Genomic DNA, 71,574 nt, shown 5'->3' on the forward strand with positions numbered 1-71,574 from the left:
ATAGGAAAAGAATTGGAACCACGCACAACCAAATGGGAAAAGAAGTCATGGGCAATTTTAAAAAACAGCTATATTGAGGTATCACTTGACATACTATAAAACTCACCGACTGTATGTGTACAGTTCAATGACTTCATTTATATTGGGTCATTAAATATTAAATGTCTGATTTTGAATCAGAACTGTAGTTTATTATATCTCAAACAAGAAGCAGTACAATGCATCAAAGTATGCGCCTAAACTATTGACATAGTTTTGCCATCTTAATGGCAGCTTGTTTATGCCAGCAGCGAAGAAGCCTGGAGAGCGAGTGGTAATGGAATCACAAAAGGCATTTTCCACAGCTTGTTGAGAGTTTAATATTTTTCCTTGCAAGAAGTGGTCCAAAGCCTGGAGGAAGTGTCAGTTGGTGCACGGTCTGCTGAATACAGTGGGTGACAGAGAGTTTCCAAGTCCAGTTTTTGTAGTTTTGAACAGCATTGTTTGTGAGACATGTGGTCAAGCGTTGTCTTGCAAGAGGATTGGCCTGTCTCTATTGACAAATCTCAGCTGCTTAATCGCAAGCATCCTCATCATTTTGTCCAGCTGGTTGCAGTAGACATCCACTGTAATCAACTGACCAGGTTTCATGAAGCTGTAGTGCATAACATAAAACCAGCGCTGGACCACCAAACAGACACCATTAGCTTTTTTTGATGAATATTCAGTTTTGGACTGTGTTTCGGCACTTCCTCTTTATCCAGCCACTGTGCCAAACACTTGCAATTGTCAAAAAGAATCCATTTTTCATCACATGTAACAATATGGTGTCAAAACGGTGCCCTTTTGTGTCGTGACAGCAAAGAAAGGCAAGCTCCGAGATAATACGTGCGGAACCCACGTACCCAGCTTCTTTACCTGGCGCATTCGTTTCAAATGGTCCAAAAATGTTGGAAAATAACGTTAAACCTTGCTGCTAATTCACGTGTAGGTTTACATGGATTCGCTTCCACTACAGCTTTCAGCTCATCATTATTATCCACCTTGGTCTCCGGTCGCCCACGCAGCTCATTTTCAAGATTAAAATCACCAGAAGGGAACTTCTCAAACCATAGACTCCCGTGCGTTCATTAGCCACATCCTTCGCAAACACTTCGTTGGTATTTCGAGTTGTCCGTGCTGCACTGGTTCCACGATGTAACTCAGATTCGAAAATTACACGAAATTTTGACTAATTTGAAAGATAACCACAAGCTAAAACGTGTGTTTGCAAGACTGAGGATGTACCTTCACAATAAAAATAAAATGTCACAGTGAAACGTCAGAGATATCAACCGTCAAAGTTAGTACTTAAGGAAATCCGACGTTTCATACTTAATAACCTAATACACCTGTGCAATTATCCAAGAATCTAGGCTCATGGTCAATATTCGTTTTGTCACTTGACCTTTTCTGTATTGCAAAGGACCTATGCTTTGAAACTTTCACGGAAAGTTGAGTGGAGTTGAAATACCTACAAAATTACTTTCTAATCTTCTGAGTTCACTTCTTCAATTTGACACACGCATGAGAGGGGACCCCCGCCGCCCGGCCTAGGGGAGACTCCAGGGACCAGGCGCGGCGCCAGGCAGGAACTCGGCCGCGGTAGGAGCGGCGCTCGGCCGGCAGAGGGCGCCGGTCTCCAACGCTCGGAAGGAGGCGGGGCGGAGGGGGCGGGTCTAAGTCAAGATGGCGGCGGCGGCGGCGGCGGCGGCTGCGGCTGGAGGCAGCACCCGGTGCGCCGCGCGGAGCGAGGTCCTGGCGTGGGGCCGCGCGACGGGGCCGCGTCCTGCCCCTCAGGCCCGGGGCGCGTCGACTCCCGCGCTCCGCCAGCTCCCGGTGAGCGGGTCCCGGCGCCGGCAGCTCCGGCCTCCGCGCGCCTGCTCGGCCGAGGGCGCCCAGGACTCCCGCCGCGGGGTCGGCTTCTCGGCCGGGCGAGGGCGCCGCAGGCCCGGCGGGTCGGGACCGGTCCCCGCCGCCCGGCCTCCTCCCTCGGCCGCCCAGGGGCGCGTCGGGGCGGCGGGAGCTCGGCCGGGCGGGGGAAGCTCGTGGGGTTTGGAGGAAGAGTGGGCTGCGGGGCCGGCCCGGGGCTGTCCCGTGCGGGGCCGGGCGACGCGGGGCCGGGCTGGGGTCCCCGCAGGGGCGGGCCTGGGCTCGGCCTGGGGCGGAGTCGGGGGCCGACTGGGGAGCGCGGAAGGGGCCAGGGAGGGTGACAGCGCGGGACAGGTGCGTGAAGAGCAAATAAGTTCCCCTTTCTAACCAGACCACTTGCAAGGGGGCAGGGTGGGTCGCGGTGGAGACGGCAAAGATCCGAACCCTGTGCCTTCCGCCGTGCGTTGTTGGTGCTTTCACGTGTGAGGTCGGTGAGCCACTTCTTTTTGGCTCAGGGGGAGTTGAGAAGCTGTAGTTGAGAAATCGGCCCTAATGGAGAAGAGATGGAGTTCTTCCAATAAACTGGATCAGAATAGTCATGTATTGGATGGGAATGAAAAGTATTTGCTCAGAATGTGTCACTTTTCTTTCCATGATAGTTGCATGCTTCGGTGGCTCTTCAAGAGAGGAGTTAACCTTGGAGAGTAGTGGTATGGGTGATTCTAACCTTTGGGATTAGTGTATTCACCTGCATCAGATTTGCTTCCCTAATTATATCCTCACTATGTTGCAGTTTACATTGCTTGTGTGCACCCTGGTGAGGCAGTGATGGGAGGCGGAACATGGCAGTGTGCAAAGAGCAACAGGCCTGGGAGTTTAAAATGCTACGGAGATTCATTCATTCGTTCAACTTACTTGATCAACAGCTGCCCAGGCTGGGTCACATCATGGTCCTATGGATAACTGAAGAGTTGATGGTATTATTTAATTTTCAGTAGCTTTTTGAAAATGTTTTGATGTACCCTTTCTTAAAGGTGTTTATTGGATGAACCAACTTGTACTTGCCTGGGCTCCGGAGCAGACCAATTTTAGAATCTTATTTAGACATGAGTAAAAATTACAGAAGTAATAACCGCAAGTTACTGGAGGGAGAGATCGTGCATCTGATTTTCTCATTCTGTTAAAACATAGTGGAGGTTTATTTATTTTAATATTTATAGTACCTAGTTGCTTTGCCTTGCTTTAAGCACGCGTGTTAATGGAAATCAAGTTTTTTATATAGATATCGATGTATATATATAAAATAGACTAGGAAGTGATTGCTCACAGTATCAAAATACTCTTTCCTTTTACAAAAGGCTTGCCATATGTTGATCTACTCCCCCAGAGAAAATATAACAGAAACAGTCTCTAGTTTTGTAACTAACTGTGTGACATTTTGGAACTGATGGACCTTTCTGTGCTTCAGTTTCCTCATCTGTACTAGTAGGAAAACGTTTGCACTCCAGCAACAGAGTTGGCTGTTGTGAGCCTAGAGGGAGTTAATTGTTATGAAATCGCTTTCAACAGATGAAAGGATCATGTTTCTGTGAGGCAGTAACATCTGCACATCTCTCAGGGTGCTTACGCTTTCTACCTTGTATTGTTATTTTATCTCCTCTTGAGAGCAAGGTTGGCCCTTCTCTGATTTTTATCTTTATGTTTAAGGCATGGAGTAGGAGAGTGTGTGTGTGTGTGTGTGTGTGTGTGTGTGTATGTTGGATATTGACACTGCACATTTTTGTTGAATAAACAGGATTCAAATCAGAAAAATGTATTCACGTTACACTTTATCAGAATACACCTGTTAATCTGCCAGGACACATCGATAGCTGTGATTCTCTCCATGGCCTCTAGAGGAATATAGATTTTAACTGGATATCTTGGTGAATTTAAAAAAATACAGTCACACTTAAGTGTTTGGCCTGTCTTTTTAATTTTTTAAAAAAGCACGAAATGTTGGAAATTAACTTTTTAAAAATTTAATTCAGTAAAAGTTTGTCCCAAGGCTAAGCAAGTTTACGTTATTCAAATTGTTTAAAACATTTTTTAGAAATTTTGTGAAATGGTGAGATTTTCTTGTCATTGCTATCTGCCGTAGAAAGCAAAAGGCCTTTCGACAGACCAGGGGTTGATGCAGGTGAATGGTAGGCAGGCTATTTGTTACTCAAGCTTTTTGTGTGTTTGTTTTTGTTATTCAGTTTAAATTGTATTCTGTGATGTATCTTAGTTGTAATTTCGAATTTTTATTGATGTCTGAGGATGATAGAGCTTGAGCATATTTAGTTATTTCTATCTGTTCTTTCACTTCAAATATTGGATTTTGCTAGAATATGGCATAAAGCAAGAAGTAAAGGTTGATTAGAATTTATAATGTACAGCCTTAAAGATTCATGTATTTTCGTTCACTAACTTGTTCAAACAGTGTGAAGTAGCTTTTATGTTCAGGGCGCGTTACTCAGTGCTGAACAGGTCCAAAGCATAGTTCAGCAGACCAATTATATGCACAAATAACTAACTCCATAGATTGTCTCATATTTTGTCCTTTTCACGTTTGATGATGCAGAAAGTACATTTAGATGGTTAAGGAAACATTTCTTTTTCTATCAGGACTTCTTAGGAGTTTGGAAAACCTTGGAAGGCCAGGTGTGGTGGCTGAGGCCTTTAATCCTAGCACCGTGGGAGGCCGAGGTGGGAGAATCCTTTGAGCTCGGGAGTTCCAGACCAGCTTGCCCAAGAGTGAGATCCTGTCTCTACTGAAAAATAGAAAGAAATTAGCTGGACAACTAAAAATATATAGAAAAAATTAGCCGGGCATGGTGGCATAAGCCTGTAGCCCCAGCTACTCGGGAGGCCGAAGTAGAAGGATTGCTTGAGCCCAGGAGTTTGAGGTTGCTGTGGGCTAGGCTGATGCCACGGCACTCTAGCCAGAGGGACAGAGTGAGACTCTGTCTCAAAAAAAAAAAAAAAAGAAAGAAAAGAAAACCTAGGAAAAGCTTCTGTAATGTAGCAATAACTATATGTGGAGCATCTGTTTTTTATTTCGGTATTCTTGTGGTGGTATTTTTCCTTGAAGTGTTATACTGTGCTACCATTTTTTCCTACCACAGGAGCTTAAGTGGTCAAGATATTACTTGGATAGTCTTCAGATATAATCCATTTTTTTTTCTCTTTACATTTGAACGTCTGAGAATGTTCCTGTGGATTCTTCAATTTGCTTCTTCTATGTGTGGTGCCGTTACTTTTATTTTGCAGTGATCTCAGTTGGTTAAAATAAAATGCTAGTAATTTATAGAATGTAGGGTCATTTAGATGATCTAGTCTTACATGTTTTTAACTTTGAATGAATTTGAGGGTCACAGAAGTGATCTGCCTAAGTTGTTGCCATTGGACAGTAGCAGAATCCAAGTGTTCTCCCATCCAGTGTAGTGTTCATTCCATCACACCGTGTCATGCCGGGGTGATTCAGTGTGATAGCTGACACTTACTTAAAACAAAAATTGTAGTGAAGGGGGAATGAGAGATCACTTTGGATATTCAGCTTAGGTATTGAATTTAAGATACTTCTTAACGTTAAATTTCTGCAATGAAAATATAGTTTGAAAATATTGGTATTGATCTATGTCACTGATACGGTAATCACTGGGAATTATTTAGTTTGCTCAATTTTAAACCTGCTTTGATGAATATCTTCTTAACAAAAATGTCTTTGAGGTTATCTGGACCTAGCGATGCTTCATGGAATTTAAGTATTACAGTGATGGGAGTTTATGATACCAGTGGTTAGGTACCTCGAGACCAAAACAAATAGGTGAAATTATTTTATAAATTAGCAGTTTCTTGTTTCACCTACTCTCAGACTTGTGGAATTTTTTTTAAAGTATGAGATGCTTCAATTGTTACATAAAAGCTTAGATAAATAGCGCGGATACAAACTGTATACTTAATGTTATATTGAAAATCTCATTTGTGATATCAGTTTTCTATAGGTAGCCATGCCATATAATTTATTTTAAAGAAAAAAGCATATTCTCTTTAAACTGACAATCTTCACATAAATACTGAAGCATGACATATTTCTTTATTCTCTTTGGGCTATTAAATATTATGCTTATTTTGTGTTACATTAAGAAGCGTTGTTTTTGCTCATACTGTACTCCTTTCTGGAATCCTCTTTTCTGCCTTACCCTTCCAAACTCTACTACATCTAAATACTCCCTATTTTGAAGCTGACTTGGATATTCTTGTCCAAGAGGAAATGTGCTAGAATAGCTCTGAAAGTTTTCAAAGGAGCAGCAACAAAAAAGCCCAGGGAGGGGAAACTTGGCCTATGGGATATAAAAATCTCATAATGCTGTCATGATTTGAAAAGTGTGGCGTTGGCACAAGAAAAGACAACTTATTAATGGTGAGCGTAGTGTCGTGTATAAGTGGGAATATACTTGATAATAAAGATGTGCTTTTTTTCCTTATTTACTGTTTCAGGCCCACAGAAATATGCAAAGAGTGATTTAACAAATGTTCATCTACCACTATTGGTGATATAGAAAACATAATGTTTTATCATACTTCAGTTTTGGTGTCGTTTGTTTGTTTGTTTTTTGAGACAGGGTGTCACCCTGTTGCCCAGGCTGCGGTGTAGTGGTGCTATCGCATACCTCACTGCAACCTCCAACTCCTGCCTCAGCCTCCCAGGTAGCTGGGATTACAGCTGCACGCCACCACGCCCTGCTAATTTTCAGTTTTTTTTTCTGGAGACGGGGTCTCACCACGTTCACTCAGGCTGGTCTCCAGCTCCTGGCCTCAGTGCATCCTCCAGCCTCGGTCTCCCAGAGTGCAGGAATGACAGCAGTTTTTATTTTAAGAAATAAGGTGTTACAGATTGTACCTCTTCTTCATCTTTCTCCTTCCTTCCTTAGGTGTAACTAGTATCCTAAAGTGGATGTATATCTCACATGTGTTTATGCTTTTATTATATATGTGTATTGTAAATTGGTAGTATTGTTTTCTGTGTTGCTTACATGTGAATATCATTTTGTAAATTCTCTGCTTTTTTGAGGTTTATCTGTTTTGAAACAGTGAGCTCTAGTTAATTCACTGTAACTGCCATATAGTATTTTAGCATATGACTATACCACAATTTATCCGTTTTATTTATAGGCATTTAGGTTTTTCTCAGATTTTCCTATTGCAGTGCTGCAGTAAATACCTTTTGTAAGAAAGCGTGTGAGTTTCTCTAGGCTGTATACCTGTGAGTGAAATTGTTGGGTTGTAATAGGATGGCATTTCAGTCTGGGCAGGAAGACAGTCATATTCCTTACGTGTTTTGTTGGGATAATTGACTATCGATTAGGAAAGAAAATACAGCTAGATCCCTTTTTAGAAAAAAAAATCAGGCGATTAAGGAGCTAAATATAAAAAAATTAAAACTTTAAAAAGTATAAGGAATATGTAGAAGAATATTTTTGTAATTTGAGAGTGGAGAAGGTCTTTGAAAAGATGAAAGAAGTTGTGGATTCTGGAACAAATATGTATAACAAAGGCAGAAAAGGGATGAATATTCAGAATATACACAGCAGGAGAGAGAGAGATTTGAGCGATCTCTCAAAGCCCCGGGTGCTCTCCCCTACCTGTTCTAGGGCTCACCCACTCTGTCCCTCTCTGCCTCCCTCCTTCAGCCTCCTTGACTTGGCCGTTTGCTTTTGCCTCCAGACTCTGTAGTGCCTCCTCCTGGAATGTTCTTGTCTGTCCTAGGAAAGAAGAGGCGGATCTGTTTTGAAACATGTAACTCTTCCCTTCTTATCTCTCAAGCTTCAGCACAAAAGTCACCTTAGAATATAATTTGTTACCGAAAGGGGGACAATTTTTAGAATGAAATGGAGCATAATTAATAATTGCACTGGGACAAGGGTATAAACTGGGACTGTTTCAGGAAATCACAACGTATGGTCATCCTAGCTGTGATTTCTCTAATCGCCTGACCCCCTCATTCCTGTTGCCTCTTGGCCAGTCCTGTTGACCTATTACCTTGTTTTATTTATAGCACTTTATCGTATTATTTCATGATTATTTACAGTCTGTGTCTCTTCACAGTAAGCATATTTTGGTCACCCTTCTATGTCAATGTTTAGAACAGTGTTGGTACATAGTAGTGTACTACTTAATATTTGTTGACTATATAACATTTCTACTGTTGGTTTTAAAACCCTACTGTGGGCCGGGCGCGGTGGCTCACGCCTGTAATCCTAGCACTCTGGGAGGCCGAGGCGGGTGGATTGCTTGAGCTCAGGAGTTCGAGACCAGCCTGAGCAAGAGCGAGACCCCGTCTCTACTAAAAATAGAAAGAAATTATCTGGCCAACTAAAATATATATAGAAAAAATTAGCCGGGCATGGTGGCGCATGCCTGTAGTCCCAGCTACTCGGGAGGCTGAGGCAGGAGGATCGCTTAAGCCCAGGAGTTTGAGGTTGCTGTGAGCTAGGCTGACGCCACGGCACTCACTCTAGCCCGGGCAACACAGCGAGACCCTGTCTCAAAAAAAAAAAAAAAAAAAACCCTACTGTGAATATATGACAGAGACCCAGGAAAAATTGAATAATAATGGTATACACGAATTATACTTTATAAAAATAAAATTTTCTCATTTATGTGGACTTTCTCATTAGCTAAACTTTAAAAAAAACCATAATTTTCTTAGGTTTATGTGTTGCATATTTACAACAATTCCTTAAGAAACATTCTTAATCTTTTATCATTGGGTATCTCTGTGTTGAATGACGAGATGAACTCCTAGTGGTGGAATTGCTGTGGTAGAGGGTGTGCATGGTTTTAAGGCTTAGGTGTATATGGCCATTCTTCAGAAAACAATTTGTACCAGTTTACATACAAACTGGTAGTGTGTAAAAGAATGCCTCTTTCTCCAAACCCTCATCAACACTAGGCATTATTATTTTCTAATACTTTGCCAGTTTGCAAAAAATGATTTTGTTTTGCTTTTTTGTGATTATTGATGAAATTGGCTTACTTCATTTCTTTGATTTCCTTTGTTAATCCCATGTCCTGTCTTGCCTTATTTTTCTCTTGGGATCATTCATTCGGTTATTGATTAGTAAGATATGTATTTATATTGAATAGATCAAAATTTTGCCATTTGCAAGAAATATGTATATACTGGATAGACCAAAATTTTGCCATTGCACTGTTCTAGTTTGTGGTTTGCCTTTTTCCAATTTTAAATTTTAACTTATTATGGGAACATAATAGTTGTATATATTTATAGGGTGCATGTGATGTTTTGATACAGGCATATAATGTGTATTAATCAAATCAGGGTAATTGTTGTATCCATCACCTCAAGCATTTCTTTGTAGTCACTTTGTTGTGCTATCAAGTATGGTTCATCCCGTCTAGCTATCCAGCTATATTGGCGCACCCTTTAAGCATCCCCACTTTATTGCCCCCCTCCCATCACCCTTTCTACCCTCTGGTAACCAGCATTTTCTTTTCTGTCTCCATTAAATCAATTGTTTTACTATTTGTCTCCCACATATGTATGAGGACATGTGAGATTTGTCTTTCTGTGCTTGGCTTATTTTACTTAACATAGTGCTCTCCACTTCCACCCATGTTGTTACAAATGGCAGGATTTCATTCTTTTTTATGGCTGTATAATATTCCGTTGCGTATATGTACCACAATTTCTTTACATAGTCAGCTTTTGATGGACAGTGGTTTGCCTTTTTAAGGTGTCTTTGCTGTAAAGAAAAATAAAAAATATATTTTATAAATGAAAGATACCAATCTTACTTGTGTTTCTGAGGTCGTGTTTAGGATGTCTTTCTCTTCCTAATTTACATATGTATGTCAGGATGTTTGAAAGTACTGCAAATATTACCTGATCTTTTAAAGGACTACAGACTGGAAATCCCTTTGAGAATATGAGTGTCCTTGATTTCCTTGCTTTATCATAAGAGTCAAGGAAGAAATTAAAAGGGAAAAAAGAAAATAAAAGCAAATGGTAATTTCTGCAATTACTGGAGAGCTTTCCAGGGGGAAGATTTAGGACAGAAACCAAATACTGATGTAGTGACTCTCTGATACTATATTTCAGCAAAAAGATATTAATTTACCTCTAAGATAAAGTGCTGCTAATTAAACCATAAAATGTCATTGATTGTAGGATGCATATTGACTTTAGAGTCGTTAAGAGTTGAATACAATATTTCCTCTGCGCAAATGCTTACCTTATAAATACTCTTGAATTCTTTTTATGATTGATTTTTTTGTAGTGATGGGGTCTTGCTGTGTTGCCCAGTCTCATCTGAGATCTCCTGGGCTTAAGTGAGCCTCTTGCCTAGGCCTCCCTCCGTGCTGGGATTCAGGCATGAGCGGCTGTCCTGGGCCTACAGTTGACTTTTTCACAACTCTGAAATTTAGAACCATGTGTTTTTGTTTTTATGATGTATTTGTTTATTAGGTATTTATAGAATGACATTTACTAAACAGCTGCCATGTGCCAGGTCCTATGGTAAGATTTTAGATACATATTTTTACGTTACGTAGGTAATTATATTATTTTTCATATATTAAAAAACCTTTTTATTTTTTTTGAGACAGAGTCTCACTCTGTTGACCAGACTAGAGTGCCGTGGCGTCAGCCTAGCTCACAGCAACCTCAAACTCCTGGGCTCAAGCAATCCTACTGCCTCAGCCTCCCGAGTAGCTGGGACTACAGGCATGCGCCACCATGCCCGGCTAATTTTTTCTACATGTATGTTTAGTTGGCCAGATAATTTCTTTCTATTTTTAGTAGAGACGGGGTCTCACTCTTGCTCAGGCTGGTCTCGAACTCCTGACCTTGAGTGATCCACCCACCTCGGCCTCCCAGAGTGCTAGGATTACAGGCGTGAGCCACCGTGCCCGGCCTTCTTTTTTAAATATAAAGGAAATGACTCATTAATGTGTTTCAAACCTCAGGAACTTCCATTATATTAAGTAAATACATGAGATAAAGCTGTTATTGATAATTGTGGTTTTATTTATGTAGCTATGGTTATAATTTATTGGAAGTACACCTGGTGGTTTAGTTCTTATCAGTTCTATGTTTTCTCATCCTGTTTAGGTGGTTTCCCGGAAACATGATTGTTGGACTTGATCTCACAGCCTGGTGAGGACTTCTCTACTGCGAATGTCAAGTTCAGGTTATCCTCCCACCTCTGTCTAGTATACCTATCCCAACACCCACCACCAGCAGGTAAGGTGTGCAAATGTGGATGTATTTTTCTTTACTTTTCCTATTTAATTCATTTGTTGGTGAGAAACCAAATATACTTTTTTTTTTTTTTTTAATGACAAGAACCATTCTCAAAGATGGGGAACCAAAATTTGGGAATTAATTATCCCTGTCTTTTTACAATGGTTTTATGCTAGATTTCAGGGATTGAACATGTCTTTGCTTTTGCTTGTAGGAGTTGTTGATAGAAAAGTGTCAGTTGCCTAGAGTTTCTGGGTTAAGACCTATGTTTATAATCCAAGTTCCAGTTGAGTTTTAAGCTGGCCAGATAACTTGGTCTCTCTTGAGTCGTGGCCAGGATAAAAGCTTCTACCTTCTTGAGATTTGCAGGTAGGAGGATTTGTATTGTATGATGAGTTTGTATGATTGGTTTGCCTTGTGAAAAATAAAATGAGGTGAAATGGTTAGCTGAGAGTGGAGCAGAGATAGGGGTGTAAGAAGTTTTAAGAAAATAGGAAAGAAAGGAATGAAAAGTGGTCATCTCCAAGAATAAGCAAGCAGATTTCTGAGCAAAATATAGTTGAGTACTACTGGATACTACTGACGATTCCTTTCAAGTGTGGTTGTGGTTACAGAGTGAGAATGGACGTCCTTAACACTGGTCCTGCGTAGGGCGACATTTTCTCTTTCACTAGTAAGTGTAATGTTAGTTGCATGTTTTTGTCGATATCCTTTTTTGGTTGAAGAAGTTGCTTTCTCTTCCTAGTTTGAGAATTTTTATTATGATCGAGTGTTGAATTTTTCTTGTGGATCCTCCCTACACCAATATTCTTCGTCTGATTACTAATTTTCTAGATCATTGTTGCTGCTGCTTTTTTTTTTTTAAAAATCAACTTTGTAGTTTAGTTTATATATACAATAAAATGTACTCATAATATGTATACATTGTAACAACTTTTGACAAACTTTATGTACCCGTAAAACCATCACCAAAATGAAGATAAAGAACAATTATATCACCCCAGATAGATCATGGTACCCCATCTAGGTCAGTCTTCTTCCTCCACTTCCTACTAACCGCAGCTCCCAGGAAACTACTGATCTACTTTCTGTCATAATAGATTGTACTTGTTTGAGTTTCAGATGACTCTTTTGTCTATGGCCTCTTTTGCTTCCCATAATATTTTTGAGATTTATCTATGCCTGGCATAGATAAATAAGTAGTTCATTCCTTTCTGTTGCTGGGTATGGATATACCACAGTTTGTTTATCTAGTCATCTATTTCAGTTTTGGTTATTATAAATAAAGTTATTCCAAGAACATATATGTTGTATCTAGATTATTGAAAGAAGTATTGCCTTATTTTTGTAACAGTGTCCTTTGGAGAGCATGTGTGTTTACTTTTTCTCAAGTTCAATTTATTATTTTTGTATTTTGTGCTTTTTGTGTCATTACTAAGAACTTTTTGCTAAACTCAAGGTCACTAAGATTTTCAGCTATGTTTTCTCCTCTAAGTTTTATAATTTTAGGTTTTACGTGTAGGTCTATGATCCATTTTGAATTAAATTTTGTATGTGGTGTGAGCTAAGAGTTGAGGTTCAGTCTTTTGCCATTAAGAATGGTGTTAGTTTGGGAAATATTTCCTCCACCTGTATTTTCTTAAAGGTTTGTAGGATTGGTATTTTTTCTTCCTTAGATCCTTGATAGAATTTAGCAATGATGCCTTTGGGCCTAGAATTTTTTTGTGTGGAGAGAATTTAAAATATGAACTCAATGTTTTTTTTTTGACATAATGTCTTTCTTTGTTGTCCAGGGTGGAGTGCAGTGGCATCATCATAGCTCACTGTAACCTGGAACTTTTTGGCTCAAGTGATCCTCAGCCTCCTGAGTAGCTGGGACTATAGGCACATGCCACCATAACTGGCTAATTTTTTTATTTTTTGTATAGATGGGGTCTCACCGTGTTGCCTACGCTGGTCTCAAACTCCTGCTCTCAAGCAGTCCTCCCACCTTGGCCTCCCAAAGTGCTGGGGTTACAGGCATGCGCCATAGCGCCTGCCTTTCAGTTTCTTTAATATTTATATTCAGATGCTCTATTTTTTCTTGAGTCAGTTTGGGTCGGTTTTAGTGTGTAAGGTATCATATTTATTGATGTAAATTGTCACAGTATTCTCTTATCATTTTCACGTCTTTGAGATGTGTTGTGAGGTTGTTCCTCATGTTGATAATAAGTGTTTTATTCCTATTTAATCAATCTACCTAGAGGTTTATCAATATAGTAGATTCTTTTTTTGAAGAACTAGCTTTGGTTTCAGTGATTTTAACTTTTTTTTTGTATTTCACTGATTTCTGCTCTTTATTATTTTCTTTCTTCTATAATTGCCTATATATATATATATATATATATACCATTTCTTACGTCCTTTGTTCCTTTAAATATGTTCAAGTTTCCTTCTGGTATCCTTGTATTTTCACCTGAAGAATTTTATTTCTGTTAGTACAGGACTCTTGGCAATGAATTCTCCCAGCTTTTGTTTGCCTGGAAAAGTTTTTATTTCAACTTTATTTTTGAAGACTATTTTCAGTCGATATAAATTCTAAATTGATAGTTTTTTTAGCACTTTAAAAGATATCATTTCATTGTATTCTGGATTGTATGGTTTCTGACTAGAAGCTTGTGGTCATTGTTATCTTTATTCATTTATATATGAAGTGTATTTTCTCCTCTCTTGTCATTTTTAAGATTTTTTTCTTTGTCATGGCTTTTTTCAAAATTTGATTATTATGTGCCTTTGTTGTGCTTTTTGAGTGAATATGTTATTGTGTTTGGCATTCACCGAGCTTCTTGATTCTGTGGATTCATAATTTTCATAAAATTTGGGCAGTTTGGGGCCATCATTTCTTTAAATATTTTTTTCTGTCTCCTCTCCCCCTAGTTTCCAGTTACTCATGTTTCATCTTATCCCACAGGTCAGTGGTCCTCTATTCTTTTTTTCTTTCCTGTGTTGTTTTTTTTTTTTTTTTTCCAAAATCCCTTAGCTTCATTTTGCTATGGTTTCATGGTCAATGATCTTTTCTTTTATAGTTTCCAACCTTCTGTTAATTTCATCCAGTGATACTTTTATAGCAAATGTTAGATTTTTTCATTCTTGATTGGAATATGAACATTGAAGTTTACACTTTTTTAATGCGGACTTTCATTGTATTCCTATGGAGTTGGATTCCCCTGGTAGGCAGTTAAGTTACTTTTGAGGCTTCTTTTGAGTTTTCCCTTTTCTGGACATTTCGTATAAATGGAATCGTACACTTCTTTCATTTAGCATGCTGTTTTGGAAGTGTATCCATGTTGTAGCATGAAGTTCGCTGGTTTTTATTGCTAGTTGTATTCCATTGTATGGAAATGCTACATTTTTTAATCTATTCACCAATCCACAGACATGGGATTTTCAGTTTTTGGCTATAAGGTACCATAACGTACAAGTCTTTCTGGCAAGCACATATTTTAATTTCTCTTGAGTATATGTCTACCAAAGGACTTGCAGGATTGTACGGTAAGTTTAAATTTCACTATTTTGGAAAGTTATCACACCGTTTTCCAAAGCGGCTGCACCATTTTATATTCCCACCAGCAACGTATCTGTTTCTCAGCATCCTCGTCAACACTTATTTTATTTCTTTTTTATTATAAGCATTTGTGAATGTGCAACAGTATCTTTATGATTCTAATTTATATTTTCCTAATGACTAAGGATACTGAGTATCTTTCCATGTGCTCATTAGCCATTCCTGTATATTCTTGGTGAAATCTCTATTCTTTTAATGGGATTGTTTGTCTTCATATTGGGTTGTAAGTGTTCTTTATATATTATGGGTATAAAATCTTTTATTAGATACATGATTGTAACTACTTTTTTTCAGTCTGTGGCTTGTATTTTCACTTTCTTAATATTGTCTTTGGAAGCGTTAACATTTTTAATTTTAGTGAAGCTCAAATCATTTTTCTTCACCTCCCTGCTTTTGATGTCATATCAAAGAACAAGCTATCTAATGTAAGGTCACACATTTTGTTCTAGAAGTTTTATAGTTTTAGCTTCTATACTCAGACAATCCATTATGAGAAATCTTTGTTTCTGGTGTCAGGTAAGGGTTTAAATTCTTAGGTTTGCCTGGGGATCTCCAGTTGTGCCAGCACTACTTGTTACAAAGACTGTCCTTGCTCACTGAATTGCCTTAGCACCTTGTCAAAACTACATTGAACTAAATGTAAGTGTTTATTTCTGGACTCTCAGTTCTGTGCCTTTGATCTATAATACCTCTTTTTATGCCAGGAGCATGCCATCTCAATTCCTGTAGATGTACAGTCAGTTTTGCATAGGATAGTATATGTCCTCCAATTCTGTTGTTTTTCAAAATTGTTTTGGCTGTTCTTAGTCCTTTGCATTTCCATATATATTTTAGGATCCGCTGTTAGGTCTACACAAAGCCTGTTGGGATTGTGCCGATAGGAGATTGTGTTTTATATGAGATTTTCATGGGGATTGTGTTGAATCTACGGGTCAATTTCAGAGAATCACTCTATTTACAATATTGAGTCTTCCTAGTCACAAACACAGTGTGTCTTCCCAGTTAGATCTTCAACTTCTGTCAGCAAAGACTTTTAGTTTTCAGTGTAAAAGCCTTGTATTTCTTTTGTTAAATTTGTTCCTGAGGTTTTCTTTTTAATGCTATTATGAATTGAATTGTTTTCTTTGTTTCTTTCTTTTTTTTGGAGACAGAGTCTCACTCTGTTGCCCAGGCTAGAGTGCCCTGGCGTCAGCCTTGCTCACAGCAACCTCAAACTCCTGGGCTCAAGCAATCCTCCTGCCTCAGCTGGGAGTACAGGCATGTGCCACCATGCCCGGCTAATTTTTTCTATATATTTTTAGCTGTCCAGATAATTTCTTTCTATTTTTAGTAGAGACGGGGTCTCATTCTTGCCAGGCTGGTCTTGAACTCCTGACCTCAAGCGATCCACCCACCTCGGCCTCCCAGAGTGCTAGGATTACAGGCGTGAGCCACTGCGCCAAGCCTTTTTTTTTTTCTCATTTATATTTTTAGAGATAGGATATCGCTCTATTGCCCAGGCTGGAGTGCAGTAGTGCAGTCATAGCTTACCATGACCTCCAATTCCTGGACTTAAGTACTCCTCCTGCCTGAGCTTCCCAAGTAGCTGGGACTACAGACATGCACCACCATGCTAAGCTAATTTAACAACAAAAAGAATTTTTTAAGAGCTGGAGTCTCTCTATTTTGCCCAGGCTGGTCTCAAACTTCTGGACTCAAGTGATCCTCCCACAGCACTGGGATTACAGGTGTGAACCACCATGCCCTGCCTGAATTATTTTCTGAACTTTATCTTCAAATTGCTTATTATAAGCATAAAGAAATACAATTGATATTTATGTTTTGATCTTGTTTCCTATAACCTTGCTGAACTCATTTATTATTTCTAATATATTTTTGTGATTTTTTGAGTTTTCTATATTTAGGTCAAATTATCTAAGAATAAGATGATTTTATTTTTTCCTTTCTAATCCAGATGCCTTCTATTTCCTTTCTATTCCTACTTTCTTGAGAATTTTTATCACAAATAGGTGTTGGATTTTGTCAGATACCTTTTCTGAGTCTATTTGGATGATTACATGGTTTTTGTCCTTTATTCTGCTCCGAATTGGTATACTACATTGACATTTTCAAATGTGAAAGCAATTTCGCATTCCTGGGATAAACCACATTTGGTCAAGGTGTATAATCCTTTCTATATATTACTGGATTTAATTTGCTAATATTTCCTTGAGGATTTTTGTGTCTGTATTCATGAGGGATATTAGCCTGTAGTTTTTTGGTTCTTGTGATTTTTTTTTTTTTTTTTTGCTTTTCATATCAAGTTAATACTAACTTCGGGAAAAATGAGAAGTTTTCCCTCCTCTTCTAAATCATGGAAGAGTTTGTGAAAAATTGACATTATTTCTTCTTTAAATATCTAATAGAATTCATCAGCGAAGCTAGCTAGGCCTGACTTTATGAGAATTCAATTACTAAGTCAGTTTCTTTGATATAGGTTCATTCAGATTTTCTGTTTCTTCCTGGATTCATTTCAGTAATTTGACTCTAAGAATTTTTTTCCGTTTCATCTAAGTTATCTCCTTTGTTGACATAAATTCGGTCATGGCATTCCTTTGTAATTCTTTTAATTTCTGTTAGGTTGTTATTGGTGTCATTTATTTCTGCTCTAATCTTTAGTATTTCCTTCTTTCAGCTCGTGTTTGGTTTAGTTTGCTTTTTCTTCTAGTTTCTTAAAGTAAAAGCTCAAGTTACTAATTTGAGACCTATCGTCTATCCTAGTACAGGTATTTAAAGCTCCAAATTTTCCCCTAAGCTTAGCTGCATCCCACAAATTTTGATACATGTGTTTTCATTTTCATTCATTTCAAAATATTTTCTAGTTTCCGTTGTGATTTCTTCTTTACCCATGAGGTATTTAAAAGCCTTTGAGAATTTCCCAGTCTTCTTTCCACTGTTGTTTTCCATTGCCGTTTAAAACTTCACTGTGGTTAAGGACATACTTTTTATCATCTGAATCCTTTCAAATTTATCAGTGGTTTTATGGCCTAGTATATGATCTATCCTAGAGAATGTTCCATTTTGCACTTGAGAAGAATGCATATTCTGCTGTCATTTGTGGAATGTTCTATTGAGAGTGAGAGATTAAAGTCTGTTATTGTTCAATTGTCTATCGTTCCTTTCAGTTCTGTCAATGTTTGCTTAATGTATTTTGGGGCTCTGTTTTAGTTGTGTATTCACTCACAATTGTTATATCTTTCTGACAGATTGACCCTTTATTCATATGATATTGCCCTGGTGACTCTAGTCCTATTTGTAGTTTTCAAGTCTATTTTGTCTGCTATTAATATAACTATTTCACATCTCTTACTGTTAATATTTGCTTTCAACTTCTTTAAATCTAAAGTGTGTCTCTTATAGAAAGCATATTGTAAGATTTTTTGGATTGGCTGGTGCCAGAGAAAGAAAGAGGAGCAGAGTTGAAAGGGATAAGTAAAGAGGCTTTATTGGGGTGCTCCTGGGTGAGGGTAACGGGTCCCAAGAGAGGGGGGCCCGGGCGAGATTCTCGGGTCCTAGAAGAGAGAGAGAGACCCAAGAAGTCGCATCGCCCAGAAGTCTGAGTGGGTTTATATATGTTTTTAGGGCAGGGGGTAGGGGTTTCTTTGGCAGGAAGATTTATGGTGGGGAGAGCAAGGAATTTTCCGTTGCACTTTTAGGGCCGGTATTGAGAAATAGGAGGGGCTGGTGGTATGTGTGGACTCTAGGAACCGAGACTCTTATCAGGGCAACCATCCAGGTGTGGTCATCCTTTAACTTAGCTGGGCCTTGCAGGCATTGTCCTTGGCAGGTCTCGTGGGCTTCTTCTTTTTCCATTAGGGAGGGGAGGGGTGCCTGCCACCAGCCTTACACATATATTTGGATCTTGTTTGGTTTTCTTTTAGTCAAGTCTGACAATCTCTGCCTTTTGATTGGATTGTTCAGTTCTTTCACATTTTAATAGAATTATTGATGTAAGTAGATTGAAATCTGCCATTTTCCTATTTTGTTTGCTATATGTCTCTTATGCTATTTTCCTTTTTCTCTTTTACTGCCTTCTTTTTGTTAAATAAATATAGTCTATCAGTTTTATCTTTTTAACTATACATGTTTTAGTTATTTTTTAGTAATTCCTCTTGGAATTACAATTTACATTATAATTTATCACAATCTACTTCAAGTTAATACCAACTTAATTCATATAAAATACAGAAACTTTGCCCTAATGTAGCTCCATTTCCTTCTCCTTTGATACTATCCTTGTCATGTGTATCACATCTCTATGTGTTATAAATCAACAGTACAGTGTCCTAATTATTGTTTTATGCAATCTCACATAAATCTTTAAAGAAGGGAAGAAAAGAATAAAATGTAAACCTATACAATCTTGTATGTTAATCTACTCCTTTACCATTCACAGTTCTCTTTATTTCTTTCTTTGTACTGATCTGAGTTGCCATCTGGGCTTGTTTTTTCTCAGCTGAAAAGACTTCCTTTAGTATTGCTTGTAAGGCAGGTCAGCAAGCAACAAATTCTTTCCGTCTGTTCATTGAGGAAGAGGCTTTGCTTTGCTTCTTAAAATTTCATGGGAAGAAAGAAAACTAATCTCCATAAAGGTCAGTTTTTTAGTTAGGAAGGAGATCGACCTTATCTATGTATTAATTTCATTTCTAACTATTTATATATAATACTTTCAAGGCAGTGATTGGTGATAGAGGGTAAAGATACAAGATTAATTGTTTAAATAAATATTTTGAAATAGATGTTTTGTGTAAAAGTGTGGAGGTGATTTGGTTATTTGACCAAAGCATGTGATGTTCAGGACCTTGGTAGGAGTAACAATCTCACTGGGTGACAACGTAACCAAATTTTAACCAAGTACAGCAACAGATACACTATAAATAATATAACAATATAATTCCACACTTTGTTATACAACCAGCAGGGCCAACTTTTAGCTCTGTTTGCTTTTGAGATCTTAAAGGCTAGAAAACCAAAAATAAAGGGGAGAGTGTTAACTCATATTAACCAATTGGAAAAATTAGAAAAGGTGGGAAAAATTTAAAAAGGATCATTAATAAAAATTAGAATATTAAACTGACAGTCTTGTTCATTTGAAGAGAAGTGTGTGTGTGTGTGTGTGTGTGTGTGGTGTAGGTTCAGGAATAATCACGTGAACTACGCGCTCCACTTTATGGGAATTATCCATATTACACATGCTGGATGGATTAATGGTTTATAAAAAAAAGTCTGGTAGCTTGACTTCCTAAAGTTCATTTTTGCTTGTGCTGTCATATGATAGCTCATCTTCAGTAAGTATCTGTGCCTTTGGACAAGGCCTCCAGGGGCTTGGCACATAATTCATAACAATAACGGAACTGACATGCTTAGTATTGATAGCCTTGGGACCCCGGCATATTTGGAGAGAAGGAGAAGTTATATCACCTGCAAAAAGGCTAATGAGATAGGCAGATTTCAGGGGAAAATGATCTTTTTGTGCTGCCCTTTGACCTTGTTCTACCAGTGGGACTCGTGTCTGAAGTGTAATGATTCCAGCACGCCCTTCCTGAGTGTGAGATTACAGGACATTCGGGGTGAGTTCTGCAGAAGTTGGAGCATTCGCCAGTAAACACCAACTTAATTGGATGCCTTAATTATGTCACCTTCACTCCCAGGACATAACCCCAGGGACAGTTTGAGGACTGGATTTCAGTTCAAAATCTGGGTCTGTTCTCCAGCTTTCAGTATGGTCTTTCAGACAGTTAGCCGTGGTCCTCTGCAACTTGGAGAATATTCGTATATTTGGCAGGTGGAAATGCAGTTCTGGGTCTCAGGAGAGAATTCGGGGGAGGAGGAAGCGATGTGAGAATACGTCTAAACCGGGTTGGCCTGTTTTCCAAGGCAGTTCTCTGGGAGACAGCCATCTTGAAGCAGGTGGCACTGCCAGGACGCTGCTGGCCCTCTGCTAGCAGGTGGATTACTCCCTCGGGTCTCCAGACGTTGCATCAGCACGGGACTGATTCAAAAGGAACAGAGAATCTGTGACTGTTTCAAGGTTTCTGAAACCTTAGGATCTTAAACATGAAGCCATTCTCCAAGCTAGCAATGTGCTAGCTAGTAGAACACAGGAACTAATTGGAGAAAGCGGGCATTTGGGGTACATTAGAAATTCAATATCAGCTTTGTAAAGTGTTTAATAATTAGCCACAGCTTTTGTCTCTCTCCCTGCAGCTAGTGACATGAAAGTGATTAGGCTTCTAAAAAACAGTTTAAGCTTACGAAATGTATTAAGTAACAAGGTTTTTAATCAACAGTTCATTGATTCCAGCAGGACAGTTGTGAGAGCAAAAAGCTCTGGATGCTGGTAGCATAAATCTGTAGGCCAGTTCGCTGCTACTTAAAAAAATCAGAGCAAGAGATATGGTAGAGGAATTTAATCCCCCTCCCCCTGCCTTTAGTAGTAACTTTAAGACAAGGGGAAAAGTTACCATAATACTAAAAATATTATTCCGATGTAAAACCAGAAGCTTTGTACCTTTCGTTTATCCTCCTTTTCACATTTACATTTTAGATAAAAGCGGTTTACAATGTGTCACTTTTATTATCTGTACTCAATAAATATTTCATGAGATTTCCAATTTAAAATACCATGCCTAAGGCAGACGACTAAAATAATTGAGAATTGAGAAATATAAAAATTTGTAGGCCAGGCGCGGTGGCTCACGCCTGTAATCCTAGCACTCTGGGATGCCGAGGTGGGTGGATCGCTCAAGATCAGGAGTTCGAGACCAGCCTGAGCAAGAGGGAGACCCCGTCTCTACTAAAAATAGAAAGAAATTATATGGACAACTAAAATATATGTGTAGAAAAAATTAGCCGGGCATGGTGGCTCATGCCTGTAGTCCCAGCTACTCGGGAGGCTGAGGCAGTAGGATCGCTTAAGCCCAGGAGTTTGAGGTTGCTGTGAGCTAGGCTGACGCCACGGCACTCACTCTAGCCCTGGCAACAGAGTGAGACTCTGTCTCAAAAAAAAAAAAAACAAAAAATTGTAACCATACTAAAAATGATAAACAATATAATACCCGAAACTTGGAGGAGTCTCGGTAACTACGAGGCTGATAGAACTGGATTGAGAACCACATCTCTCTGTTTTTTCACCTGAAACAGAAACCTCCTACAAACAGACCTGAAGATTCTTCATTTCTAATTTTCTGCAAGCAACTCGGGAGTCCGGGGCTACACCAATCAGAAGACCAGGCGCCAAGCCTCTCTCTTGGGACGGTGACTTTCTGAGGAAGCCGTGTCCCTGATCCCCATCACCATGCCCATCGGGTCCCACCTCCTGCACCCACTCCAGGATGGCAGCTTGCAACAACTGGGTGGGAAACCGAGGAAAGTGGTGCTGAACTGTGTTGCCTGAGCTGCGTTGACCACTGAAGTCGATCCTGCCACTGGCTATGGGGGTTCCAAAGCGAACAGAGAGGATGGGCACAAAATGATCAAAGTGGAATTTTCCAGGACCGAAGGGTTACAAGTCTAGAGAGACAGGAATTTTTACATTACAAAGGGCTACAGACTGCCAAGTAGGCTGAAATCTTCTCACATACCCTTGTATGCTTTTAAAGGAAAGGGAAACCAAAGAATTTTGTTTGTAATTAAGGTTCTTCCTGGGAATGGGAGTGTGAAGATGTTTCATTTTCCATCGTCTATATTTCTATATTATTTGGATTTTATTCTGACAATGACATTATAATCCAAAAATTAAAAATATTTCTATTTAAATATAACTAAAGGCCAGGCATGGTGGGTCACACCTATAATCCCAGTATTTTAAGAGGCTGAGGTGGGAGGATTGCTTGAGGTCAGGAGTTCAAGACCAGCCTTGGCAACATAGCAAGACCTCGTCTCTAGAAAAAATTAAAAAATTAGCCCCGCATGGTGGCACATGCCCGTGTTCCTAGCTAGCAACTCAGGAGGCTGAGGCAGGAGGACTGCTTGTTCCCAGGAGTTTGAGGCTGCAGTGAGCTATGATCTCTCTCACAACTGCACTCCAGCTTAGCCACAGAGCAAGACCCTGTCTCTAATACATATATATATGTATATATGTGTGTGTGTGTGTGTGTGTGTGTGTGTATATATATATATAAAACCACATATATAACTAAAGATACACTTTAATCAAAAAATGACGGAGGCTGAGTGTGGTGGCTCATGCCTGTAATCCTAGCACCCTGGGAAGCCCAGGTGAGGGGACTGCTTGAGCTCAGGAGTTTGAGACCAGCCTGAGCAAGAGTGAGACCCCATCTCTGCTAAAAACAGAAAAAATTAGCCTGGCGTGGTGAGGCGTGCCTGTAGTCCCAGCTACTTGGGAGGCTGGGGCAGGAGGATTGGTTGAGTCCAGGAGTTTGAGGTTGATGTGAGCTAGGCTGATGCCACAGCACTCTACTGGGGTGACAGATTGAGACTCTGTCTCAAAAAAAAAAAAAAGAAAGAAAAAGAAGGAAACGTAGGGGCTAAGAATGAGGCAGCTAAGGTATAAAAGATGTGGCAAAGGAGGGCTTATTTGTTGTAAATGTGCAAAAATGAATGTAAATGTAAAAAATCATTCTTAAACCAGAAGATGTGAAATGTACTGATAATCTCAGATGATATAAACATTTTTTTTAGCATAATAGATACAGAAAGCAAGAAGAAACCATATAAATTGCTTAATTTTTCATGTTTTATACGGGAACTTAAAAATATTTATCATTGAATAACTCTAACAGTTAGGAAAATATAAATTAAACATAGATTGTTTTTAAATTTGTACCATTATATACAATATATATATTTCGAGAACACTCAGAAAGAAAGATCACAACAGAAAATCTGTATAGACGAACACATACCTTAAAGGAAATAACAAGGATATAGCATAAAACAAGGTTGTAGAGGTGAGACAAACCTGTCTAATAAGAAGCAATAAACTATTTTAAAGTTAACAGTTATTTTTTAGGCCTCATAGTTCTTGGCCTCTCAGAAATCGTGAGTGTTACTAACCACGCCCTTGTTAAGACGCCTTTCCCCCTGGACCTGCACAACACCACATTCTCCTGACAGCTCTCCATCTACTGCTCGTTCTCCTGGTTGACTTAACCTTAAGTACACAGACATTTAATACTGACAGCCCTCGTGGTTTGCTTTGACACCTGCTCTCAATTTGGTAAAGACAAAGGCATATGTACCCGCAGCTCCAGCCACCATCTGTATGAGAGCGACCCTCACATTTGTCATTGAAAAGCAGGCCTTTCTCCTGAGCTCCAGACCCACACAGACCTCTGCCCACTTGTCTTCCCTGAGAACGACTCGAAGTCACCCCCACACAACGTGTCTGACACTGAACTGAACTCCCAAACCTGCTCTTCCCTGAAGAAGACAACCACGTCTTCCCGGTCTCCATGAAGGCCGTCGCCAGCACGCAGGTGCTCCAGATAGAAACCCACGTCATCGTGAATGCTCCCTGACATACTTAGTGAGCCTCCCCGGACACATGGCCCCTGCCGCCCCCTTAGCCATCACCTCCCACGGGGTATCCTGCTCGAACATGCTTTCAGATCTTCTGACTTTCAGTCAGATACCATGCTCAGTGCTTCTCCATGCTGCAGCCAGAGCAATCTTTTGGCAACACAAATCAGATAAATGGCCACTTCAAGCTCTTTGGTGACTTTCCTAGTTCTTTTGGGACAAAGCCAAAATAACATGTCCTACAAAGTCCTCATTGTCTGTCCCCTGTCTACCTTTCCTATCACCCCCTCCCCCCTCCCCTGCCCTGTCTACGCTAAAAGGGTCCCGTTCCCTCCTGCCACTGGGCCTTTGCATATGCTGTTTCCGCTGTCTGGAACGCACTTCTTTCATCTCTTCATTCAGTTAATTACCATTCAGGTTTCAAATTAAGTGTCATTTCTCAGAGAAAACTTCTCTGACTCCCAGGCTAGTGCAGGTCCCAGATATACACCCTCACATAGTACCTTGTACTTTCCCATGAAAACATTCCTTTCCATTTTAATTATATATGTGCTTGTATGTTGTTTGAATAATGTCCATCTTCTTCCTCTAGACTGCAAGCTACATGAGGCCAAGGATTATGTCTAGGAAAGTGCTAGACATACATTATAAATAAATTTTTCCTGAATGAATTTATTTATACATATCATACATTCCTATAACCATTCACTCATTTAGGAAGTGCTATTCTGTTCCTTTGGAGAGTAGAGAAGGACCTTGGACTCAATGCGTTTCCAAACAAATCATCATCAGATTATGTTTCTAAAAGGCAATGTCTTTTTCACTCACAACTGTGTTTCTGCAAAACAAAAGGGATTTTATTTTTAGAGATTCTCTTCTCTCTGAAATTAGAGCAAATCAACAGGTGGAGTATCTACGGAGTCCTTCGGTCCGTCTGTCTAGGGCTAGTGAGCATCTGCCTCGTACTGCTTATTTCCACTCTACATTTGGGCCAGAGCCTGGATGCTTTGCTTTCCACACACACAGCACAAATCAACAGCTATGGTTGTTCAGACGGATGCATTTTTCCATTTCTATTGGAGACCAATGAAGAGTTCCCTATGGCCAGCTCTGAAACTTGATTTGCAAATGTGCCTTTGTGAAATGGGGGATACATCAGGAATTTGGTGCTGTCATCAGGTGCTTTAAATTCTGCATTTGGATATTGCTGTCATGAAAAATAAAGTTTGTACAACTGCATATGAAGGCCACGTTAGAGCCTGTCTCAGAACAAAAGCTGCGGACAGCATAAAAAAGCGTAGGAGAAACTGAAGGCCTGCCACATTGTGATGTTACAGTAGCTTGCTTTCCAGCTCAAACAAAAAAATCCACGATTGTCTTCAGGACCCATGGAGGTAATAGGGATGATCTCTGTTGTGGAAGAACACAATTTTATGGGATCCCTAAGGGAACTGAGGAATTTTTTGGTTAGAACAGAGGTGCACTCAGGCCAAGTGTCAACCTAGAAAATACGGTAAAATATTTAGCCGCACTGAAATTGGAATAATTGAAACAAAAAACAGTTCTTTCAAAGCAATGAAAAATTTGCAATGTATATGAGGAAAACTGTTTAAGTATATACGTACAAGAATTACACTGGAAACCTATTAGAATGGCTAAAATTAAAAAGACCGACCACACCAAACGTTGGTAAGGACGGGGGATAGACTGGAGCTCTCAGCACTGCTGGGAATGTAAAGTGCTGCAGCCACTTTGGAACAGCCAGTTGGCAGTTTCTTAAAAGTTGAATAGACATTTATCATCCCACACTAGTTACTGATCCAAGAGAAATAAAAGCATTTGTTCATACTAACACTTGAACGCAAATGTTCACAGCAGTTTCATTTGTGCTGGTCAAAAACTGGAACCAGCCCAAGTGTCCATCAGAAAGTGAATGAATAAACCAATGGTGGTATATCTGTACGATGGAATACTACTCAGCAATAACAATGAGTGAACGAAAACCAAAACTGGATGAATCTCAAAATAATTATGTTGAGTAAAAGAAGCTAGAACAAAGAGTGAGAGAGAGGAAACAGACTACATGACTTAATTTGATACAAAGTTCCAGAAAATGCAAACCAATTTATAGTGACAGAGAGTGGATGAGTGGTTGCCTGGTGACAGTGTGGGTGGGTGGGCAGGCAGAGGTGGGAGGAAGGATTACCAAGGGGTGTGAGGAAACTTCAAGAGGTGATGGATGTGTTAATTTTCTTGATGTTTATGGCTCTGTAGGTGTATACACTCACCAAAATGTATCAAATTTTTCACTTTAAATATAAGCAGTTTGTTGTATATCAATTATACCTCAATAAACCTACTTTTAAAATGTGTGAGCACAGAAAAAGAAAAAAAGAGAGGAAATATCAACAGTCAATTCTCATGAGAAGGAATATAATCTTGGGAAAAAATTTAAAAAACTCAAATAGTCTTTAACTAGCAAAATAGAAGATGCAAACCAAAATAATGATATATAATTTTCTTTCTATCAAACTGGGGAACTGGAGGATTGTTTTCAAGTGGTAATTTGAGTGCCAGGGACTGGGAGGGGTGTGTGTAAATGGTGCAACTTTTTTCTAGGGGACACCTTTAGTGACATCAAGTTCACATCAAGGCCCTTAAAATGGTTTATCCATTGATCCAGTAACTCTATTGCTCAATTTCTAAGAATGCATACTAAGGATATAATCAAAGATGTGCACAAACACTTGCATGCAAGGATGATGTGCTTTTCAATGTCTGGCCTGTTTGCTGTCAGATTCATGCCCACCTTTATTGTCCTGTTTCAAATTAAAAAAAAGAAAAAAGAAAAGAGAGAACACACATTTCCCAGGCTCTGTTGTCCTTAGGTTTCTGGATAGTTGTCACCATGCGAGGCACTGGCAGCAAATCAGGAGATTGGAGGCTGGGAGAACTGAAGGTGCATCTCAACTCTCTCTCTGCTTTTTGTGGCCTCACCAGAAGCAGCTCTGTCTTTTCCGTGTCTCAGCTAGCAGCAGACAGGAAGCTCTTCCTTGTGTTTCCAGCACTTTCCAAGCAGTGCCTGCCAGAGTCCTCATTCCTACTAGAGAGTTCTATCTCACAGCTCCTCACATCGTCACTTCACCTCTGAGGCTTGCCTGCTCTCCCTAGATACTGAGTTGCTCACTGACTTTGGCTTCTCAGTGCTTCCACCAACTGAATAGCAAACTCCCTGTGTTAAACTCCCTCTGAAATACCTGGAGCAGTGTCTCATTTCCTGGCCAATCTCTGACTAACACAGATATTGATCATAATGATAATTTTCCTACCACAAATGTTAAAGTTAGGTATCTAGTAAGAAGTCATTTGATAAAATGTATTATGGTATATCCAGACGATAGAATAGTTTACAGACAATAAAATCATGTTTTCAAAACACATTTAAGGAATTTTTAAAATGTGACATGAAATTGTGTGATAAGATTTTTAAAAAATGAATTATTGCTGGTGAGAATGTGAAATGATACAGCCACTCTGGAAAAGAGTATGGGTAGGTTTTTTTTTTAATATATAAAGTTCAATATATGCCTACCATATTATCTGTCAATCCTGCTACCGGGTATTTATACTAGAAAAATGAGAATGTATGCTCTTACTAAAACCTGTACATAGATGTTCATGAAAGCTTTATCTGTAATAGCCCAAAACTGGAAACAACCCAAATGACCTTCTATGGATGAGTGACCAAACTGTGGTACAACCACACCGTGGGGTATTAGTTAGCAATTAAAGGGTCCACGTCACTGACATACACACCAACTTGAATGGATCTCAAGGGCATTACACTGAGCAAAAAAGACACACTCTCAAAAGGCTACATTTCATCCAATTCCATTTATATAATATCCTCAAAGTGACACAACTGTAGTGACGGATAACAGATCATTGTATGCTGGGGCTACAGTTAAGGGGAGGGGTAAGATGAAGGAGTTTCTTTGTGTTTTATATCCTGGTTGCAGTGATATTAATAATAACACAAATCTACACAGAGAATAAAATTTCAGTGAAATACACACCATGAAAAGGTGCATGTTCCAACCCATGGAGGAGCAGGCAAAAATAGCAAAAAAAAGAAAAGAAAAGAAAACAAAGAAAAGGTGCATGTAAAAAGTGGTGAAAATCAAGTGTGCTCTGTGGTTTAACAGTTAATAGCATTGTACCAATGGCACTGCCCTGACTTTGACATTGTACTATGGTTGTATAAAGTTGAGTAAAGGCTTCACAGGAACTCTCAGTGCTATTTTATAACTGCTCTGGCTTTTAAACTGTTTCAATATAAAACAATTATAATAAAAAGATGTATGACCTTGTGCCCTCTGGCCTCAAGCAGATTGCTGGAGACACAGCGGGGAGGTCTGTGAGTTTGATCTGGGTAGCAAGGAGGCCAGCGTGGACGGATGTCACAGCAGAATGCTGTGGGCTTCCGAGGTGCCCTGGGCTGGGAGAGTGCCCGCGCTCCCGCCCCCCGAAGGAAAACCTCCGTGTTTGCCTAGGGCAGATTCTATGGTGAGGGACTGTGCAGCCCCGGGAGCCAAAGCAACCAGGTGCAGGTCATTCAGGTGCTGGGGCTGACCAGGAGTGGCAGCCCCTCCCCCACTGTGCCGGGTCCCACCAGGGCTCTGAGACAGGCAAGACGGAAGCCAGTCCCTGGGGCAGCCCGTGGAGAAGCTGGAGCACTTGCGTTCTCACTGAGCTGAGGAGAAGGTCCACAGCAAGTTATTTCTCACCAGTCCAAACTGCTGTCTGTGCCCCCAGGGCTCCTGAGTGTCTGCAGTATGGTGGCTGCCATGTGTGCTTCAAGACAGGCGTGGCAGAGGCCAGACCCTCATGCAGCCTGTGGGAAAGGTGGAGTGTTGGATACATGGTCCATCTCTTTCTCATCCCAGGAAGAAGCTTGGATTTAGGGTTCTTCACCCACCCACTCTGGGCTGAGCCAGGGACAGGGCTGTAGGGAGTGTTTGTGGGCTGGTCCAAACTGCCATCTTTGCTTTCAGTGGCTCCCAAACTGGAGTCCTCTCCTGTCAGTGCTCAGATCCAGGCAAGACATAAACCAGTCCCCTGGGCAGCTCTCAGAAAAATCAGAACCTTGGATGTGCGGTTCAGTCCTTGCCTTCCCTTCCCAGGGAGGAGCTGGGAGCTGGGGGTTTCCTGCCGATCATGGGGCACGTGCGGAGGGGAGCGATTGTGCTTAGAGGGCTTCTTGGCCTTTCCTGTGGGCTTCAGTGCAGCTGGTTTCATGCTGGCCTGTGTGTAGGAGCCTAAACTGGTTCCGGACTTCTCCCAAGGGAACTGCTGTGTGTGTCATTGCTGGGTCTGAGTGCCTGCGCCAGGGAGAGGCCAGGACTTCCTGTGCTGCCAGTTTTCTGCTGTCACCTACAAGTGTTTTCTTTTTGATTGGTTTTCTTTCCCTTCTTTCTCCTTGTCCCTGCATCACTGAATTCCCTCCCACCAGGTCACCAGGTTTCTAAGGAAACACTGCCCTTTCTTTGTTGGGTCCATTGTAATCCAGTCCTGTGTAGACCTGTAGACTTACGTTCACATACATATTTATCTGTCCAAATTTGGCACTGTTTACAAAAATGGGGGTGTATATATGAGCTTTCTGCATCTTGATTTTGACTCAGCAATACCTTGTATAAATTCTTTTGATTTACCAGGTATAGTTCTGTTTTATAGCAGTCATTATGAAATGTCAGTAACTGTGTAGCATTCACTATGAAAGGGTACTATTATTTATTTAGTCATTTTCCTGCTGAGGGCATTCGCTTTGTATCTACTTTTTTACCGCTAGGAACAATAGCACGTGTGTTTTCGGGTACACTGGGGCTTTTATTTTAGGAGGATAAAGTTCCAGGAGCGGCGTCTCTTGGCCAGGCGGTCTACAGCCCGCCACTCGGCAGGGCTGCGGCCGGTCAGAGGGGGAAGGCAGCAGGCTGCCCGGGCGGCCGGGCTGGAGGACGGGCCGGGCCTACGGCTTCCTCTGGAGCTCCTCATGTCCCCCGGGCAGCAGTACAGTCACTGTCCACGAGGGAGCCAAGATATGGGTTTAGGGGCGGCTCCTGGCTGTGGTTTGGGTCCCGTGAAGGACCGTCCAGGCCTGCCCATGCCACTGGTGACCTGCGCTGACACACTGCTGCCACTCGCTGCTCTGCCCCCAGCATGCCCCTTCTGGAAAGAGATGGAATTCTTCCAGGAGGCAGGAGGAGACCGAGGCCAGAAGATGACAGCCTAGGAAGGAGGGGTGGTGTCCATGGCATCGGGGTCAAAGGCCGGCGTGGACGATGGTATAGCAGAGGCCCTGCCCGCTGGAGCGGGGGCGACTGGAGGAGCCGTGGTGGGGAGGCTCGTGACGACAGGGGCCCTGGGAAGAGAGGCTCTCTGCTGCTGCCCGGCAGGGCTCCCGAGTGTGGGCTGGCGGGTGGGGCCGCGGCCCCTAGGTGGAGGGGGGTGGATGGGGACTCTGTTCTTTGCAGGGACGTGGGGATAGACCACAGTAGGGGTTGGGGGAGAGGTGAAAACATGGGCGGCAGAAGGGGGAGTGGTGTCCATATCTGTGACCTCAGCGTCTAAATGAGGTCGCTGGGTCACACGGGCAGATGGGCTGCCTTGGACGGTGGACTTGGCTGCTGGGGAAGAGATGAATGTGCCCTTGGGCAAAGGAGGGTTCCTGGGGGAAGGGACTAGAGGACCAGTGGGGAAGGAAAGAGTAGAATGGGTACGGGATGAGGGAGAAGAGATGGGGAGGGAAGTGGGAGGAGCGGAAGGTAAGGAAAGGGAAGAAGGGGCGTGGAAGGAAGGAGGAGGCTGGGAGTGGATGTAAATGGGAGGACGAAAGGTGAAGAAAGGAGGAGGGGAAGGGATGGAAAAAGGAGGAGGGATAGAGAAGGAAGAAGGAGGGGAGGAGATGAAAATGGGAGGTCGGAAAGTGAAGGAAGGAGGAGGGGAGGGGACAGGAGGAGGAGGAGGGTTGGGGAGAGAAGAAGGGGGAGGGTTGCGAAGAGGAGGAGGGGGAGGGTTGGGGAGGGAAGAAGGAGGAGGGTTGCAGAGAGGAGGAGGGGGAGGGTTAGGGAGGGAAGAAGGGGGAGGGTTGGGGAGGGGAGGAGGGAGAGGGTTGGGAAGGGGAGGAGGGGGAGGTTTGGGGAGGGGAGGGGGAGGAGGGGAATCCACAATCATGGGAGTGGGGGACTCGGTTCTGCAGTGGGGCAGCACCAAGGAGGGCAGGTGGGGAGGAAGGTTGGAGAAGGATGGGGAAGGAAGGGAGAAGAGGAAGGGAGGAGGGTTCTGGACGGAAGGGGCAGGAGGGGAATCCACAGTCATGGGAGTGGGGGACTCGGTTCTGCAGGGGGGCAGCATCAAGGAGAAGGGTAGGGGGCCAGGAGGTGCGGGCAGGTGCGAGGCGGGAGGCGCTGCGGGGAGGCCTGAGAGGGCAGGGCTTCCGTCCCCCTCAGGTGGGGTCCCTGCAGCAGCACTGGCCCTACGGGGAGGAGGAAGGGCAGCAGGAACAGGCGCAGGGCAGCTAGGAGTTGTGAGGCTTGCGGAGGAAGGTGGAGGGACAGGAAGGACCACAGGGGCAGCAGCCAAGTGAGGGGTGGGAGGACCTGGGTCGGGGTCAGGAGAGGCCCGGGGCTGGGAGGGGGCCATCCGAGCAGCAGGGGAGAGAGCGGGGGCAGGCTGGGTGGCCCCGCAGCTTCCCAGGGCCTGTGTCTTATCCTCCCAGGCCTCTGCTTTGTCCCGCACGACCTTGGTGTTTCTTTGATCCCCGATGCTCTCCCCCAAGGCGCCTCGGTCTTCCTCCGCGGCGATGGCAGGCAGCTTCGCAGGTGGGGGCAGCTCACCTCTGTGCCATGACAGTGGCCCCAGCACAGGTGGTGGCAGTGGCAGCAGCGGTGGCATGGGCATTTTTCTCTTGAGGGGCCTCTGCCTGGTGGCCGAAGAGCCCCCACTCTGTTCGGCCTGTGACCCAGACACGGGCGCCTGGAGCGAGGCTGCAGAGCGGGGCCTTGGTGGCGCTGGTGGTTGGCCGCCGCCGGGAGGGCCCGTCTCCCCGTGCAGCCCGGGGGTCTCCGCGACATCCTCCGCCGCCACCCGCGCGGGCTCCTGCTCTGGCTCCTGCTCTTCCTCGGGCCCTTCCTGCTGCTCCTCCTGCTGCTCTGCTGTCACCTGGGCCCTCTCCTGCTTCTGCTCCTGGCAAGACATGGGGAGGTGGCTGGAGGTTAGAGGCCTGGTAGCCCTGACCTCCGGCCCCCGTGGTGAAGGCAGGAGGGTCACCTGGCGTCGCTGGAGCGGCGGGATCCTGACGGCTCTGTACCGTCGGATGGTGGCCCTGATGGAGGAGGCAGGAGACAGCGCGGGCTTCTTTCGGGCCTCCAGCCAAGCTGTGCTGGGGAGGGTCCCCAGGGGGCAGCGCGCCCTCGGGAGAGGAGCATCCCTCCTGGGGGCTATGAAGAAGCCCCCGGACAGAGGCCGGCGACCCGCACTGGGGACGGGCGGCCTGCGGACGGGCCGCGAGGCGGGCCCAGGGGCCGCGGGGTGGGCGCGGACCGGCGCGGGGACATCGCGGGCGACAGGGAAGGGGGGATGGCGGCCCGGCGGGGGCCGGCGGAGGGTGGGGAGATTCAGCTTCCTCAGCCAGTTGCCCATTAGGGCAAATTGTGCAGTACGTGTCTCTGGAGAGCAGAAGAACTGGAGAGACCTCTCCGAGCACCCAGCTCTCCCGGAGACCGAGCAAGCACTGGTCAGCGGGGCGCTTGTGACGTCCCAATGGAACCGGTGACAGAGAGAGGCCGCGCCACGGCCAACGCGGGGGGCGAGCGCGGGGCCCAGCCCAGGGCGCAGAGAAAAGGCGCCAAAGGGCAAAGGGCAGCTCCTGCTGCTGGCGGCAGGTGTCTGGCACGAGATGGGCCACCGCGTGCGACTGTGGGGAACCGTGGGGCTCCCCGGGCCAGAGCCCTTCCCGCCTGGGCGCCGGCGCTGCGGGCTCCAGGGCGCCCGGGCCAGGGCCCCGCGCGGGCTGCCTGTGGCCGTGTGGCCGCCCTCTCCCCCGTCACAGGCGGTGGCAGGGCCTGCTGGAGGCCGAGCCCGGGGACAGCCCCGATCCTGCCAGGCTCCTCCGGGGACCTCTCCCCTGCCTCTGCGCTGCCACAGGGATCGCCAGCCCAGCTGCGAGGGTTTCCGAGAAGGGAGCACGGGGCCCAGACCAGGTTGGATGCTGCCCCCTATGACATCCCTTCCTGGCAGGCGGGTTCTGCTCACTTCTTTTCGCAAGTTGGGTAAAAGGACAGTTAAGCCCTAGAGCATTCCTGAGGTCACACAGGAGGTAGTGGCCCAGCCAGGCTTTGAACCCAGCCTGTGTGGTTCTAGAGCGGTGCCTCCTGGGCACGTACACTTCATGTATTACCTTTTTATTTTTCCTGTAGTTTTTAGGGTGCTTATCAGCATGGCATAGCTGTACCAAGCACGTGCACACCGAGGAGGAGGTCTTTACTTCAGCTCGAGTTGACCATGGCCCACACTGGGCTCCAGTCTCCCCAGAAGATGTAGAGCAGGTCCACCCACTGCCAGCATGGCATCAGCCCGCATTTCTCTTCTGTTGGAGCCTTGCATCCCAGATTTTCTTTTTGGTCTGGCTTGAAGGATCACAATATGTCCGGATTATTGTCTACATCAGTTTTGGTCTATCCTGAAAGAAATTCACCCGTGGATTATTCCATATGGCTGAGAAGCCAGTTTCTGTGGCCTCTTAGAATTTGTCTAGAAAAGCAAATATATCTATTTACAGGTTAACAGTGGAGCACTGTATTGGATGCAAACAGGGTCATTGTTACCATGCCAGCAGGGTCCACTCTTCGCCACACATTATGATCACCTAAATGTAACTCTAGATATTCTTATGCCCAACAGAGGAGACATAATTTTGGGTGTCAGGGTAAAGGAAACCTGAATCATTGTCCTAGAAGCTGGAAGCTTCAGGATGACAAGAAACATTAGAAAATCCTGCAGGTGACTTTATCTAGTTTCTATCTTGTTTCTTTGGCTTATTTCATTGGAATATATTTCTCATTCATGGGGCTGATGATTTGTTGTAGACTTGCAACATGTAGGAGTTTCAGAATCAAGAATCAGAGATCAGTAAAAATGTTTTTATGCACTTTTTAAGTTTAAAAAGATCTGTTTAAACAACATTGGGCATAATTAAAATACTACAAAATTGGTTTTAGCCCTTTGCTCATAAGATTCCTTTCACAGTGTGTCCTTGCCTGTGCTCTGACACCATTTGATTTTTCCTTCTCACTTACTCACAGGAATGATTCTAAAATCTACACATGATCTTGTCACCTTTTTGCTTACGATGTCACACTTCCAGGAAAATGGACCGATGCCCCAATGCCTCGTCAAGGCAGGTAAGTTTGTCCCCATTCAGCCCTCCCTTGTCATACGGTACAGGTGCAGCTCCCAGTTTTGGTTTCACTCTTCATCCACATCAGGCCACCTTTCTGGCATCCCACTGGCTGGTCTCCCTTCCCTAACCTTTTGAAAGCTACTGATTTGACCAGGAAGGAAATAGTCCTTCTCCGTTTGTGACTATCCCCTTCTCCTCCTTGAAGGTGCAGTTCATGTTTCATTCCCCCAGAACTAATGTTCTTCTTACCTGCCCCTATATCTCAGTGCTTACCCATCCTTTTGAAGTTTTGGTCCAGCCATCTGTCTTCCCCACTGCATTGTAAATTGGTCTGGGACAAAAGATGTCTTTCAGTTCTATTTCTCTACAGCCTACCACAGAGTTTACTGTAGAGTTATCATTGAACAAATGTTTCATGAAATTACTTAGAAGCTGAGGGAAATGTTTATAGTTTTCCCTTTTTCCCATCTTCAGATATTAGTAGTTTCCCTGGGTTGTAAAATGCCTTAGACAATATTGTATTTTCATCAATTAAGTCTAGCAAAGACCCAATAGAACTGTAGGTTGGCCCAACATGGGTATATTTAGAACTTTTGTGATGTGATTTCTTATTGGCTTAGACTAGAGCTAGCCTAGTTATTAAAGAGAATCATTTTTGAGCAGCATGATAAATTCTAAGTATATTTAAATTTTCAGTAATGGCAGCACAGACAAGAGTTCTTCCTTTCTTTGCTCTTCTAGATGCAAGAGGCTGGATGCCAATCCCAGCCTCCCTGAGTGACTTGGGAATGTGTGAGGATGACTGGCCTAAGCTTAAGTTATAGAAAAAGACACACAACAAAGAGACATTTAAACATCTTTAAATATTAATACCAAAATCAGAAAGTGTGTTTCCTTGGAGGAGGGGCCCAGGTGGCGGGCCAGAAGCAGACTGCACACGCTGCTTTCACGAAGAAGATCGAAAGTGCTCAGTGGATATTCACTTTCAGATTGGTGATCTAAAAGAGAACATTGGGAATCAATATGAAGGTGAGAGGAGGCTCCCAAAGTGAGGGGGAGGGAAGAGATGCAACCCACTCTGTGGGATCAGAGGCACCTAGGGAAGGCATCTGCGTGTGGAGAAGGGACAGAGGAGATGACCCTCGGCTTAACCCTTCTCCCGTGCACTTTGCAGTCTGAGCTGTGTAAGGGACCCTCCACTGTAGCAGGCTGCTGGACTGACAGAGAGAGTTGACTGGAGACTGTGCCGTGGTGCGGCTTTGGTGAGAAGTCTTGGCAGGGCCCCACTAGCGGGAACCCTGGGTGGCATGGCTGGTAGCATTTTGAGATCACAGCCCGAGAGCACTGTGTCTATTAGGGGTCAGGTCAACCATTGCTACTGCCTCCCCAGTGCCCCTGCCAGGCCAGGGAGGGAGCAGAGAGGCTGGGGGCTCTTGCATGGCCCTTGGGCAGGTGCCATGTGCCCCCACCACTGGTGGGGGACTTGGGTAGTGTCAAAGATTGGGCCGCCATGTGCTGGTCCCTGCTGCCACTGATGATCTTGGGTTGGGCAGTGCTTAAGCCACCATGGGCCAGTGAACACTGCTGCCCACAGACATGAGTGGGGCAGCACTAAGGTAGACACGAGCAGACAATTGCTATTCCTATATTATGTTGTTTCTGTTTCCACATCACCTTTTCATCTATATTGTCTTTATCCTCACTTTCTCTTCTCCAGATTGCTCTGTGAAATGCCTAATTAAACTCTTGGTCTCATTACTCCACACTCTTCCCTTACCATTTTCTAGTTATCTAATCCTTGGCTCAAGACTAATTCTTATCATTGTTTCGTGTAGAGCTTTTATTTATTTCCTGTGTCTATCTGTCTGTCATCAATCATCAATCTGTTGATCTATTCATAAGGATACATTGTTAACACTCATTGATCCACCATCCGACCTGAAAATTAGAATTTAGTAATAGCCTACATCAACTAATTGTAGCCCCACTTTCATTCCCTTGTGTCTGCTCTTACGAATCTTCTAGTCTTGAACCTATATTCATCTTCCCCTTGCTTTTGTTTTTAATGGACTTTTATGGTATCTATCCTAGAAAGTGGTTTTTTAAAAAATCGTGTTAGTTATTTATAGCCTTATAAGAATTTATCAGTAATAATCTCTGGATATACACTTTTTAAACTTAAAATTATGCTGCTAAGATCAGCCAAATTGGGGCATTTCTCTATGAATCATTCAGGGGAAAAAAAAGCTATTTCTCCACTGGTTTGAGTGACTGATCCCAATTACCCAGGACATTGTGTTGCTGCTACACAATGAGGGGCAAGGATCACAACCATGTCTCGGGTGCTTCTTAATATTTCCATGTCCAATAGCAAAGATTAATAAAACCTGCGGTAACAAAAATAAAAAAGTAGTACTATGGCAGTTTCAGACCCCTCAAAAATAAAAGTTTGGGTCGCCTCACTAAATAATGACCAAATGGCAGCTGTTTAGCAGCTCCCCTCAGAGATTTGGGGATCGGATATGTGGTCATCCCTCCTCTGAACTCCTAGGTTCTGATAACACCACTCTTCCCTTTTTCTACCCCTAGTCCTGGTAGAAGTAACATATTTCTACAGTTAATAACTTTTGAGTTATAGTAGAACGTTTTTCACCTTTAGTCTCTTTCAGAATACAACTAAGTATCTAATTCTCTGTTTTAAATCGTTTTGTTTAAAAACACTGGGTGATTTCTGTTTACAGAATGGATTCTAACTGATCTGTATGGGAAAATAAAGTCCAGTCTATGTCTAATCACTAACAGATTCCATTTCAAATATGAATATTTTCATACATTTATTCCACTTCCACCAATAATTATTGTATGCATCTTATATGATCAAGACTGTGAGATACACAGTGTGGTATATTAAGACAGCTTTTGCCTTCATAATTTGACACAAAGTAGAGGTGCTTAAACATAATAGTCCAATAAAAATTGACCTTTGTATAGTGATTTATAGCATTTAAAGCATGAGCTATTGTGATCCTCAAACCCAAGGATAGTGACAGGGCAGATATTATTATTCTGATATGTACACAAGCTTCAGACTTTCCCAACTTTATTCTGTTAGTCAGTAGAAGCACTGGCACATGTGCCCAATATTCTTATGCTGCCGCTCTGCCAAAAAGAGCAAAAATGTGTTAAAAGTGATAATCTCAATGAAATATCAATTTGTTCCAAGATTTCTGAGAAGAATTTTCTGGCTGCCAAGGTCAAAGGTGGCTTCCTGGAGGGAATTACGTTGAGGGTGGACTTTCAAGTGCATGTTGCAGTCTCCGAGGCGAACCCTCACCCGGCATGAGGAGATCCTCTTGCTGAAGAGTTTCCACCGGGCAGCCTTCGTGTCCCGATTTCTCAGACTAGAGATGAAACGATTTAACTTTGGGGTCACTGCCATGTACGTCACAGTTATCACTGCATCCTTTAGACTGTACCTAGTCAGAGGACATAAATACATGCCCATGATTATCCCATTATACAAAGAAACAACTCTGAGGTGAGAACCACAAGTGGAGAAGGCTTTGAGCACACCCGTGGTGGATGGAACCCCTAAGACTGTGGAAAAAAACCAAATATAAGAGATAACAATGCACAACAGTGGCACAGAGAAAACACCAACCTCCAGGTACATCATCTTCACATTAAGGTGGATGTCAGAACAGGACAGCTTGAGCAAAGAGGCAATGTCATGGTAGAAGTTGGCCACTTCGTGGTTGCCACAGAAGGACAGACTAGCTGTGAGCAGAGTGTGGGGGAGGGAATTGGTGTTTCCAACCATCCAAGACCCAACAAGTAGCAGGACACAAGACTTTGGACTCACAATTGTTGTGTAGTGGAGTGTGCAGCTGATGGCCACAGCTCGATCATATGCAGTCACAGCCAACATATGGCTGTCTGTGTTAGCCATGGCAAGCATGAAATACTTCTGTGTTAGGCATCCTCCAAAGGAGATGATTTTGCTGCCCAAGAGATGGCTGGCTATCACCTTAGGGATGCTTACAGGTGAGAAGAAGATGTCAACCAAAGAGAGGTTGGCAAGGAAAAAAATACATTGAGTTGTGAAGGTGAATGTCAGAGTAAATGGCCAAGATGATGAGCACATTTCCAATCAGTGTCATGGGGTAAACAAATAAGAAGAAGGAGAAGGAGAAGAAGAAGAGAAGAAAGAAGCAGAAGAAATCTGGTTCCTGTTGACCATTAACTCCCAGGAGGATAAATTCCAGGGTTGATGACTGATTACTTCTCTCATGGATTCTTCAGCAGGAAAGGGGAGAGAATTCAGAATTATTAGTAAACTATTTTTGTGAAATGATCTTCCTTACCCATCACTTTTGACTCTGGGAATCAGATATGTCTATACCTGGTTTTACTAAATCCACAGTAATCTGCAGTAATTTCCCAATTTCATTGGGAAAATTCTGGTTGATAACTGAAACTCATTGACAGCTAGCCCTGGACACTTATGCCTAAGAAAGGAACAATCTGTAATTCAGAAGTGCTCATCCTCCTGAACCCCAGCACCACCCCCAAACACCTACAATTTAGTCATTTAGCAAATAGTTAAATTTCATACCGTGTGTGTTGCACACTTTGGTAAGCCTTGTGGAAAAATCATATTTGACAATAAGTTTATTCATCTGTTTATTCAATGAAAAGACATTGTCTCTGCTCCCAAGGATCTTACAAATTAATAGAGATGCCAGAATCCTATACTAATTTTATTACACATGGATGAGGAAAGGATAGTATCGTGAAGTCTTTGAAAACAACACTTCAATGCAAAGAATGTGTAGTACAAGAGTACCTGGATAATGAAAAATGTTCCAGTGATCAAACTCAGAGTGAGCCCAGAGGCCAGGAGGCAACAGGTGTCTACATTGCCATTAGAAGACTATAAATCACAAGGAGCACAAAGTAGATTTTCAGCATCTCTTTTGATATGTTTTAACTCTTTCCAAACCCTTAAATATATGGGATCTACTGTTTTTCTCTCCCATCTTCTCTCCCTTTTATTCATTGTTTCTTTTGGAGACTCATCTAAGTCCATAGTGACATCAACTACTGCTTAATAGACTCTCAGATCTTCACCTGAATGTTTGATCTCTTTTCTCCATGTTTCCAATATTAAGTCATCCTGCCCACATGTCTGACCAAATCCCATGCCCTTCACATACAACCTATGTAGACTATAAACTTTTCTTAAGGAGGAAAATATCATCTGGTTTATTTTTATCTCCTCCAGAAACATTAGTTTGGAATATTGTTCATTTAAGGCTCCAATAAGTTTTTACTCTATAATTCTTGAGTTGGATCCAGGTTTACTTCATGATTTCCCCGCATGAGGGGAAGACAGAGTATAGAAAGTATAGTACACTCTCAAGGTCAGTAGAGAGCGGATCGTTCCAATAAGGGACAGCACCATCCCAGGGTTAGGGTGTGTCCTTTATGCTAATCCCTAATAATATGTTAAGCTGGAGGTGTAATATTCATGTCTTTTCAGGGAAATGGGTGGAGATTCCCAGAATCATGTATCCTCCCATTTTCTGTCCTTGTATGGCTGGCTCCGGAACTGTGATGGCGCTAGGGGAGGTGAGTTTTACTATGTTAATGGGGGAAGGAACTCCTGGACAGGTTCTCCATTCCTCCGCACATGCCCCCAAGGAGGGAAAGTTGCTGAAGCACCATTTCCCACTGTTGTGGTTTCTACTCTTTATCCTCATGGTCACCTGCATACCCTCATCTCTACCTAACAGGAGCAAGAGTCTAGAGTGGTCCTTTCCAACCAGCATTCCCTGAGGGATTTAACCTAATGCCATCCATTCTATGTGATAGGCAACTCTGACCTATGCATCTAGAATGTTGCTAGTGTTGCTAGCTGTGTCTCCTTGGGAGAACTGAGAAAACAGTGAACCCAGTTGAGAAATTCGAGTATAAAGAATCTTATTAAACTAATATAGGTCACATGCCTACCTAGAACCCTCCCAGTGGCCAGGGCAGTAGATGCTCTGATCCCGCCACTCGGGAGCCATGGCTGGAACCACACTCCCTGGAACCAACTGGATGCCAGACAGAAATTGCCAGCTATTAGAAAGGGTGTAATAGAAGTCAGACAGACCATAAGTAGTCATCACAATTATCAAATAATAAAATGTGGACTTCTGTTTTATGCTCCAACATGCAGAGAACTTGGAAGTCATCATTCCCATCCTCACAACAAGAAAAAAGCTGAGAAAACTGGAAAGCAACAACTCTTCTTAGATTCCTCAGATAACTGAGGTCACGGGGCAAGCTGTTCCTTGGAAATTGGAGAGAGGTTGATAGACAGAATCCCAGCTCATCTGGAGCAGAAGCCACTGCTGCAGACAGCGAAGGTAGGAGCACTTAGACTGCAATCGACTAATTGCTGGAGAATAGAAGTGTCCTAGCTTGAGAGTTAAGAAGTCTGGGTTGGAAGGACAGTGTTAACAGGACTCCCACACTTTCCCGAGTTTTACCTCCAGGAAGCCCATCGGATTCTCCATGCGAAGGTTGGGAAAAAAATCCCTTTATGCTTCTGGCAGGCGGAGGGGAAACTTGACCATATTGAAATACGCCGAGAGTATATTTCTTTAACAAAGTCTTGCCCTCAAGGGAAACTGTTTTATCAGAGCCTAACCAAGTGTGGGATTTCCCAGAGGCTAATGGACAATGTGGGGAAAGAAAAGTATCCAGCCCCCTCTAGCCTTCCACATGGGAAAGTAAATACTTACCGGGACTCTAGCCTTCCTGTCCCACCTAAGTGGGGGAGGGAGAAGGGTAGCACTGTGAAGGTCACAGCCCAGGGACACAGACTTGCCGTGAGTCCTGAGTGAGACTGGGGTCTAGTCACAGGATTATCGAATGCTTTCCCTGCCCCCATATCTTACCACCACATCAGTAGGACTCCTATATAATAATGCAATTATGATGGAAAGAACAGCACGGCTCAGATCCTGTTACAGGAGGAATGGCTAGGGAAACCCAAAGACAGCAGGGGGACAAAATCTAGGACAGCAGGGGAAATCTTAGTGTCTGATACCTACAGCTACAGCAAACAGTAAACACAATCTAACCCCTGGGCAGATAAACACAAAATTTCACACCAAAGGCCTACTTACTACAATTCCTTTTACCCAAAACATCATGTCCAGCATTCAACAAAAAATTATTAACACAAGGCATACCAAGAGCAAAACACACAGTCCGAAGAGATAAAGCAAGCACCAGAACTAGACTCAGACGTAACAGAGATTTGGAGTTAAGACTGGGAATTTAAAATAACCGTGATTATTATGCTAGGGGTTACAATGGAAAAGTGGACATGTAAGCAGAAAGATGTAAGCTTTAAGAATCAAAAGGAAATGCTAGCAATCAAAAACACCATAACAGAACGAAGAACGGCTTTGATGGGTATATAGACTAATGTTTGTCTCCCCTCCCCTCAATTCATATGTTGAAACCCAATCTCCAGTGTCACGGTATTTGGAGGTGGAGCCTTTGGGATATGATTAGGTCATGAGGACGGAGCCCTCATGGATAGGATTGGTGCCTTTACAAGAGTGGCCCCAGAGAACTCCTTGTAACGTATCAGGATGCAGCGAGAAGACAGCCATCTAGGAATCAGTAAGTGGGCTCTCCTCAGACACCAGATCTACCAGCACCTTGATCTTGGACTCACCAGTTCCCAGAATTGTGAGAAATAAACTTCTCTTGTTCATAAGCCGCCCAGTGTATGGTATTCTGCTGTAGCAGCCCAGATGGACTAAGACGATCGGCTCATCAGTGGACCGGACAAGAATGAGGAAAAAAACATCTGTGAGCTTGACGATATGTAAATAGAAACTTCCCAAACTGGCCGGGCGCGGTGGCTCACGCCTGTAATCCTAGCTCTGGGAGGCCGAGGCGGGTGGATCGCTCGAGGTCAGGAGTTCGAGACCAGCCTGAGCAAGAGTGAGACCCCCGTCTCTACTAAAAATAGAAAGAAATTATCTGGCCAACTAAAAATATATATACAAAAAAATTAGCCGGGCATGGTGGCTCATGCCTGTAGTCCCAGCTACTAGGGAGGCTGAGGCAGTAGGATCGCTTAAGCCCAGGAGTCTGAGGTTGCTGTGAGCTAGGCTGATGCCACGGCACTCACTCTAGCCCGGGCAACAAAGTGACACTCTGTCTCAAAAAAAAAAAAAAAAAAAATAGAAACTTCCCAAACTGAAAAACAAATTTTAAAAAGGCATGAAAAAGTGGAAGAGAATATTAAAAAATTATAGGACAATTACAAAAGGTGTAACGTATACATAATGGTAATATCAGAAGGAGAGAAGAGAAAAAGGGACAGAAGAAATATTTGAAGTAATAATGACTAAGAATTTTCCAAAATTAATAACAGATAACCACAGATCTAGGAAACTCAGAGAACACCAAACAGGATGATACCAACTAATCTACATGTAGAAATATTATATTTAAACTTCAGAAAATGAAAGACAAAGAGAAAATCTTGAAAGAAGCCAGAAGGCGGGGGGAACCCCACTTTACCTATAGAGGAACAAAGATCAGAATAGTACCTTGGATGCTGGTCAAAGAGCACAATGTTTCCATTAGACAAGTGGGATAAGTTCTGGAGTTCTGTCGTACAGCATGGTGACTATAGTTAATATCAATGTATTATGTACTTGAAAACTGCTAAGAGAGTAGATCTTAAATATTCTCACCACAAAAAAGAAATGAGAACTATGTGAGGTGATGGATATGTTAATTAGCTTGATTGTGGTAATTGTTTCCTGATATATACATTTATCAAAACACCATATTGTGTACCCTGAATAGATATAATTTTTCTTTGTCAATTATACCTCAATAAAGCTGGAAAAATTTCAATACAAATACTACAATTTCTTAATCTTCAGATTGTAAAACTTAAAGATATTTATTTATAACCCCCCTTAGTGGCATGGATTTAAGTAAATAGATATTATCATTATTTAGTGAACTATAAATTAGTGCAAAAGTTTAGGAAACTAAGAGCGATGTGTATGTGTGTGCATGTGTGTCTCAAATTTACTTTTGTAAATTTACTTTACAATTGTACTTTTTAAATCTGATAACGTTGTTCATAGGTATTAATCCTAGAAAATAATTGCGTAAATCTGGAACAAGAGCTCTGTAAGGACATTCATTACGACATTGTTTGTTACTGCAAAACAATTGGAAACAACCTGATTATATCCATAGAGATTTAATTAAATAAATTATGGTCTATATGTTTAATGTTATACTGTACTACCATTAAAACAGATAAAGCAGGAATTTAGTCTTTGCCATGTAAGATACTGCATTGCCTAAGTGTAGGATAAACAAAAAGCCGATCACAGAACAGTATAGTTCTGCTGATGTGAAATGAGCGTATCACATATGCATAAAATCCCTGGAGGAATAAACACAAAATTCTTAAGAGGTGTGAACTCTGAATAATGGGATTTTTGGTGCGGTGAAGGAACACTTGGATTTTCATTTTATACTTGACAAAATAATATTTTCTGAATGTTTCCACTGTCAGGTGTAGCATTTCTGAATGATCTTAAAGTAAATATATTTACATTTGGGAGCACTAAGAGAAAACTCCCCAAGGAAACGCAACTTCCCCACTTGTTAAGGAAACCCCTTGGGCCTGCAGAACAGGCAGAACACAGGAAAGGGGTGAATGCTCAGGAGGAAGCGATGCCAAGGCCTGGGGACCTTTGGGTTCATAAACAAGGTTAGTTGAGGCTGTGCTAAGTGCCCATGGGGTAGACAGGGAGGTGGGAGTTGTAGCGGTCTCAAAAGGTCTCACAGTGTTTTCTGATGTGTTCAGACCTGGGGAAAAGTTCACTCACGCTATTATGACTGATCGTTAAATGTGATCAACTGTGGAGAGACAATCTTGTCCCAGTCCCTTATGGTACAGGTGGACCCAAGCCCAACCATAGGCTTGGAAATTTACCAAGCATGGTAAGGAAATTTCTAAGATCACAGAGTGGCGGATGAGTGGAGGTGCTGCAGTTATAACCCATATTCCTGATTTTTGTTCACAAGAATTTTTCCTTTGAGGGAAACACATTCTCTTTAATCCTGAAGCGTCTGGAGACCCACGAGTATCATATTTCATCTCTGTTCTCTACACAAAATTGGCAGGCATGGCCCCAAAGGCAGGGAGGCTGAGGACTTTGATGGCACATCTTCCTCCCTCTCTCCCATCTGTCAGTCCTACTTCTGTCCTTCTATAATCATCTCCTAGCCAGAGGAAGCAGGAGTACCCAGGCTACTTTATATCATCACACCTTCAGGAAAACCTAAGTTCCATTTTTTTTTTCCTGGTGGGAAGGGTGAGGCCAAGTGCTAACATCAAAGGCACAGAAGCTGGTTATTATACGGCCACACGCTGATGGGAGGTGATCCCACAGTATGAATTTTATTCTCATCCCCCCACCCCTTCTCATTCTTCGTGTATTGCGTGTCAGTTTCTTCATCTCATTGACATTCCCGAAGCATCTTGTTGGAGGCCCCTACCTCCCCCATTCTTTCCCAGCTCCCATTTTCTATCGTGCCCTTTCCCTCACTTCCACCCTTCCTTCCTGCCCCTTTTGCCCACCATCCTGTCCCTGTGTCCTCACATTTCATCCTCCTTGCTCCACTCCAGTCCCGTCCTGCCTCCCACTCATAGCTTCACTTCCTCATCTCAGCTCGTCTTTCCAGTGCCTTGACCCCAAGAGGAAATGACAGAGAAGCCAAGCTCCAGGTGCAGCCATGGGGACAGTGTTAGGAATGACACAGCAGAGGCAGAGTAGAATTGCCAGGACAGGGTGAGCAGCCTTCCCAGGGAGGCTGAGCAGAATCAGAAATGAAGGGGCTGAGGGCTGGATGAACGCGAGGGGGAGGAAATACTGTGGGTCGGAGCTGCCCTGATGTACTAACAACACAGAGCCAGAAAGAGGCATCGCCAAAGGGACAAAGGGTGTGGTGTGTACTTGGTAAACACCTTTGTGAAGTGGAAGAGAATAGTAATTCAAGTAGAGATCACAACACATACTTAAAGACAAGTTTTAATGTATGTATACGACACCTTTGTGTTCTTTAATTTAAATAATCAGCTCAGTCCATGCAAGAGAGAGAAAGGGAGAGAGGGAGAGAAAGAGAGAAAAAAAAAGACAGATTTTCTTTCATGAACTACATTTATAGATACGTATTTTGCAAGCAAGGAGCTTTGGGAGAGAAAAGAAAGACTTTGGAGGAAAAGGCTATGTTGGGTACTCCACAGTGAAAATTCTAAGGACCTAAATGGAGTATAAATGCTTACTCTTTCAAAGGCTTTATCATGTGTGTGAGGAAGGTGACATTAAATAAGAGAAAACGACATGGCAGGGGATGGAACATCCCTTTCTTGACTTTAGGATATATCATGTGTGCATTAATGCAGTTTCATTTAGTGGGCTCTTTTCCTCTCTAGACGCATCTGTCCCCTAAATATCCAGTGGGATCCATGTGGTAGTGGAGAGAAGAAACTGGTTTTCTTGAAGGTGAAAGGCAAACAGCTGAATGAAATAGTGTTTGGCACTGGGCTCACGGTTTTGAAAAACTTTCCATACTCTGAGCTGGAGGGAATCTCACATCCCCACCAGAAGGAAACTTTGCAGTGACGTTCTTAGTTACTTCAGCTGTGACTAACCCAATGGCCCTTCCCCAGGAAATGCTGCTTCCCAGGCATACCGGGCTGCAGGGCTTCAACTCTGCCCAGAAAATGGGCACAACTGAAAACAAGGCAGCCACGTGCCCAGGAGGCTTGCTTGGCAGTGCCCAACTTCATATCCGCCGTCTTTGTTTTTCTCCATAGCACGGATCACCGTGTGACACACTACACGTGACGCTTTTTTTTTGTCTACTTTTATGGCACGTGAGATGCATGAGTGCAGAGATTTTTCTCTGTTTCATTCATTAATGCTCTAAAAGACTGGATCATGGAAGCAATTCAATAAATCTTTGTTGAGTGAATAAAGGAATGAATTATGCAGGGTCTCCTGCATTTGTATATGACAAATACAGAACACTGATCTTCAGGCATCAGGAGATAAGAAAAAATGGTTATTGACTAATTTTTACTGGTTACTGCCTTCCTGGGAAATTTCCCTCAGTCCAGAAGAGGCAGGAAAGGAGGGACCTTGTCACCTCTCAGGTCAGTGACTGCCTCCCCACACATATCCGCCACAGAGCGCCCTGCACATCAGTGTTTCTGAGGCTGTAGATAAGTGGGTTCTGCATGGGGTTGATGACAGTGTTGAAAATGCCAACCCCTTTATCCTTGTCCAAAGCTTCCTCGGAACCCAGACGCATGTAGCTGAAGACCCCCGTCCCATAGAAGAGGAACAGCACAGTGAGGTGGGAGCCACATGTGGAGAAGGCCTTCTTCCTGCTCTCCGCTCAGCGGATTTGTAGACCCGCAGCTGCCAGGTGGATGTAGGAGGCGAGGATGAGAACCACAGGTGCACCTGCCATCGAAAGACCCAGAGCAAAGAGCAGCAGCTCACTGAGTTGGGTGCTGGAGCAGGAGAGCTGGAAGAACTGTGGGAGGTCACAGTAGAAGTGATTGACCTCTTTAGGGCCACAGAAGTTGAGGGTAGTTAAGGCAACAGTGTGGGTCAGTGCATTGGTGAAGGCACAAGTCCAGGACGCAGCCACCAACATCCTCTGGACCGTCTGGCTCATGCGGGTGCTACAGGTGAGGGGCCGGCAGATGGCCAGGAACCGGTCATAGGCCATGGCGGTCAACAGGAAGCAGTCCATCGCAGCCAGAAGGTGGAAGGAGAATAGTTGTGTAAGGCAGGCTCCCTAGGAATTGTACGCTTGTGGGACAAGAGATGACTCAACATTGCAGGAACAGGGACAGTGATACATCCAACATCCAGCACTGATAGGTTCCCCAGGAAGAAGTACACGGGGGTGTGGAGTTAGGGTTCCGCCAGGATGGCGGCCAGGATGCTGAGGTTGCCCCCGACTGTGACCAGGTAGGCAAAGAGGAAGAGCACAAAGACCACAGACTGCATCTCTTCTGTTTCCACCAGGCCCAGAAGAGCAAACTCAGCAACAGCGGTTCTGTGGGTCCCAGGTTCTGGCTCCATGAGTTCCTGTAAGGAAATGTCCCAGCATGGGAGCCATCAGTCCGCTCATTCACTTACTCAACATAAACATTTTCAACCGTTTACGTTCAAAGCCCCATGGTGAGTTCCCAGTGTCTAGGTGAACATTTTCCCAGGACCCGGGCCATCCCTCACGCACTGACCTCCACCACCTCAGTGCCTTAGCCCTGCTCTTAGCTGAGATGCCCAGTGCCACCACCACCTTGTCCCTCCCATCCTCTGCTAGCTGAGTGGATCACGATACTTGGGAAATGAATTAAGGTAAAAGATCTAATGTACAACATGAGGACCAGGGTTAATAAAGTGTATTTAGGGTTTTGCTAAATGAATAGATTACAGCTGCTCTTGCCACGGGGTAACTGGGTGAGATGATGGGTGTGTTGATTTGTTTCACCATAGCAACCATTTTACTGCATGTGTGCACCTCATAACATCATGTTGTTTACCTTAAATACACACAATAAAATTTGTTTAAAAAATGATAAAAGAAGGCTTCCTCTTTGAATGTAGTAAGATTTAGTTGGAATTTCCTCATTGTTTTCTGAGGGATGAGCCGAAGCTAATAAGCAGATTTCAAAATAGAAATCCAGAGAAACTGGAAAGCATTTAAAACGTAACCCGGGTTTAAAGGGTTCTAGAAATAAGTGCAAATCAAGTGAAGGTACGGCAAGAATCAGACAGAAAACACCCATGATTGTGGGTGTCAGACCAGCTGAGTACATTTCTCCAAGGTGAGGGACCCTACTGTGATGTATACATTTAAAACCCCTTGTTCAATAAATCACTAGTGTTATTACTGTTACTTAAGCCCTTATATTGGACTTTGTTTAATTTAAAATTATTTATTTCGTGTATGTTGTCTGCTACTCCTCTCTAAGGTCAAACTTGCGAGCACAGCCTGTGGGTTGGCTGCTGACAGGTGGAGTTGGGACTCTGCATTGCACAGTCAGTGACTGGATTTCCACTTGTCCTTGACTCAGGCGTGGTAGATGGACCAATGGCCCTAAGGATACGTCCTCAAAGGAAGAAGGCATATACTTGGAAACCCAGACTGAATTAAACCTTTCAGATTTTATGTCAAGCTCTGGATCACAAAATACCAATGTCTCTGTTGCCCATGGAATAAGCATGTCTGGAGATTCACTAAGAGCATTGTCATTTCCTTGCACAGAATTGCTGGGAATCAGGATGGGAAGTATTTGGAGTCTGTCAGCTCTAACAGAAGGGGAAGGGTGATGATCACCTGAGCGGGGGCTGTGAAATTCGGGGGCAGGAGTGGTTAAGGAGATCCCAGAAGTCAGAGGTGCTGTAGCAGTAGGACTGATATGACTGTCTGGGGATATGGTCACCAAAAAAGTTTTTTAAATCCCTTGTTGATAAAAATGGGAATTGAGTGCACACACTGGTGGCATAATCTTGTCTGGTCTCAGTTTGGATCCGAGAAGCAGAGGAGGCAGTACTGAATGAGAAGCCCCCCAGCAAGCGGATTGTGCAGAGTTTAGGTGAGACTGCAAGAGCAAGAAGACTGCACTGTCTGATCTGACTCTAGAGAAGCCAAGGCAAATGCGCTCACACAGCTGAGAATCGAGGACAGTGCAGCGAGTCTCAACGTCGGCTGCGCGTTCGAATTATGTGGGACCTTTAGACAACCACGGTGCTTGGACTTCACCCCCAAGCCAGACTCTCTGAAGGCGAGACTCAGGCACCAGGACTCTTCACAGCACCCGCCTGATCACTGCTGCCTCAGAGTTTCACTCAACAGCTGCTTCCAACCAGCAGCTCCTTCTCGCCACTCCCTCAAATTAAGACGTAGTCTTTTTTCATTTTCCTTTTACCGGTAATCCTGAAGGGAGAAGAGACAGTTTGAAAGACCACCCATAAAAGTTACAGAAATTTCAGGTATCGTACAGAGATTTGGTGGTCAGTATTTCCAGCCGCAATTCCTGACCGCTGTTAGACCAGATGCTCAGCTCCCTTGATTATTGCAATCACCTGGGAGGCTTTAGGAGGAAAATACAGATTCTCAGTTCTTTCACCAAGAATTCTGATTTAATTGGTGACACCTGGGTATGGGTACGTCCTTCAACCTTCCCAGGTGGTTCTAATGTCCAGCCAGGACAGAGAACCTCTGACAGATTTGCAACCTTGGGAGTGTGATAATGGCTTCTTGCTCCCCTCTTCCCTGCTCTTCTCTTTACCGGATGTAAAAGGGCCCTTCCAGGTTGTGTAGCCCCTTCCACAAAGACCCCTCCACCTAGGCTCGCAGTCAAGGCAGTGACCACAGACCGACCCACAGTTTCAAGCGGACAACATGCATCTCCCTGGGCCCTCTATTACAGCAAGAGGACGTCTCCAATGTGAGGCTGTCTCAATGACCAGCCTCCCAAATGAGGCAGAGGGGAGACTGCAGGGATGCGGAGGTCTCTAAGATGTCCTTAAAGTTCCAAGTTTACTTGATTTGGGGTAGGGCAGAAATCATCCTCAGGCCTGATTATCATTGATAACCTTGGTAACTAATAAATGATTTGCAGATGAACAAGTCAATGGTTGGATAACAGCTCTTTACATATGTTATATTAAAACCAGTTCACTACTCCCATTTCCCCACATTTTAACTCAAGCATTAGATTGTTACTCTAGGATTTTCCACCCTTGCTTCTGCTGTGTTTGCTTCCTGCAATGCTTTCCTCCAACTCCACATGACCGAGTATTTCAAGATGTTGATTCAAATGTTAGTTGCTGAATTTATTCTTCCTTGAAAATTTCCCATCTCTCTCTTTCTCTCACACTGTCTCTCCTATCTACCACTACAAACTGTTTTTCAGAACTTATGACTGTGTGCCTTCTAGCTCAGTCATTTCTCTATAGAGCTGGTCTCTCCTACTTCTTTATAAGGGACTTGAGAACAGAATATATGTTTGATTGATTTTTTCGATAGCAATGCTCATCATAATACTAAACACATAGTAGTTACCTGATATTTCTTAAATAAATAAATGGATGGTTCTAATATTTATGTGATTTCGGAGAAAGGGAGCATCAGTATGAGCTGGAGTTGTCATGGAAGACTTTATGGGCACATTGGGATTTGACCTAGATTTCATGGATTAGCATGAGTTAGAGGAGCTGTGGGGTTCAGAGCAGGGTTGTGGCAGGAACCCCTTTGTGTTTTGAGACAAGTAGGGTCTTGGAACAATCCATATGCTGACATGTTTTTCACTTAAATCTCCCCAAATAATAAGACGCTTACAGACAAGCACATCACGGCCAAGGACAGAAGAGTCAAGAAACAGCTGCTGCCAACCCTCAGAAGGCTGGAGGTGCAGCTCACTTAAAATCTGGGATTCTGGGATGACCTCAGGTCACCTGAGACATCCCATCCAGAGTGGCTGGCAGGGTCGCCATGAGGCCCTCCTGCATGCCCACTCTCCAGGCTGTCCTTAGTGAGCTGTGACAGCTCCCTGTGCTGGAACTCCAACCCATCCCTTCAGGTTCCCAGCGATGAAAATGCTCAACAAGGGCTTTGCTGGAGAGAAGGTCCTAGGCTGCCTGGTGCAGCGGGTGTGGGCAGTGAGCTGGACTCCGCAAGTCCCCTCACACTCGGTGACAGAGAGCAGGCTTCGCCCGAGAGGGGGACATGGGCAGTGGGGACCACAAAAGGAACCAGGACCTCTTGATTATAGTCCCAGCTCTTCCCCTAAATGGTTTTTCCCTTTCAGGGGCATCCGAGGCGCTGTGTATAACGTCAGGCTTATCAAGCCGTCGGGAACAGAAGCCCCTTCTCTGTTTGTGACAGCAGAGGAAGGACTCCCGGGAATACTCACCCTGGAAGGGCACAGAAGCCAGAGGCGTTTCTTCAGGAAAGGTGAGGAGCTGTGCGGACCCGGCTACCCGCCCAGAAAGCAAGCAGGTAGCTGTGTGTTAGAAACGAGAGGAGAACAAGCGGATACCCTCTCTGCCGTGGGGCTCCTCTTCCTGCAGTGTTATCCTCTGCGGGACCCAGAAATCAGCCCTCCCGGGAGGGCGGAGTAGTGTGCGGAGAGAGACACGGCAAGCGAAGCCTCTCAAGCCCTTCACGCAGATGGCGGCCACGTCTCCCGTTTTCTGGCATTTAGGCCTCACAGAAGGCTTCCCCTCCGGTGCTGGCTTTCCGGGCAGCTGGTTAGGGCGGGTGAGGCAGCTCCGCTTCCCGGTGGGTGACTGAGGTCTCCAGGACTTGCACTTATCCTCAGAGTCCCGGGGAGGGGCGAGGTGCAGGTGGGGGCGAGATATGGGTTTCCTAAAGCAGGGATTTTGTTTCCCAGATGTCAACCCAGGGGCCTTGAGCAGAGACAAGCCAACTTCTGAACTTGCCTTGGACCTGGGATGGGGACGAGGCCCCAGAAGAGAGGAAGAAGCCTTCTTCAAAGCCGGCGTGCTGATGAGCCCTCAAGAATGGGGTGCTTTCTCTCTGGGGGCTTGTTAGTGGGGCCATTGGGACTGTGTCTTCGGGATCTTGTAATGATTCTGGAAGTGGTGGTAGAAGAGCTATGTCACGCTGGAAGGACTCCTGGGAAGCCGTCTACCAACACGATTTCCTAAGTCAGGCCCTTAGAAAGTGAGAGCCCCGGTGGAGGCCACAGATTAATGAGCAGAGGGTGTGGGAAGGTCAAGGACTGTGTTCCTCCAACTCCTATTCCCACTAATAATTGCTCTCCCAAGGCAGGGGGGTCATCCCCTCCCCCAAGGCAGGGTGGGTCACCCCTCCCCCAAGGCAGGGTGGGTCACCCCCTCCCCCAAGGCAGGGTGGGTCACCCCCTCCCCCAAGGCAGAGTACTCTCTCTCCTCCCACCACGGAAGTCAGTGCAGGAAAGTCATCATAGACAGACCTGCTCTTCTGGTCATTAGTGGTTTGACTTTGTAAAGCTGCTGAACACTTTTGGGCCTCGGTTTCCTCATCTAAGAGATGAGCATATCCTCCACCACGGAGCATGGGTGTGAACATTAAATGAAGTAAGATTCATTAAGCTGCTAGCAGAGGTGCAACAGTCCATCTACATATGAACTGCTAACACGTATGAGTGTGTGGTATGTACATGGTGATGCACTAAGAACTTTACAAGCCTGAAGGCCCTATAGTTCCTCACAACAATTCTAGGAAGTAAATTGTAGCAGACTTGTCAGACGTTCGGACTCACATCTGCTTAGCCTGTCTTTGGATTTCAGCCATGGCTCGGTGGACAGTGAGTTCCCTGCAGGCTTCTGCTCACTGCAAGCTGACAGTGTAGCCCCTTCCCTGGGATCCCTGATGGCGTGAACGCTGAGGAAGCTCACTCTGTCTGAGCACGTGTGGAGCTCAGAAGTGCAGAGGGCAGCTTGACAATGGGGAGTGGAGATGGTGGATAGAGGCCCTACCTCATCTCCACACAATTCTGGGGGCATTCTATATGCTCCTGCACAGTCTAGTCTCTGCTGTCCATAGCAGGGACTTTGGTAATGCACCCCTCAATTGGGGACAATTCTTCCTTCTCTGTCTCACTCTCTTCTTAAATCAGTCCTGCTCCCTGGGATCACCTCCCAAATAAATAACCTCACTGTTGCTCCATGAGATTTCCCAGTGAAACCACACTCACTTCTTGTCTTAGACTCTGCTTTCATGGGAACCCAGCTAAGACAGTGGATTCTGGGGGTGGCTCCAGGAAGTATATCCTCCAGAAAGAATACTGGGACTGGACCACTCACCCTGTTGGGGTAAACGGGGTTGGTGATAACCCCTAGCATGTGATGGCATCATCATTGCTCAGACTTGCTTGTGATAGATTGGGATGAGGTACAGGTGGAAAGTGAAACACTGGGTTATGTGGTAGCTCTAGAACTATAGTAATTATAAGTATTGTGGAGTTGTAAGAATAGGGATGGCTTTTGTCAAGTTCCTTGAAAGCCTGGAAGAAACTGGATAATAGCTCCATGTTATCCAAGAGCCATCAGCTCAGGGTGTGTTGTGAAATCTGGAAATCTTCCACAGTGACATTTAATGAGATATTAACCTTCTGTAGCCTTAGATGCACAGTGTTAAAAATTAGGCCTTGGGCTTAATTGTAAGGGTGGAGAAACTACCATGAGGGCTGGACGTGTACTTTGGGCAGCTCTCCTCTGTTAAACTCTGAGTCTTGGTAGGAAAGGAGTGAGTCCTGGAATGGGGATGTCTGAGTGGATGAGCATGGAACTTTGAATCCTCAGACTGCCCTGACTCCACTTGCCAGGGCAGAAGCATCCCTGCCCCTTGCTAGAGGAGAGAAACCTCCTTTTGCCCGAAGGCCACAAGAACATCTCATATAAAGCAGAAGTCTAACAAGGTGATTCTTGTCCTTCTCGAGAACATCTTCCACGTCCTTCAGAACCTCCAAAATAATTGAGATCAGGCCTCAGCATCGTCTGAGAGAGGAAATCCATCTATCAGTCAAGAGAAAATAATTTACTCACTGCAAGGAATTCCTCTACCTGGGGGTGGGAGGTGGAGTAATGGCCCCCAAGGACATCCAACCTAACTCCTGGAATCCACTTCCTATGGTCAAGGGGACTTTAAAGTTAGAGATGTTGAGCTGGGAATATTATCCTGGGTCAGCTGGGAGGGCCTACGTGTAGTCATAAATGTCTTTATAAGAGAGCAGCCAAGGCATATTGGACAACAGAAGAGAGGGCAATGTGATGACGCAAGTGGAGAGTGGAGTGTGGTAGCCACAGCCACAGAATGCCAACAGCTACTAGAAGCTGGAGGAGACAAGGAATGCATTCTCCTTTGGAGCTTCCAGAAAGAACCAGCCCTACTGACACTCTGAAGTTAGCTCCATAGGACTCATTGCAGACTTCTGCACCCCTGCCAAGCCATGATAGAATAAATTTCTGTCGTTTTAAGCCATCAGGTTTGTCACTGTCATTTCTTACAGCAACAGCAGGGACTAATTCATTGGCTAACGCATTCTGGCAGGAACTAGAAGTCCCTCTAGCTCATGGAGGAGCAAATGTGGGAGCGGATGCTGAGGACCAGGAGAGTGGGGTAGAATGTAAGGATGGGTAGATGGGCAGAGTTAACTGACATGGGAGCACTTTTTCAGGACTCAGGATTTAACATCCTGGCAAGGACTTCTGGAGCTGGTCCTCATAAACTGCTGACATGTCTCCTTGAAGCTTGGGCAAGGTGACGTTGGAGATGCCAGCACTGACTTCAAAGAATATCGAGGAAGAGGTCAAGGGCTCAGGGGAGTAGAAACCTTACATGGGATCAGAGGAACCACGGCTCGATTCATTCCCTGGGAAGGTCCAGAGGCCACTCTCTTTAATACGGAAATAACAAGTGCACTGGTGAGGGGAAAAGATAATCTCTGAGAAACTCAGTGTCAGCCGTCCTATGGCTTTAATTTGTATCTCTCTGATGACTAGTAAGTTGAGCGTGTTTCACGTACTTACTGGCAATTTCTACATTTTCTTTTGTAAAGTGTCTTTTAAAATCTTTTGCAGATTTTTACCGGATTTTTTGTCTTCTTCTTAGAACTGTAAGGGGATCAAAGTTTCCATCTGGTATTATTCAGATGAAGAATTCCTTCAGAATTTCTTGTAGTGACATAAGAATATCTGCTAGTGACAAGGACTTTGGCAATGCATCCTTGCTAGTGACAAAGACTTTGGCAATGCACCCTTGCTAGTGACATACGACAAATTCTCTTAGTTTTGCTTTATCTGGAAATGCTTCTATTATGTCTCCAATCTTGAAGGATGTTTCCACTGGAAGTAGAATTCTATTTGGTAGGGTTTTTTTTAACCATACAAAATATGTTCTGCCCCTCTCCTCTAGATCTCATAATTTCTCCAGAGAAGTCAGCGAGCTGTTAGATAATTGCTCCCTGGCGTGTGATTTGTCTTTGTTTCTTACTGCTTTCAATATTTTCTTTTTATCTTTGGATTTCAATAATATGAGTTGGTGTGGGCTTCTTTGTGTTTATTCTGTTTGGTGTTTGTTTAGCTTTTCATACTGCAAATATCTTTTACAAAATTTGAAAAAAAATTGGTCATTATTTCCTCAAATATTTTTTCTGTCCCATTTTCTCTCTCCTCTTCTGGCATTCCAATTCCCCATATACTGAGCTTTTAAAATATCATCTAACAGTTTCTGAGTTTATTTCTCTCTGTTTTTCACATTAGATAATTTTTCTTGACCTTCAAATTTACTTACTCTATTCTGGGGTATCCATTTGCCTGCCAGATACACCCAGTGATTTTTTTATTTTGCATATTATATTTTTCATTTTTAGAATTTCCATTTTATTATGTCTATTTCTCTGCTGAGATTTTCATTCATTGAAAACATGTTGCCTTTTTATTTCCTTTTTTACTGAATTTAGAATAGTTATAATGGCCATTTTAAATTTTTGTCTATCAGTTTTGACATCAAGTTCATTTCAGAGTTGGGCTCGATAGATTTTATTTTTCTAGAGAATGTGTTACATTTTTTTGATTCTTCATCTATTGGGTGATTTTGGATTGTATCCTGGACATTATGAATGTTAAGTTCTGGAGACTCTAGATTTGGTTATTTATTGAGTGTTTTTTCCTACATTTTAGCAGGTAATTATCTTGGCGACACTCGAACTGGAAACTTTCTTCTTGGGTGGCAGCTCTTATCTCAGTTCAAATTTTCTTTTCTTTCACTGAGCTTATGTTATGCTATTATATATAATATCAATACACTATATATGTAATCAAGATTACATTTTATTGTGTTGGGACAATTATTATCAGCTGGGGAAAGTTAGAACATATACAAATATAAGCTCTTGATAAATTAAATATTTGACTTAAGAAATGTAAAAGTACTAGAAAAACATCAGACATATGCATTAAGATGGAAAGGTTATTTTTTCTAAGCATGAGATAAAACAAAGAAAATAAAGTTCATAAAAATGTAAAACTTAATTTGGGCAGTAAACATTCTAAACAAAGTCAAAGATGAACGGGAAATTGGGAAATATGTTTGCAACATATATGCCAAACAATTTTACCATTTTAAAACATGAAGTGTTTCTACCAATCATTAATAAAAGACAAACTACCACCAAAGGGGCAGAAAAATACAAACTGGCAATTTGCAAAGAAGAAATACAAATAGCACTGAGTTTTACTTCCCTCTGTGCACATGTGTGCTCATCAGTTAGTTCCAGTTTAACAGCGAGTACATGTGGTGTTTGTTTTTCCCTTCTTTAGATATTTCACTTAGGATGATGGTCTCCAGTTTCATCTAAATTCTCGCAAAAGGCCTTAATTCATCCTTTTTTGTGGTGTAGTAGTATTCCAGATATATGGTGTTTAACTGCCAGGACAATTTTAATCATTTGTTAAATGTTTTGAATTTAATTTTTAGTTTTATGACATTGATTTCAGATGATATGGCCTATTCCCTTTCTACTTGGGAAGAACTTATTGAGATTTTCTTTTCTCAGCATAATACATTTTTGAAAATATTGTACAAACATTAAAAAAAAAAGAAATACAAATAACAATCACCTAACAAAACATTTTTCAGAATGTATTTCCATCAGTAAGCGACACATGACTGTATGTAAAAACCTAGTCAACCATAAACAAAGAAATTAAAATTAAAAGATAATTCAATATTTTATCTCATTTTCAAAGATACAAAGATATACTTATAACACCCAGTGAATTCAAAGATATGAAGTAGCAGTCATTCTCATACACTGCCAATCAGGATGTAAAATCATGCACATTTTTTAGCAAACAGAAAGGCAGAATACTTACTAAATTTTAACTTTGCATCTGTAATTCCTTTAGTGCACATGCACATACATACATATACACACACACACACAAAGTACTTTCATGAATTTAGCCAGTGGGATTAATTTCAGATGATGGAAAGATATATAAATATTAATCTCAGTATTATTAGAAGTTGCAAAAATAGGAAATAAATTATATCTATAGGGATTTGGTTAAATATATTATAATTCATACATAGAATGGAGTATTATGGAAACTTTGAAAAGGATAAGACATTTATTTGTTGGCTGACATTTAAGAATTATACTATGTAATGTGGACAGGAAAAAAATTACAAAACAGTATGGTTTCTGAATGTATGAGTGTGTGTGTTTGTGTTCACGTGTCTGGAAAGCTGAACACCAAACTACTAACAATAATTATTTTTAAATTGTGGTATTATTCTGGGGATGGTATAGAAGGGTGATGATGATGTTCTGTATTGTTTGGACTTTCATAACATGATATATTACATGTATCGTGGAATTTTTAAGTAGTGAAGAGATTTCCAGTTTGGAATTAAAAAAAAGAAGACAAATTCCAAAGGAGAAGGAATCTCCCACGTTACTAAAGAAACCGTGTGATCCTGGAAGGTGAACAGAGAGCTGAGAATCAGTGTCCTTGGTCATTCTCTATGATACTGAACCCAGTTGCTCCATTCTACCCCACTGATGATGCCAAGACAAAACCATCCCTCAGGCTTGAGATGACTAACCAGATGGGAAAATGCCAGAGGCAGGGGGGTCTTGGGAGGTAAACGGTAAGCTCTGTTTGGCTGTGGTGTTCAGTGCTAGCAGGCAGGAGGAGTGATGGTGGAAGACGTGGTAACTCAGGACAAAGAGACAGTCTTTCTGTCCATCTGTACCAGCAGAATCGGAGAACATTAGCGGTGGGAGAACCTTAATGATTACCTTGTGCCTTCTGCTAAGTACAGGCCCAGAGGAGGTAATGAACTTCCTCAAGGTCAAGAACATTGTGCTGAGAGAAGTGATGAGGTCAGAACCACATCACAGTTCTTCCCCCAGCAGTTTTCTTGACCCTTGGAGGAAGCTCGCTCTTTGTAGCCCTGAGGTGCATCTGGTCACTGAAAAAGAATCAGGAAAGAGCCATCCTTGCTCTGCCTGTGGACGCTGTTAGCAGACACGGCCCCCAGAGGCAGGGGGTGTAAGTTGGGCAGTTAGTCACACATTTTGATGACATTTTAGAATGCACGCAGCTGAATACAGTACTCCGCAGTCCTTTTCTCCTGTCTTTTCCCATCTTATAGCCTTCCCGACATTCTAGGAGCACCTCTGTTTAGAGAAATTGAAAATGAGTACCCTGCACACTTTTTAGCACCTTTAGCAAACCTTAAGATATTATTTCCTTCTTAGTAGAGAGGATGGACTCCAATGAGGGAGTCAGGGCTGCCAGAGCTGGTTATTGCTGGACGACACAGAATGGGAAGCCCACACCTCCCATCCCTAACTCGCTAATTTTATCCCCCACTTTCTTCCACTGATCATTTAAGAGTCTCAGGGCCCGGCCACTGGACGGTTGTGCCTGGAGGAGGGGGCCCAGGCTGGGGGCTGCACTAGTCCTCCTGGAGGCCTCCCTATGGCTCAGAAGAGGCTAAGGAGCCCTGCCCAGCTGGGACCCATGGGTGGTCCTGGGTTGGATGGTCACGGTCAGTGCACGGTGGGCCACTCTGTGGGTCTATGCCACCCACCCTGCCTACCTCCTCCCACCGGCTAGGACTCGCATGGCGTCTACATTAAGTTCTGGGCTCTCAGGGAGCACAGGGGGCAGATGGTCGGGGTCTGCCACATCACCTTAGTCCTGGGTGCTGGATCCCAGCTGGGTTTGTGTCCCAGCTCTGCCTTCTGCAGACCTGTCCTCATTCTGGAAGGGACAGCTATGCGTGGGGTGGGGAATTCCTGAGCTGACAAAGGTGAGGGCTCTGGGGATGGTCGCTCCAGCTAATCGTGAGAGGCAATGACGGTGCTTCCGAGAAGGAAGGGAAGACTGTGGCTAAAAACGTAATTGGGCTCCTTGGGCGGCAGCCATTCCCCTCAGGTCCCCTGTGTGGAAAATGTGCGATACTGAAAACAAGGCACATCTGTGACTTGTTCTGCCCGGGGGCTTCATGTCATTTCCTTGCATGATCACTAAGTGCCTCCATCGACAGGGGCTGCCAGAGATGGCAGTAGCAGAGCAATGGGGCATCTGTGCAATGTCACTTCGCCTCTAAAAGGTTAGAAATACAGTCCCGTCCCAAGGACAGGGCAGCAGTGCAGGAACGTGCGTTAGGGGTGCTCCTGCCCGCACATTTCCTTGGAAGTCCCCTGCACTTTGGAAACTTGATGTACTTGCATTTTACCAACTAGAATTTGGAAACTAATATTTATAGACTTCAAAGGCTTTTTAAAATCAAATGAAAATTTTTAAATTGATTTGATGAAAGTCTTGTTGGGGAAGGATGCAGAGGATTTGCCACACTGAGGACGTCAGGGAGTCTTCATTAGACGGTGTGCACCTGCGGCCTCCTCCCTGGGCATCGCTGGCCGCTCAGGACCCTGTGACGTTACAGGAAGGAAGCCACAGACTTGGATCCTTGCTGCTTTTGGAAACATGAAATGGAGAGGGAAGGTCCTCCTGCGTGTTTTATCAGAACTTACAGTATTCCTGCACCTTCCTCCCTTGCTGGGGGCAGTGACCAGACTTTAGGCTCAGATTGTCATAATAGAATTTCCAGTGCTAGTTTATGTCACACGTGACTACTCTTATTTTGTGGGGTAAACCAAAACAAAACAAAAACACAAATTATTTAAAAATCCACGATTTTTCACATTGAGCTCTCTAGGGGCCAAGAGGCAGCATATAACCCTGGAAGAGCAGGTCCCACTCTCAGTGCCTTGACTCTGGAGGACGTTTGTCCTTATCGGTGACAGCTGCACAGACATGTGAGGGTTTTGCTTTCTTTTCTGTAGGTTATACTTCAAGTAAGACTCTCTCTAAACTATCAGTGTCACATTTCTCCTACTTCTAGTGGAACTTGTGCATGTAACTGTGGCAACTCCAGGAGAGAATCCCATGTGAGTGTTTATACCAGGGCTCCTGTGCACAAGGTCACGGCAGAGGGGAAGGCAGGTGGGCATGGGTGGGGGAGGGAGGGCGCTCCCCGCATCAAGGCTGAGCTCAGAGGGGTCAGCAGGGCCTGGCTCTGTCCCGGCCTTAGGTGGGCAGGGTCGTCTGTTCCCCACCACATGATCCAGCGGGGCAGATCTCTCCTGTCTCTGAACCGAGGGCCAGCGCCCCACCCCCAGAACTTCCCGGCCCACTTGAGCATGTGAGGCTGTTTGGCTCCCACATTCCTGGAGCCCCAGGGCAATTTCAGCCCTAAGAAGCCTCTGTAAACTCACCCCCCACACTGCACAAATTCACCGCAGAGTGAAACCCCAGGAAACAGAAGGGAGCCAGACCCCAGGGTGGGGTCTCCATTGGGTCTGAGAGTCCCAAAGACTCTCTGTAATGACCGGGGCATGAAAACAAGGTTCAGGGAGGGACCGAGGGGTGAGGGTGGGTCTGCCAGCCCCTGTCAGGCTCCTCCATGCCTGTTCCTTCTAGGAGCCACTGTCGGGGAGAAATACAGTGGCCTCTTACCTGCACCCCAGCACCCCATAGACAAAAGCCACCAACACTAATGAGAAGAAACACATCTATTAGGCATATTAGGAAGCAATACATGTCTTGGTAGGAGGAAGCCATGAGCATATAGGGGATGTGATACCATGAGACAAAACAGCTTTTCTCTCAATGAACCCAAGGTCGGTTCTCTTGGAGAAAACTTCCTAGTAGGAGAGGCACAAGCGGCACAGACCAGTTGGACGCACTAACAGAATAGGACAGAGGGGCCTGAGATGGCAACATGTCTGCAGGGGGAGCACGACAGCGTGACAGCCTCGAAAGTGCAGGCCAGCGGCACAGTCTTGGAGGAGGACACCAGTGGCAGGACCTTGAAGCTGGTTCTCTGACTCTGCCTCCACTCTGAACTCAAACTGACAACCTTTGCTTTGAGGTGTAGCTCTGCTGGATCCTGGCTGGCAGAAATTCTAGAGAGTGGGGAGCTCTGACTGGTCCCCAGAGAGCCTGAGGTCGGAGTCACATTGACGGCTTGGTACTTTGTGATCATACTTGCTCCCAAGGTGACTTCCCAAGCAGGAGTCTTCTCCTCCCCAGGTTCCCAAGGTGACTTCCCAAGCAGGAGTCTTCTCCTCCCCAGGTTCCCAAGGTGACTTCCCAAGCAGGAGTCTTCTCCTCCCTAGGTTCCATGGTCTCCTCGGCCCTTCGGATTCAGACCCACTGCTGAGCTCCAGCACTGACTGCTCTGCCAATGAAGGGGTCTCCTGAGGCCACGCTCTCCTTCTCCTCCCCTGGCACATTCGTCCCATTGGTGGACTTGGACTTGTCTCTGCACTGCCTCTCCTGGTCTCCAGGACAGCCCAACTCTGCCAGGTTCTGTCCGTGAGGCTGAATGTGAGGGGCTGAGAAGGTCACCTGCCCTCCTGTCCAATGGGAGGGGCCTCAGAGTGCCTACGGATGTCCTCAGACTGGGGCCCTCTCTGGACATCCTCTCCCACAGGTGAGGGGACAGAGAGAAAACCAGTCAGGGTGAGGAATGATTTTTCTGTTGTCACCTTCTCTCCTGGACCTCTCCAAGGAGGTTCTCCCAGGAAACTGTCAACCTCCCCTATAGAGTCGTCCCCAAACTCACTGATGGCCCAAGAGGGAAAAGCAGAGTGTGGGAGGGGCCAAGGTGAGCCTTGAGTTCTGTGGGCTCCAGGGACTGGAGGTTTGAGCCCCACCTGTGCCTCCCCCGGAACTTTCCAGTGTGAGCTTCGAGCAACTTCTGGGTGCACGGATGGAGGAAGAAAAGCTCCTGCGAGGTGTTCATGCAGCATCTTACCCCTCCAGGATGGCAGATTTGTGGGTTTTGTGCAGGTGTCAGACTTGGGCACAGCAGGGCTGGCGGAAGCCAGGACCCGCACACAGGCACAGGGACCACGGCCTTGGCAATGGTGCTCTGTGCACACTAGGTTTCAGGGTTTTTATGACATGCTGCTTCTCTGGGCCCCTCAGTAAGCAATTTCCTCATTTATACGTCTGGGGCCTAATCCACTTTCTGCCTCATCCTCCTCATCCTCTAGAACCTTCAGTGAGGTATTTCTGATCCTGTGCTTGGATCTTCAGGGCCCCTCTCCAGATCTTGCCTTAGGTCCCTGCTGGGTCCTTGTTTCCTTTCACCCTCATGGAGCCCTTCCCAGAGATTCTTTCCCACACATACCCCACAAATCTGCCATCCTGGAGAGGTTGGAAATGCTGCGTGAACACCTCCCAGGAGCTTTTCTTCCTCCATCCGTGCACTCAGCAGATGCTCGAAGCTCACACTGGAAGGTTCCAGGTGAGGCGCTGGTGGGGCTGAAACCTCCAGTCCCTGGAGCCCATAGATCTCAAGGCTTAGCCCCTGTCCCTTCTGCACTCTGCTGTTCCCTCCTGGGCCATCAGTGAGTTTGGGGATGACTGTATAGGTGACGTTGACAATTTCCTGGGAGAACGTCCTTGGAGAGGTCCAGGAGAGAAGGTGACAACAGAGAAGTCGGTCCTCACCCTGACTGGATTTCTCTCTGCCGCCTCACCTGCGGGAGACGACATCCAGAGGGATGTGAGGGGGCCCCAGTCTGGGCACAACCGTGGGCTCTGAGCTCCTGGGCCCCACCTGTGGTTCTGTCCCTGCTGCTTTCAGCTGCACACCCAGGAGGCTGGGAGGGCGGGGAGGCCCCCTGCTTGTCTTTGGCCAGACTCTGACCCCCCCGTAGGAATTCACCTTGGGGCTCCATGAGCTTCCCAGGTGCTTGGGGTATGTGGGAGGGGGTTCTACTGGCATTTGTCTGGGATGAAAGTCCTTTGAAAACTTCCCTCCTGCTGCTCCTGCTGCTCAGGGCTGATGAAAGCCCAGGAAGGGTGGAAGCCGCCCTGTGGCCTGGGAGGCCCAGCTGTCCTGGGGAAGGTCGGCAGTGGGTTGGCTGAAGGCTGCCTGAGTCCCTTTGAGCAGAGAGGGTAAAATCCTCTTCCATCTGTGTCTCTTCTGCAAGGCCTTTCCAGACGTTCCCTTTCCGCTGGGATGAGGAGCTGTGCCTTCTCCGTGGATGTGGGGCAGGTTGTTCTCCAGCCCCCTGTAAGGGCCCTTCACTCTGGGGTGCAGAGCAGGATGGGCCGTCTGGGGAGGTGGGGTTGGAGACGGGCCTGGGTGGGTTTCTCATCCAGAGGTGGGGCTGGGGCTGGGACGAGGTTTGAGTCAAAGGCTGGGGCTGGGCCATGTGCTGGGGCCAGGGCTGGGCCTGGGGAGGCTGCGAAGGTGCTTCAGCCCGGGTCTGCGGTGGAAAAGCCTCAGGGACTTCACTCAATGAAACGGAGCGATGCGGGATGGGGGCTGCTGAGGACCCGGCAGCTGCTCTGGTTTGTCTCTCACGTTCCAGAAGAAGTGTGGGGTCGCGGTGTCCGGCTCCCAGCCCGCTGACTTGAACGTATTCCCCAGAGAAGCCCGGGGGCGGTCTGGGCCCACGTGCTGCAGAAATGACCCCCCCTTTCCGTCCTCCTTCACAGCTGCAGTCCTGCTCCCTTGGTCAGGAGCATCTCCAGGATCTCTCGGACATCGGGGTTGATGAAAGTGGGGTCCCCACCCTTTATCTGTCTGTGCGTGGGGTCTCCCCAGAAGGAAGCCTCTGGGGGATGGTGGAGAAGACGCTCTGGCTGGGACTGGCTGTGGTGCGAGGTGGGGAGTAAGAGGGCCTTGGCCGCCGCCCACCACCTGGAGAGGAACAAAATGATGCGTTCAAGGCCTGAGAGGGTCGAGAGGGGAGGGCACAAACAAGAGTAACCTGGGGATGAGCTGCATGGGACAGTGCCCAGGGGACTGTCTTCAAGTCACACTGGTCTCCGTGAGGTTTTACCGACACGGTGGAGCCCAGAGGAGGAAGGTGCTCGGCCAGGGGAGCCGGGGAAGCCCATGGGGATGAGGTGGTGGGGGAAGCACCTTCCACATGCTCCCCATGTGGCCGGTGGGCTCTGGCAGGTGCTGCCTTGCACCCCTCCCCGGGGGTCTGGACGTGAGAGCTGATGACAGCCCCCTGGTCAGGGAGCTTCCCCAGGCGGCTGCAGGGGACAGGAGGCACAGGCTGCAGCAGGGGAGGGTGGGGCAGGGGTGCAGGCAGGGTGCACCGCCCTCCACTGTCCCCAGCTGACTTCACAGAGCTCTGCCCCTCCCAGGCCCCAGGGCTCCAGTCACATCCCTTTTCCCTCTGAGATCTCCCCCTCCCAGGCCAGCCCCAGGCCCAGGTCCCAACCCAGGCCTTGGTAGAAAGGGGGACAGGGATCCAACCCAGGCCTTGGTAGAAAGGGGGCCAGGGAGACAAGGGACAGTCCCTCACCTCTGCCGAAGTGAAGTCAGGTCCATAGACCCCTCCTCTTCCCTCGGGCCATCTCTACAAGCTGGAAATCAGGAGCCTGGTTGAGGGGAACAGAGGGACCTGAGCATCCTGCAGGAGGGTGAATGTCCCCCTAGGCCAGACCGTGGCGGGTTAGACCCTGCAGCCCAAGCACAAGACCCTGGCAGTGACAGAAAGAAGCGCGGTAGGCAGCGCTTTATCACGTACTCAGTGCTCCACATCCATCCCCAGGGGCCTCACACACCCTGTCAGGGAGAGGAAGGGGGTCACCTCCAAGAGAAACCAGCCTCAGGCAGGTGGAGCCGCTGTCCACAGTTGGCCTGGAGGCCCCACCTGCACACGCAGGTGGTCATGGGTCACCCCCACCCTCCCGCTGTGGCCGCAGCCATGCCCGGCCCGCCCGGCGCCATGCCCGGCGTCATGCCTGGCGCGGGATCTGAGAAGAATCCGGGTCTGGTTGCCTTCCCAGGAGCCCCCCAGGCCTCTGCAGCTGACTTGCTGGAGACTGGTCCCTCAGGAACAGCGAGGCTCAGTCCCCCGGGGGCTCCGGGCCACAGCCTTACCTTGCAGAGCACAGCTCTGCTTCCCGCTCCGGGGCCTCCCTGTCATCAACACTGGACGCTGAGACACAAGAAACACGGAGGGGCTGGGACCGGTCCTCCCCCGCCTGCCCCCAGAGGAGCTGCAGACGGTCAGTGTCTGGAGGACGTGACCTTCCGCATCCACCTGATGGGGCTCTGTCTGCTCTTCTTTCCTTGTAGTCATTTTTAAAGTGGATTAAAGTGTTTTCTGTTATCCTTCGTTGAAACATGCACGGAGGGATTTTCTATGTGAGATGCACCAAGGCTGTCTTCTGTCCCCATTCCTCTGCTGGAGAAACTCAGTGACTCGGGCCTAGGGGCTGAGCTGTCAGGCAGGAGCCTGCTTCCCCAGGAGGCCAGAGGCCACCGCAGCCTCGGATGGGAGGCTCTGGGGGGCTCAGCACAGCCCTCAGGTCACCTGACACAGAGGAAAGGCCGGGCTGAGGCCCCAGCCACGGGAGGGGACTGATGACTGATACACCAGGGCCCAGGGCCTTCCTCCCACACGGACCTCAGCTCTGTCATCGCCTCGTCCTGGCCCCTGAGTGCTGGCGTTTGATTTGCCCTGACGCCGCCTGCACACCTGCACATGTGGTCTGAGAGCTGGGATAGAGATCGCACAGCACTGTCCCCTCCCTGCCCCACCTGGGCCTGGGAGGATAAGGGCATTTCCCATCTCAGGGGTCTCTAGTCAATTTGGGAAAGTAGCAATAATAATAAAAAGGAAAGAGAGAGTCATTCTGTGTTGGGTCTGGGCCCAGGGTCCTTACCTTACTGATGCTTCCTTTCTGCTCATGCCATGGTGAGGATGGGTCACCCCCGAGGCAGGGGAGTAAGAGGAGGAAGAGCCCCAGTCCACAGGGGAAGCCCAGCATGAGATCTGCCACCCAGGCAGGGGAGCTGGGGCTCTGCCCTGTGTCACTAGGCTTTTCAGAGGTGAGAGATGATTCTCCATCCTCTGAATCGCACTGTTGCCCTCAAGCCCCTAAGGCTGGGAGTCTCCCCTGGGCCTATTGACCAGGGCCCAGCCCTGCATCACAGAGCTCTGGCCTCCCTGTCACAAAGGGCTGCTGAGTTGGGGGAGGGGTGGTGAGAGGAGGAGGCTGAACCACAGCCCCTCCCCCACCCTGCAGATCACTGCACCCCTGGGCTCCTGGATCCGCCCCTCAGACCCCACCTGCGCAACCTGTCACAGAGGGACCTCAGTCATTTTCTATTCTGTCCCCCTGGAGCCCAGGTATTCCCTGGTTCTTTTATCGGCTGGAGGTCATCCACCAGAGAAAAGACGGCCCAGGACAAGGCAGGTAGACCAGGCCCAGCCCCTCCCTGGGCATCTGAGGTTGATCCTGGGGACAGGTGACTCGGTAGGATGGGTACACATGCAGACATGGCATGACAGCAGTAGGGAGCCTGACCAGCCACCCTCGATTCTTCAGTTAGTCTGTGTCCTGGCTGGGATAGAGAAAAGCCCGTGAAATTTCCCCTGAGGGGAAAAACGTGCATGTTTTCAACTTTTAGAGGACCAACTAGAGGAATTCTGTAAAAGCCCACAGGCCCATCCTGTCTTTGGTACTTAGCTATTACCTGGTTCCTTTCATCTCCTGGAGGTCAAAGAGATCTTGGTTTGAACCTGTTAAATTTCATAGTCTTTGAACATCTAAAATAATCTTAGCATTTTTGGTTCTTTTTCACAGGGATTCATACTGTCAAAATCTCCTCTGTCCTCATAATTTTTCCATATAATAAGTTTTCAAATTTCATCAACTCAGAAGTAGAATTTAAGAATGTGAGAATTAAATGACAGTATAAATCCTAGAAAAGAACCACAATTGCTGGGAAATAAAATAATGCAATCTAAAAAGGCAACTTCCCCATTTAGCCTTGTATTCTATCAATCTGGAATAAACAGCCTGTAGCACAGCAAATTTGCTTCATTACATATGGATTTGAAGCTGACTTTTAAAAAGTTTTGCACAACTCTGTGACTTGCCTAAGATTATTTGTGAATTCAGAAACATTGCAGTCAGCCATGGAAGCACCAACGACAGGATGGGGCTGGGGCCCTTTGCGGAATTCGTCTAATTGGTCCTTGGCAGAACCCTCTCCCATCCTTATCCCATTTGGTTCTTACAAGAATCCTAGGAGACAGGCAGGGCAGACGTTACTAACCCAAAATGACAGTGTAAGAAACTGAGGTCCAGAAACTGAGCCCTTGCCCGAAGTTCACACAAATGGGCCACCCTGGGTACATAAAAACATTTTTAGCTGCTACCCTGTGTCCAAGAGGGTTTCTTGGTGAGAAGGACAATTGCACTTCGTCCACTCTCCACTCCTCTAGGTAGCCTGATAGGGCCAGTCCATGCGAGAAAAGCTCTTCCTTTCTGTGGCTTCAGGCTCTGAGACGATCTTTCAGGCTTCCGGGCACGACATCGCAATTCTCATGGAGCCAAAATGCAACTAAACAGAGAGGTTTTATTTTCCTACCCAAGTCTCCAGAAACAGGGAAATGGCAAAATCAAATCAAATTCCTAGAGACTGCATAACAATTATTTATAAAGCAGCTTCGGCTTTTAAAAAAACTTCCGAGTTCTGCCAAAAAGGTGAGAGTCCCAGGTGAGAGTCCCAGGTGAGAGTCCCTACTTGTTCCCGTACCATCCTTATAAACTGTGCTTTCAAGAAAGAGATCGAGGACATTCCAAATGCAAGCCCTGAGCTCAGCAAACCCGTCATGACAATATTGAACTCACTTTCTTGATAAAAGGAAATTAAATGTTTTAGCAAGAGAATTTCAACATAGGATGAAATAAAAACATTTCTTTTGAGAAGGTAACTACCTATAGCGATTTCCTAGCTCTGCCCACTGAAAAGGCCTGGAAACAATGTCTAGTCTAAGAGTGACGAGCGTCCCGAGTGCCCACATCACGGTTTTAAAAATACCATTTCTCACCGAAAGGAACCAGGGCTCCTTGGAGTGATGGCTGACTCCAGATTGGGGCAGGATATGTGTCAGATGGACCTGAACATCTTGTCACACGTGAGGACAGCAAGGAAACTACCAAAAGCTACCTGAGCAGCATCAAAAGGACGCGGGAGCTGAGGTGCCCACTGGCAAAATATGGGACAATGTGAGCATCAGTGAAGGTAGTCAGGGAAGGAGACTGCAACCCCTCAAATGTGCTTGAATTCTACTAAACATCAGTAACAATAAAAGGTCGAAATATTGTCCTGGCTGGGCGCGGTGGCTCACGCCTGTAATCCTAGCACTCTGGGTGGCTGAGGTGGGCGGATCGTTTGAGCTCAGGAGTTCGAGACCAGCCTGAGCAAGAGCGAGACCCTGTCTCTACTAAACATAGAAAGAAATTATACGGACAGCTAAAAATATATATATATATAAAAATTAGCTGGGCATGGTGGCACATGCCTGTGGTCCCAGCTACTCGGGAGGCTGAGGCAGGAGGATCACCTGAGCCCAGGAGTTTGAGTTTGCTGTGAGCAAGACTGACGCCACGGCACTCTAGCCTGGGCAACAGAGTAAGACTCTGTCTCAAAAAAAAAAAAAAAAAATTATCCCCGTTTTTTGTTTTATTTTTAGAGAAAGGGTCTTCTTCTGTCACCTAGGCTGCTCTGCAGTAGCACCATGATAGCTCACAGTAACCTCCAACTGCTGGGCTCAGGCGATCCTCCTGCCTCAACCTCCCACGTGCTGGGATTACAGGCGTGCGCCACCACACCCAGCCTCAAAATACTATTAATTGATCACTATGGAGGATGCTAGGCTACCAATTCATTATTTTGAAAGAATCATTTTTTTTTGGCAAGACTATATTGTAGTTGGTGTTGTGCTCTTCCACCAAGAGGTACATAAGGAATCAGGCTTTTAATTTACCTTCCCTATGCAAACTGTGTCAGTGGATAACTAAAGGGCAGTTGAGGGTAAGTTTCTCTTTATGGAAATATTCCGGCTAACAAAAGAAGAAGTGATAGAAGTGTTACAGCCCTAATGAACTGACGGACTTAGGGACAGATCGTCAATGGCTGCTGACATCTCCCAAAGACAGACAACCAGTATTATGCACCTCCTGGTGGGAGAAGGCACCACCTAACACAGAGTCTTGTCAAAAAAATCTGACCAAGTTCTAAAGTAGATCCAACTACCAATTTATAGGAAATACAGACGAGAAGGGAGCATGTTAAACTACATCACAGAAGATGCATTCAGCAAAATCCAGACCCTGGGACTCTTCTCAGAACAACCCGGTTTCTTCAACAAATAAATTGCAAGAGAATAAAAAAGATGTGTGTAGGGAGGTGGGCTGGCTATAGATTAAAAGAAAATTTAAAGTCCTGTCAACTGATCTTGATTCAAGCTATAAAAATAAAATAAAAACACATTTATGGCATGAGATAATTGAAAATGTAAAATACTGATATTAATGAATTATTAATTTTTTTTTTTTTTTGAGCCAGAGTCTCGCTTTTGTTGCCTGGGCTAGAGTGAGTGCCATGGCATCAGCCTAGCTCACAGCAACCTCAAACTCCTGGGTTTAAGCGATCCTACCGTCTCAGCCTCCCGAGAAGCTGGGACTACAGGCATGCACTACCATGCCCGGCTAATTTTTTCTATATATATTTGAGTTGGCCAGATAATTTCTTTCTATTTTTAGTAGAGACGGGGTCTCACTCTTGCTCAGGCTGGTCTCAAACTCCTGACCTCGAGTGATCCACCCACCTCGGCCTCCCAGAGTGCTAGGATTACAGGTGTGAGCCACCGCGCCCGGCCTGAATTATTAATTTTTTAGGTGTGATAATGGTACTGCAGTTATGTTAAAAAGAGTCCATGTCTTTTAGAAATGCACACTCAACTATTTAAATGCAAAATATAATGCCAGGGATTTGCTTCAAAATAATGCAGGAGGTGGGGGAGGTGAACAGGTGTTTAAATGAAAATAATATTGACTGTGATTTGATAATTATTAAGGCTGAGTGATTGGAACAAGGAGGTTCATTAAACTATATTTCTTTACTTTTATATGCTTGGAATTCCCCATAATGAGAAATTGAAAAAAAAAAAGAGTTAAAGACTTACAGAAAGCTAATGATATAACAGTGCGGCACGTTTGTCAAAACCCATAAAAGAGAAACACCAAGAGTGAGCCGCAGTGTAAACTATGGGCTCTGGGTGATGATGTGTCAAGGCAGGTTTAGACTGTGCCAATGTCCCACTCTGCTGTCCACGCTGATGGTGGGAGGGGCTGGGGGTCTGGAGAGGCGTATGTGGGAACTACTTTTTGTTCAGTTTTGCTTTGAAGCTGAAACTGCTCTAAAAAATACAGTCTATTAACAAACAGTTAATCGCATAGCTCAAATCCCTGGCTCTGATCCTACTTTCGCGTGCAACACGATGAGGGCGTGGGGGGACCAAAGTCCACTCTTACCTCTAACACTAGTCAACCGCGGCACCTGGGCAAGTCGCAGAACTTTACCACCAGAGGCTGTTTCCACTCGGAATGTCTTGGTTTTCTCATGTGTGAGTTCAGGAAAGCAACACCCGCCCTACTTTGCTCTCCGGGTTGAGGTGGAGATAAAAAGAAGCCACCCGAAAGTGTTGAAAAGCCGTGCGGCAGTGCATGCTGGAGCGTCTCCACTCCAAGGCCATTGCCATGGCACGGACGATTATCAGAAGGGTGCTGGGGGCACCCTGGC

At 44.9% G+C, this 71,574-nt stretch overlaps 2 protein-coding genes, 1 long non-coding RNA gene and 1 pseudogene across 3 annotated transcripts; 1 reads left to right on the forward strand and 3 right to left on the reverse strand.

Moving 5' to 3' along the window:
- The first annotated feature begins 1,757 nt into the window (after positions 1–1,757).
- Positions 1,758–37,494, forward strand: LOC123650563. The gene is made up of 6 exons (XR_006739408.1): positions 1,758–1,857; positions 2,684–2,867; positions 11,051–11,182; positions 34,670–34,768; positions 35,509–35,796; positions 35,942–37,494. It is a non-coding gene; the product is annotated as an uncharacterized LOC123650563 (long non-coding RNA).
- Positions 37,495–37,879: 385 nt separating this feature from the next.
- On the reverse strand, positions 37,880–40,838 carry LOC123620185 (olfactory receptor 1A1-like). Its single transcript, XM_045525195.1, is given in 4 exon segments — positions 37,880–37,926; positions 38,050–38,854; positions 38,856–39,063; positions 40,780–40,838. Coding segments are annotated over 4 exon segments (1,119 nt in total).
- Positions 40,839–47,028: 6,190 nt separating this feature from the next.
- LOC123650561 lies at positions 47,029–47,987 on the reverse strand (annotated as a pseudogene).
- A 16,455-nt stretch (positions 47,988–64,442) lies between these two features.
- LOC123650564 (spermatogenesis-associated protein 31E1-like) lies at positions 64,443–65,395 on the reverse strand. Its single transcript, XM_045569420.1, has 2 exons — positions 65,273–65,395; positions 64,443–64,653 (listed from the first exon to the last, which is right to left on the reverse strand). The coding sequence occupies exons 1-2, from the start codon at positions 65,296–65,298 to the stop codon at positions 64,443–64,445; spliced, it is 237 nt and encodes a 78-aa protein (XP_045425376.1). The 5' UTR covers positions 65,299–65,395.
- Between the last annotated feature and the right edge of the window lie 6,179 nt (positions 65,396–71,574).

This window comes from Lemur catta, chromosome 15 (assembly GCF_020740605.2).
Source record: "Lemur catta isolate mLemCat1 chromosome 15, mLemCat1.pri, whole genome shotgun sequence".
NCBI lineage: Eukaryota > Metazoa > Chordata > Mammalia > Primates > Lemuridae > Lemur > Lemur catta.

Coding starts and splice junctions, on each gene's coding strand:
- LOC123650564 (XM_045569420.1), bottom strand. CDS start 65,298: ATGGACCTGACTTCACTTCGGCAGAG. Junction 64,654..65,272: donor CTGACTTCACTTCGGCAGAG/GTGAGGGACTGT, acceptor GTTCCTCTCCAG/GTGGTGGGCGGCGGCCAAGG.